The 71,837-nt window shown below is 36.7% G+C and overlaps 4 protein-coding genes and 1 pseudogene across 6 annotated transcripts; 2 read left to right on the forward strand and 3 right to left on the reverse strand.

The window, feature by feature from the left end:
- Window positions 1–15,978: 15,978 nt before the first annotated feature.
- On the reverse strand, window positions 15,979–22,061 carry LOC147532865 (putative cellulose synthase A catalytic subunit 3 [UDP-forming]). Its single transcript, XM_086647118.1, has 14 exons — window positions 21,678–22,061; window positions 21,377–21,572; window positions 21,058–21,272; window positions 20,770–20,872; window positions 20,490–20,661; window positions 19,710–19,976; window positions 19,272–19,617; window positions 19,033–19,170; window positions 18,821–18,946; window positions 18,512–18,724; window positions 18,137–18,422; window positions 17,831–18,027; window positions 17,353–17,703; window positions 15,979–17,263 (listed from the first exon to the last, which is right to left on the reverse strand). Exons 1-14 carry the CDS (start codon window positions 21,756–21,758, stop codon window positions 16,679–16,681), a joined length of 3,276 nt encoding a protein of 1,091 aa, XP_086503244.1. The 5' UTR covers window positions 21,759–22,061; the 3' UTR covers window positions 15,979–16,678.
- A 3,078-nt stretch (window positions 22,062–25,139) lies between these two features.
- Window positions 25,140–25,648, forward strand: LOC147532866 (uncharacterized; annotated as a pseudogene).
- A 12,286-nt stretch (window positions 25,649–37,934) lies between these two features.
- Window positions 37,935–46,323, reverse strand: LOC147532867 (putative receptor-like protein kinase At4g39110). Of its 3 annotated transcripts, none has more exons than XR_015227634.1 (3): window positions 44,231–46,323; window positions 43,077–44,125; window positions 37,935–38,004 (listed from the first exon to the last, which is right to left on the reverse strand). XR_015227634.1 is itself a non-coding variant. In XM_086647876.1 (3 exons), the coding sequence occupies exons 1-3, from the start codon at window positions 45,864–45,866 to the stop codon at window positions 38,090–38,092; spliced, it is 2,589 nt and encodes an 862-aa protein (XP_086504002.1). In that variant the 5' UTR covers window positions 45,867–46,281; the 3' UTR covers window positions 37,935–38,089. The 3 variants fall into 3 exon arrangements, 2 of the variants coding, with proteins under 2 accessions (XP_086504002.1, XP_086504003.1); XM_086647876.1 differs by having other exon boundaries at window positions 37,935–38,109; window positions 43,193–44,125; window positions 44,231–46,281; XM_086647877.1 differs by lacking the exon at window positions 37,935–38,004 and having other exon boundaries at window positions 42,999–44,125; window positions 44,231–46,285.
- Window positions 46,324–49,134: 2,811 nt separating this feature from the next.
- LOC147532868 (hydroxyproline-rich glycoprotein family protein) lies at window positions 49,135–53,468 on the forward strand. The gene is made up of 3 exons (XM_086647119.1): window positions 49,135–50,021; window positions 51,501–52,689; window positions 52,988–53,468. Exons 1-3 carry the CDS (start codon window positions 49,914–49,916, stop codon window positions 53,203–53,205), a joined length of 1,515 nt encoding a protein of 504 aa, XP_086503245.1. The 5' UTR covers window positions 49,135–49,913; the 3' UTR covers window positions 53,206–53,468.
- Window positions 53,469–54,197: 729 nt separating this feature from the next.
- On the reverse strand, window positions 54,198–56,132 carry LOC147532869 (small ribosomal subunit protein uS19). The gene is made up of 3 exons (XM_086647120.1): window positions 55,707–56,132; window positions 55,456–55,590; window positions 54,198–54,506 (listed from the first exon to the last, which is right to left on the reverse strand). Exons 1-3 carry the CDS (start codon window positions 55,917–55,919, stop codon window positions 54,393–54,395), a joined length of 462 nt encoding a protein of 153 aa, XP_086503246.1. The 5' UTR covers window positions 55,920–56,132; the 3' UTR covers window positions 54,198–54,392.
- Window positions 56,133–71,837: the final 15,705 nt, after the last annotated feature.

Consider the following 71,837-nt stretch of genomic DNA (forward strand, 5'->3'; position numbering starts at 1 on the left):
ACAAAAACTCGAAGGTTGTGTTTAGCACACGTGAAATAATTGTGATTACCTAGAGAAATTATTCTTCAATATGGTTCCTAGTAGTTATTTCACCTTACTTTATTGTGATTTGGTCGAAAATAGGATTAGTAAAGGTTGATTTTACTTGTATATTATTTAATTATGATTGTATATCACATGTCAAATATGTCTTTAATAGTTTTGACAAAAATTCTAAATTTGAGGTGGTAAGCTCAATTACCAATCACATCTCAAGAACATTAGATCTATCTTCCTAATCCTCCTTCTTCTCTTAGGATCTAACTGGCTACCTTTCCTCCAGTTATTCACTTTGCTCATCTCCAAGATCTGTTTTCAAAGATTACTATTTGTCAAAAATTGATGCCTTTCAAATCCCCATTTCTTAGCATACTAGCATCTCTTTTTCGTCTTGTACATCCTAATCTCTGGTTGCTTATCTTATATGCCCAATCTTATAAACCTTTTGCCTCTCATCCCTAGTATCTTTACTGTGAAATTTAAACTTCTTGTTTTCTTCTTTTGACTTTGGGTCATATAATGGAATAACCCTATTTCCTTCATCTGTTTGACATTTACGGCTGCAGGTCGAGGATCGCCGATCTTAGCAATTCCAACAACCGACACAATCACCAGTTGACTGAAAAAGCAAAGGTACGTGTCACTTGTATAGAAGCTGTTATTTTGGGAGATAACATGGGTTTGCCTTCAAGTCGGGTTGATGGGTTGGTATTTTCAGTGGGCCATGCAGGGTATTTCTGGCCCAAAGATACTTTTTATAGTTGGGCTTGTTATTATTTCTTCTTGGGTCAACCGTTTGATCCTGGATTACTCAAATGGGCTTGGGTTATATTTATGCTTGGTAATCCTCCTGACCCGGTTACACTGTTCAAGTTTAACTCCTAAACCGACTATGGAATATCATCTGTCTTTCATGGTATAATTCCTATGGTCTTAAACCTTTACTTGTTTCTATATAACACAGATTACTTACCTCTCCTTCCATCATTGGAAATTTTACTGCTTAAATTTCCCGACACAGTTGGGTTTTCGAACTCGGATTGTGTTGGCAACCCTACATACCAGGTATCAAACCTTTTTTTTGGAAAATGGTCTGATATAATTTCTCTTTTTAGAGAAGTCTGGGGGGTAACTCCGGGGCCTTTTGGTCTCATTCCTTGGAAATCTAGTACTTTCGCCAAAGGTTTTAGTTTCCTTTTCATCCTATCTTGGCGAGGTTATGTTTGTTTGTGTCTCTAAAACAAATTCAGATCAGTTTGTTCCCTACATGACAGGAATCGGTTGGCTATTGTGAGTACATGGGGTCAGAGTTGTATGCGATGCAGAGGGTTCACATCTTTATTATATGGTTATATACTTTCTAGTGATCCAGTGCACCTTTTGAATGGGAGGAGAAATTTGATTCGTTGGAGCTCTATTCATGTTTTGAAGAACGTTCAGAAGCTACTATCATCTTTTACTTGTATTTCCTTTGTGCATTAAAATAGAACGTTTAGAAGTATCGCTTATAACTTTGTTGTAAACTCTAGGAAGAACAACACAACTCTCACTACTACAAAAACACGTCACATTTGTAACGGTTGAAGCCGTTATAAATGCCTGAAAAACCGTTACAAATAGCATTTTGTAACGGCTTAAAACCGTTATAAAAAAATTTAAGCCGTTACAACAAACCCCGTTGCTAATACATTTGTAACGGCTATTGGCCGCTATAAAAGATCATTTGTAACGGCCTTCGGTTCATAGGCCGTTACAAAAAAGTTTACTGGAGTGCCAATGTTCATGACCATTTGTAGCGGCTAGTATCCTATTGGCTGTTACAAATAACTGATCTGAAAAAAAAAATCAGGCTACACCGAAATTCTTCTTTGCAGCTCTTACTGCTGTCCTTATTTGAAAATCAAAAAGCCAAAAAGGAAAACTCAAAGCAACACAATAAATCAAACAAAACACATTCCATTGATTGATTACTCTTAATACAAGTTTCAAGTTCATCACTTCCAAACCAAACATTTACATATATATAGAAAACATTAAGTTTTTAACCTAAAGTAACCATTGAAACTACATGGTTTCCATTGTATTCATCTTCCACTATTGGATTCCGCTGTTCTCTTTGCATCTCTTAACTACCTGCGAGATGAATACATATCAAAATCTTCATAATAGCATAAATGTAGATGAATCAAAAGAGAATCAATTACAAGATATAAAAGTGGGTGACATTAAGATGGAGTAAAAGTATCTAAGGGTAATTATATCTAACATTTGAAGATCTCTATCAAAAAGTCTTGTTTTCCTGCATTTCAATGTTTAGTTACTAGTTTTTTTATTTACATTTTTCAAGACAAATCTTTGACATCAGAGAGGGATTACATTCACTACTTGTGTTATATGCAAGGGTGTTGCAGCCTTGGTCATTAGTTTCTTCTACATAGTTGAGTTGCTATGGAAAGTTCAAATTCAGATTATTTGCCTTCTCTTCACAAGATAAAGGAGACATTTGACAGTCTTGAAGTATTTGTAACCAAATTTAGCGTCTACTTTTAGGTAACAACGAATCAAAATACTAATATCTACAAATCTAGGAAGCACAAGAATCTAAGGACTATGCCGGTAAAAACGCAAATAACTTGGATACCTTAGTTTATATCGGTTGATGAAATTTGTTATCACAAAGATGAGGAAATGATTATTCATTGCCCAGATTGAGTGAACTCCTGCAAAGACCAGAACACCAATGATGTAAAATTGACAAGCAGATAACAGATGATGCAAATAATGTTGCTTTCGTCTACTCTAAGTCTCTAATAGTATATTATTTTGGAACAATAGCATGAACTAGAAACCAGTCAAACATGTGAGCTTTGTGCAATAGGAGACAAGAGTTGGAAATTAGAACATAATGAGAACACGTACAAAGTAAATAATGGCAAGTGTACTCAGAGACTTAAACATCATACTAAAGGAAAAATAAACTCCATAGGGAGTAGCATAGTACTTTGTATAATATGTGGTATTGTTGCGCCTGCTTCCTACTTTGCCGTACAAAAACTCTGGAATCAGGCCCCATACCACTGCAGAGGAGAGCAAGATTACCAGTAATAGTTATGTTTAGTGTGATATAGGCTTTACTAGTTCGTCAATAACATAAGGATTTTAAAGTAAACTTTCTTAACAAATAAATACAAGTACATAAACGCAATCTGTATACAACCCCAATATTTGGTGTCAAAGACTGAATTTTCTGAACCTACAAGTGCAGATCATTGCGTTAGCGTAGATGCTAAAAAATGGAAGAACGTTGAGCAGAATGAAAAAGAATAATCCTCAAAGCATGACTTATCAACGTTACTCGTATTTGTATATGTCAAGCAAGGAGATGGAACCTGAAAATAAAAGCTAGATATGAAAGAAAAAGATAAAAAACCATTTGTTACAATGTGTTACCTCAAAATAAGATCTGAACGGAACATCATGTGCCTGTTGAACAGTCTCGAATACCTAAGGAAATAAGAACAAAAAAGTTGAATAAAACATATTCTGAAATGGGTAAGGAGTACATTGTTAAAACTGATATCGGAATATAGATTGTGAACATAATTAAACTTACATCAAACATAATCCAAACCCTGATGTAAAATGCTAAGAAAACCCCTAAATAAGATCAAATGAGGCGTTGATAACGCACCTGATAAAGCTCGGAGCCCCTGCAAAATAGATAAACTAAGGCTGAACTCTCGGAAGCTAAAAGAAAAAGAGAACCCCTAGGGTTCCGAATGAGCGAAGTAGCGGAAGAAACTCAAAACCCTAGTGGAGATTAAAGTTAACCCCTGGTACTCGTTGCTCACTTCACTTTGTTTGCTCGACTCCTCCTTACTGTTATAAAATAAAGAAGGAACATAAGAAATTTTAGATACCATTGACTCGAAAACCCTTACCAGCAATATTTAAGCAAGTAAGATAAAAAAAAATCGGACTTAACGAAGAAGTGATGAAGTAAAGATGAGAGAGCGAGAGAGACCAAACCCCTGCTCCTTGCTAGTGTGGTGTCTTAGAGAAGTCACGCTAATAGAAATCCCTAAAAAACAAGAGAATAATCTTGAATTTAAATTAAAGCTATTCATTGAACTAAAAGGGGATTTCTATGAGAATAAATTCAAGTTATTCATTGAATTTAAGATCTAATCTATTTATTATAAAACCCTAGTTGCCCTGTAGAAATTCTTGAGAGAGATAGTTCACACTCACCAGAATCGGCAAAAAAAACTCACGAGAAATCCTTGCTCTCACTCCTCCTTGCTGGTGTGGTGGGATCGATTCCTCCTTGCAGTTGTTCTTTCTCTCTCTCGCTTTCTCCCCCTCTCTGCAAAAACGAACGGGAAAGAGAGGGAACAGTTCCTGATTTTAGAAATTAGAGCTTAAAGATGTTATAACGGCCAGAAAATAGAAAGGCCGTTACAACTACACGATATTGTAACGGCTCGGTCTCCGTTATAACACAAAGTCCCAGGGTTGTACTGTTACAACTTTTTTATAACGGCGTTATTTTACAAAGGCCGTTACAATAACAAAAATGTACGCGCCAACTTCCGCGCCAACTCAATTGGATTTTTATAACGGCTATCTGAGGGAGGAGCCGTTATATATAAGCCAATTTTTATAACGGCAAGTTAATAGCCGTTACATCAGACTTATTTGTAACGGATTTCTTTAAAGCCGTTACAAATAGGCGTTACAAAAGGGCCGGATTTTTGTAGTTAGCTTGTTTGCCTAACTGCATTATATCTCATCATAACATCGATGTACTTTATTTAAATCTCAATCAATAGATGTTATGTTATCTCAAAAAAAAAAAATTAGTGTTGAGGGGAAAGCTCAAAACCCAAGTTTTAAAGGCGCCTCTTGTAAGTGTTATTAGGGCTACCCAGTTATTGGTGCTTCTCTCAAAACATGCACTTCCACAATTTTTTTTCATTTTCAAATCGGTGGACTCGGGCCGATTTAGTTAGTGATTTTAGATAAAACATAAAATCGGTGGACTCTGACCGAATATTGTTACAAATTTTGGCTCAAGTACATCAAATTCAACTCCAATTTCAATTCTCAAACATTGGTGTTAAATTCGATAGACCTCCTGAGTCCATCGATATCAACTCAAAACATTGGAGTTGGATTTGATGGCGCCTATAACCAAACACAGTCAAACTAAATATGTGTTCGATAAAAGACCATCCAGATAAAGAGCACGACAGAATTTGGGGCCTTGAAGAAGATAACACGTATTATGTGTTCGATAAACTTGGTTCCTCCGACCTCCATGTCAAACGGAACACAAGAGTCTCTCCGTGCGGTAGGGAGAAACATTATCGTCACAACAAAGTTTGAAGATATATATATATATATATATATATACTAGGTGTCCACCACGCCCTACGAGAAGATCATCTACTCCGATCGAATTAGGGATCGTAATTCTTAGCTAGAAGCCAATTACGATCATCGGATCACTTCGGTAATCGACCACTAATATAGACCAAATCTCACAACGGGTTACACCAAAGAGTGGTGACTTAAACAGAGAGAATTGACTAGAGGGAACTTGGCAAATAGATGGATTAGATCCAACTAAACATGCCCAAATCGAATAGGGACAAAGATATAAATAACCAGGCTCGAAAGGGAGGTCCGGGAAGAGACAAAGGGGTCGGTCATATGATGGTCGGCTTGAGCATGGGTCGGATAGACCATGTCCATTGAGGGGCATGATCTGGCTGGCCATAAGATCGAGAAGGGAAACAATAGATGGAATCCATTCCATCTAGGTTTCCCAGTCAGGAAAGGTTTCTGACTTTATCTTTTCTATGGTCCATATTGAATCCTTGTTTTAATAAGATTCCAATTAGGGTTTCTCTATATATAGACTAATTAGAGAACAGAAAAGGTGTGAACTTTTCTCAAGAGAAAATCAATCTCTCAGACATCCAGAGAGATGGATTTTAGAAAAAAAAAATTCTCATTCTCTAGTCAAGAAGCAAGGAGTTCTTCTTCCCAACCTTCTACGAGGTTCTAGCTGACTAAAGGAAAAGAGTCAAGTTAACGTACTCGGTGTCTCAAGTAGAGGAACTACACTTTGAAGCTCTTTATCTTCCGAAAGGGAGTCGGAATCGAAGTTCGAGGGAAAGTGAATAATGTATTCTTCTTCCCGTTTTAGTTCATTTTTAGTTCTTGCATGTGATCCTGGAAAATAATGTTAGACATACTAGATATCTGAGATTCCGCTAGCAACACTAGGTGACACCAAAACCCAACAGTAAATACTTAGGGCAAATAGTATATAGCAAAAATAATCATTTAGATTCATCTCAAATAAATAAAAAATTATTTAACTTAGGATCATATCAAGTTAGTACTTACAATTTTTTTTTCAATGTTTCTTCAAAATCTTTAGTTTTTTTCTAGCTTATTGAAAATCAAGATAAGTAAAATTAGAAATAAAGTTAGTCGGATTCCGGTGTTCTTCTTTTTTATATTGATTATTCATAACTTTTCCCGGCTGGCAGCAAATAATGTGTCAATTCATCCCAGTTCTTATTTGCTTTCTTTCTCCGGTTTGATTATGCATAACTTCCGATCATCTACTTCTCTCTCTATCTACATCTCTATATCTACTTCTATCTCTATCTCTTCGTGAGACGAACTGATTTTTCTAATTTATGTTTTGATCATCTGGTTTATAGAGTGTGGTGTCATCTCCCATCAAAGTTAAATCAGTAGCATTAGAAGCCTCTGATCCGTCAAATTTTTGTTCTAATTTCATGGATGACAAGCTAGTACGAGAAATCAAGGAAGAATTTAAGGGATTAGGGAAAATGACAGTAAAATTGCAAAAGAAATGGTTAAGAATTTTGGGGTTTACCTCGAAGAAACTAGGTCAGATGATTTAAACACGTTGAAAGCTAATCTTCAGTCAAAGATGATTTAAACACCTACATGGTTTGTCCAAGCAAATCTCCGGCGTAGGGATACCCCTTCGCCGGAGTATTTAAAGAGAGAAAAGAAAATTTTTTTTTTTTTAGAGAGAGAGGAGAGAGAAATTTTTATTTTTGAAGGTCGCCGGCCGGAAAAGTTGGCGGCCGACGATCTTTGCCGGTGAAGATGATGAGGTGGCAGAGAGAGGCTATGAGTTGGATGAGAGAGAAGTGATGACTAGTTAATGGTGTTATAACGGAATCTGAGAAAGGGAGCCATCTGGATATTTTTAATAAAGTAGGGGGCCGGTCACAAAGCTGGGGCTACTAGGGAAATAACCCTATATAATTCTGCACACATTTTTGAGAATGATAGTACATTATTCAGATAGTTTGTCTACTTTTTAGAATGTATGTTCTAATTGTGTAATGATTTATAATATGCTCCTAAAATCTCTTTTCAGATAGTTTGTCTACTGAGAGAAATTTTTACACGAACCTCCAAAATGTTTTGTTTCCATAAAAATATTTTGCTTCCATAAAAGCAGGTAAAAATTGTGTTATATAATGTCATGTGTGAATTTAGCTAGGTATCCCATTCAGCAATAACAGAAACAATTAAATTAAATTAATGAGGAAAAACGGTTAGAAAGGACAAAAAGAAAGATTTAGTTAGTTAGGGCAGTTAGAATATAGTTTGTTAGTTATGGTAGTTAGAAGATCTAGTACTTATTATATAAAGGCAACTGAATGTGAGATTGTGAGAGAACCAAACTGAACTGATCAATAGAGTGAAAAACAGAGAGGAATAGGAGAAAGAAGAGAAATCTAGAGAGAGAGAGGAGGAGAAAAAAAGAAAGAATGAAGAGATCAAGAAGAGAGAGAAATGAAGAAGATGATCATGATCGTTATGATCTTCAATCAACTAACGCTGAATCAAAATCAAGCTCCTCTTCTTCTGATGAGTCTATGAATAATAATAATAATGAGTCATCTATTCTTAAATGGGCAAGATCATTTATTCCTAAAAGGGCAAGATCATCTATTCCTAAAAGGGCAAGATTATCTTCAGAACCCCAAACCTCAACTGGAGGAGGAGTTGATCGTGAACTAAAATTGCGAAAAGAATTGGATTATTTGGTGGAGGTAAAACGGACATTTGGAGTCAGACGTCAAAATATATATAAAGATTTCCTAGATGTCATGATGGAGTTTCGTCGTAAAAGGATTGATTTGAAACAAGCTATTAAGAGGGTGAAAGAATTTTTCAGAGGTCATTCCAACCTTATTTTGGGCTTCAATACCTTCTTGCCTCGTAGTCTGCACATCTCTCTTGACCCACTCGCTCCCATTAAAGAAGACTACGAAGAAGAAGAAGAAGAAGAAGACGACGACGAAGACGACGACGAAGATGAAGAAGACGACGAAGACTACAAAGAAGAAGAAGAAGAAGAAGAAGATTACGAAGAAGATTACGAAGAAGAAGACTACAAAGAAGAAGAAGCAGAAGAAGAAGAAGAAGAAGAAGAAGACTACGAAAAAGATGAAGACTACGAAGAAGACGAAGACTACGAAGAAGAAGAAGAAGAAGAGGAAGAATCAAGATCAAGAACCAGTGACTCGAGTGACTCAGACTCATACTCAATATGATGAACAAAACCAGCCTCTCACTCAAACTCATGCTCACGATCCACTGACTCAGACTCATGCTCAAGAACCATTGACTCAGACTCAACAACCACCGACTCAGACTCAACATCAAGAACCACTCACTCAGATTGTTCATTTTGGAAAAAATAATGTCAGATGATTAAATTGAAGCTTTCACATTTTTGGGTAGATCATCTACATTTCTAGCTAGGTTATTTTACATTCTCAAATTCTCTATTGTTGCTTACTATTTTTCTTCTTTGAATTCTTCCATGTAACAATTGAATCTTTTGTATGCAAGTAGTCAAGAACACACCACCATTTTAGATATTCTATACCCTCAAATTTTCATTTTCTTTTCGCCCTAAATGTCACTTGGAATGGTTTGTCATGTTTCGCTAGATTTCAATTTATGTATTGAAATGGTTCACGTGGAGGAGTATTGGAATGGTTATCAACATAGTTGAGACTTAATAAAGCAATTGTATTTACAACATCTCTCTACTACGCGATCTCATTCTCTCTTTCTCCTTCTCGGCTTCACCCAAGCTCAATCTTTCACTTAATCATCTAAGGAGGTTTATACCTCTTCACCTGGTATAAGAGCCTTATTTTTTTTACAATGACTTCTACTGATGTTACCTCTGAAGCTATTCATGCTACTACTACTAATTCTGGTGGACCGGTTGATGTTCATGACTCGGATTCTCCCACCACTATCTTAATTACGCCTCTTCTAACAAGCGACAACTACTCCTCATGGTCTCGAGGAATGATCAAAGCTCTCCGAGCTAAGGATAAACTAGGATTTGTTGACAAGACAGCTTCTAAACCCATCAATCCTAATGAGTTACATCTATGGGGACAATGTAACGATTTAGTTTCTAGTTGGCTTATCAATTCAGTTGATCCGTCTTTGCGTTCTTCCATTCTATATGATGATAATTCTTTTGATATTTGGAAGAATCTTTATGATCGTTTTCATCAAACGAATGCTCCTAAAGTTTTTCAGCTAAAGAGAGCTATTTCATGTCTCAAACGACAAGGTTCCGACGTTTCAACCTATTTTACTAATCTTAAAGCTCTTCGGGATGAATTAAACTCCTTAATGACTACAGAACCATGTATATGTGGACATGGCCGATCTTTGATTGATCGGACTAATCAAGATAGAGCAATAGAGTTTCTTCAAGGTCTTCATGACCGATTCTCGACTACTAGAAGTCAAATTTTGTTAATGGACCCGTTCCAGTCCATTGCTCGGATTCACTCCCTTGTTAAACAAGAAGAAGTTCAGCAAAGTCTCCTTACTCCTATGAATATCAATACAGGCACTGCTGCCATTGCCGTTGGAACTAGTGATTATGATTCCAATAGGTTTAATGGTTCCAATAGACAACGATCCAAGCGTCCCCGACCCTTTTGCAACAATTGTAAAATCCATGGTCATCACGTTTCAACATGTTACAAAATCCATGGATACCCACCGAACTACGGTCAGCGAAACTGAATCCGCTCTCGATCCGAACCAGTTGCTGCCTCGGTCATTGGTCAATCGAGTTCGGGGGTGCCTGCAGCAACGTCGTTCACAGCCGAGCAAGACCAATCCATATTGGCACTTTTGGATCAAAACACCAAACACACTAATACAACTACTATCGACACTAACAGGGATCCTCACATCAACTTAACAAGTAAGTTTCTTCTTCTTTCACCCTCCTTGGGTTATCGATTCAGGAGCCGCCAAACATATTTGTTCAGCTCTTTGTCGTTTCTCTACATACTCCATTGCACCACCGGATTTCTATGTCCGCTTACCCGACGGTTCACGGGTTAAGGTGCTTCATATTGGTTCCGTCTATTTTTCAAATAACTATTATTTACAAGATGTTCTTCATATATCTTTTCAATAATCTCATCTCTATCTCTCAAATATCTGAATCACTTCATTGTACCGTTTTATTTGACCTTGACTTGTGTCTTTTTCAGGACCGAGCAACGAAGAAGAAGATTGGGCAGGGTAGTCTTCATGACGACCTTTAATTCCTTCGCACGGAGCGTCCCATCCTTTCGTTTACAAGTTTAGTTAGATATAGTTCTAGTAATTACTCTTTTGTTTTATGGCATTGGCGTTTCGGCCACCCATCTTTTACTCGTTTTAAGTATTTAAATTTGAAGCTTCCATGTATAAATTTTAAATTTTTATCAAATAAAGTATCGTGCGATGTTTGTCCTCTTCCGAAACAATGTCGTTTGCCTTTTCCCTCTCGTATAAATTCGTCCTCTCACTTATTTGAATTAGTACATGCGGATTTATGGGGACCTTTTCTAGTCTCTTCCAACTTCGGTTGTCGTTACTTTCTCACCCTTGTCGACGATTTTTCATGTTACACATGGATATTTCTTATGAATTCGGAATCCGACTTTACCACGTTAATTAAGATTTTTTTAATTACGTCTCTACGCAATTCAATTACAGAATAAAAACCCTTCGCTCGGGCAATGGTTCCGAATTCATGGATACTTCGTTACAATATTGGTTCCTTGAACAAGGGGTTAACCACCAACGTAGTTGTACTTATACGCCCCAACAAAATGAGGTGGTTGAACGCGAACATCGCCACATTCTTGAAGTGGCTCGTTCATTACGTCTTCAACCAATCTCCCACTTTCCTTTTGGGGAGAATGCGTCTTAACCGCCGTCTACTTGATACATAAATTACCAACGCCTATCCTTGATGGCAAGTCTCCTCATGAAATTTTATTAGGTTCACCCCCGAATCTCTCTCACCACATTCTTGAAGTGGCTCGTTTATTACGTCTTCAAACCAATCTCCCACTTTCCTTTTGGGGAGAATGCGTCTTAACAGCCTTCTACTTGATAAATAAATTACCAACGCCTATCCTTGATGGCAAGTCTCCTCATGAAATTTTATTAGGTTCACCCCCGAATCTCTCTCACATGCGCGTCTTCGGGTGCCTTTGTTACGCTCGCGTTCCTTTGATAAAAACAAAAAAGGATGCTCGTTCTTCCGCCGACATCTTCCTTAGTTATCCAAGTGGCCAAAAGGGTTACCGTATCTACGATATCTCAACTCTTAGAATTTTCATCTCACGAGACGTTATCTTCCATGAAAAACGTTTTCCAATGTCTCCGTTCGATTCGGCTTCGCCAACCCCTATGTCACCACCTTTACTATGAGTGTAATTCAGAAGTAGAAGAGGGTTTTGGAATTGAATCATCAACAAACCGTAACTTATCTTTAGCACGTAGTGTCATCTTCATAGCTCTTGACCAGGAGGCATAGTTATTTCTGGTTAACAGTGGAGTTATGAGAACAGTAGTAGGTGAGTCAGAATGATGAACATCAAACACCGGATTTGAATGAGGTGGTGTTCCAGGAGTATAGCATCAGTGGGAGTTGCCATTAGAGAAAGGAAAAAAAAAAACTTGCTTGAAAAAAAAATTGCTTTAAAAAAATTGAACCAAGCTCTTATACCATGTGAAGAGGTTGATTGCCTCTTTAAGTATGAGTTCGGTTTATACTCGAATGGAGTTGATACACACCGAGAGAAGGTAGTGAAGCAAAGGAGTTTAGAGAAAAGTATTTCTCTGTGTTTTTTTATTGATCTTATGGGTATGTATAGGTTTACAATGAATTATCAACAAGTAAAGGATTACACGAAACTATACCTAGGATCTTAAGTATACATATCACAACATATCTCACACAAAATCATAACCATAATTGACTTGATCAATTTGGTATCTTGGTTTGGTGAGACTCTCGGTTGGAGCAGTCCGGCCGGAGCTCCTGTTGGGCCTCAGGAGTGGGCCTAGCATTGGGTCAGTGATGGTGCCCTTAATATATCCCATTCAGCAACCTCCTAATTCCTCTCTGCAGCGGAGGGATTTTAGGGGTTGGTGGCGCAACCTCCTAATTCCTCTCCCGGAGCAGTTATTGGGGGTTTTTCGTTTGAATCTTTGATTTTCTCCCTACAATTCCTCAAACCGACTCCAAAATCTATCCATGGTCTTCCATTTCTATACATCTTCTCAGTTAATATTCACTTTAAACTTCATGATTCGACAGAAATAAGTTCCAAATCGACAACTCTCCATCAAAGGTTAGATCCAGTAAAAGAGAATCGATTTTTACATCAGTGTTGAACGAAGATGAAGATGAACTTTAGAAGATTGTGGTAAATCTCTCTAATTGAGAATTGAGATTGTACTCCTAGAGAGAGAAAATAGATCTATCAAAAGAGGCACATATTGTGTATGAAAAATAACGAAGATCTGTGTTTCAAGTATAAAATCACGAGAAGAGAATCGACATCATAATCTCTGTGTCGGATGGCATTCATTCTAGTATCGTCATATTACTACTTATTTAGTATAATTTTATTATTGTTGATCTTATATGATCCTTAATTCGTGATCTTTAGGGTCCTTGATTCGTAACCTTTAGGGTTTTGTTACTTTATTGTTGCTATCTTGTAATTCTTAGAATCTCTTTTCTTTTCTATTGAACTCCAAAATTCGGTGGAGTTTGGGGTTAGATTTAAAATAGGATCAAGGAATTCAAGAGATATTTTGAAGTCTGATTCCAAAGATTTGGTATTTTCTTCTTCGGACGGCATAAACAACATCCCTCGGAGATAACGGAATGAAACCAAGCGTTAATAGAATCTAGGCCTTCAATTACCATTCAATTCACTAGAAGAGCAAGCAGCACCACTGACGCGTTTTGACTTAGCGCATTCAACATAAGTCCAAAATATCGGCAACATGTGTTTTTGCCCCTTTCAAGTTCAATTATTATGTAATCCTTGATGTAATGTTACTAATTGTGGACATTGTTCTTTGATGAATGAAAGGTTTATTCAAAAAAAAAAAAATAATAATTAAATTAAATAAATGAGGACAAACGGTTAATTAGAAAGGACAAAAAGAAAGATTTAGTTAGTTAGGGCAGTTAGAATATAGTTTGTTAGTTATGTTAGTTGGAAGATCTAGTAGTATTATATAAAGGCAACCGAGTGTGAGATTTTGAGAGAACCAAACTGAACTGATCCATAGAGTGAGAAACAGAGAGGAATAGGAGAAAGAAAGAAGAGAAATCTAGAGAGAGGAGAAAGAAAGAATGAAGAGATCAAGAAGAGAGGGAAATGAAGAAGATGATCATGATCGTGATGATCTTCTATCACAATCAACAACTACTCCTGAATCAAAACCTGCAAGCTCCTCTTCTTCTACTGATCAGTCTAATATATGGCCATCTATTCCTAAAAGGGCAAGATCAACTTCAGAACCAGAAACCTCATCAGATGGAGGAGAAGATGTTCACCAACATCCATTAGCAAATGCAGCGTACGAGTATCTGTTGGAGGTAAAAAGGATGTTTAAAAAGAGTCGCCCTGATATATATCGAGGATTCGTTCAAATCATGAGGGATTATCGTGCTAAAACTATTGATACGCAACAAGTTACTGAGAGGGTGAAGGTATTGTTCAGAGGTCATTCCAACCTTATTACGGGCATCAATACCTTCTTGCCTCATGATCTGCACATCGTCCCTCTTGACCCACTCCATCCAATTGAAGAAGGCGAAGAAGAAGAAGAAGATGAACAGCCTCCAACTCAGAATCAAGATCAAGAACCTCAGACTCATGCTCAAGAACAAAACCAGCCTCTGACTAAGAATCAAGATCACAATCCACTGACTCAGACTCATGTTCAAGAACCACTGACTCAGACTCAAGAACCACTGACTCAGACTCAACATCAAGAACCAGGGACTCAGACTCCAGATCAATAACCACTCACTCAGACTAAAGATCAAGAACCACTCACTCAGACTCAAGATCAAGATGATGAAAATTAAGCCTCTGAATCAACCTCAACACTAAAACCAAAATTCAGAATTCATGGATCTGGCTGGAAATGGTAAAAATTTCAAGCATAATATTGGATGATTATGAAGTATAATGTTTTGAAAAGTGGGTATGTTTTAATCAGAAAATGTGAAGGGATTAATGGGGGGATGGATTGTTCATTTTGGAGAAAACAATAATGTCAGATGATTAAATTGAAGCTTTCACATTTTTAGGTACATAGGTCATCTACATTTCAAGCTAGGTTATTTTACATTCTCAAATTCTCTATTGTTGCTTACTATTTTTCTTCTTTGAATTCTTCCATGTAACAATTGACTCTTTTGTATTCAAGTACTCAAGAACAGACCACCATTTGAGATATTCTATGCCCTCAAATTTTGATTCTCTCTTCGCCCTAAATGTCACTTTGAATGGTTTTTCATGTTTTACAAGATTTCAATTTATCTATTGAAATGGTTCATTTGGAAGAGTATTGGAATGGTTGTCACCATTGTCTGACTTGTTTCAAACTTGTATTTGTCCGCCCTAGTCGGAGAAACCATGGATTACCCTATCCATCAGAACACGGATAGGACATTTCGTGTCTCTTGATTGGTCGTGGAAGACGGCAGAAATTCTAGATTATCTGCTTATACTTTTCGGACTAATACGTAGGTGAGATAGACGAGCTTTACACTTAAGTCTCAGGTGTAGTGCACGCTAGGAGATTTCAGAAGGCACTCAATGTATAGCCCATCTAGGATATCGGATCAAACCAGCAATTGCACACTTCAGGATCGGGCGAGCTTCAGGATCGGGCGGGATCATTTTCCCATCAGACAAAGGCCTCCCCCACAGGAGGCAGACTCTTAGAAAATATTTCCACCCCTAGAGTTTGGGTCTTTTCCATGCCCTCTCTCTCACTAGAATTATATGACAAGAATCCGATTTACACCCATTGCAGATTGATGTTAGGGAAAACAATGGAAGCACCACATGAAGAGGTCAGTTTCTTTACTAACAATTGCAGGATAGTAGAGTCATGGTAGAATCTGCATTTATTACATTGATACGTATGGTTATTAGTAGAAGAAAAATGAAGCGGTAAAAGGGCTGATCACGACGATTCGGCTCCATTGGGTGGGTCATTCAGAGAGATAAATAACCTGCCCAAAAGGAGCCGGTCGCATCAGCATCGATTGTGGTCGGCCCTCTTTTTTCAGGCAAAATAGCACTGATTACTCGTATATTATCAGTGCTTGGTTTTACATGTTCACACAAGCACAAGAGAAAAATGTGCATTCTTGTGCTTTGGTTGCTTGCCTTCTCAAATATCTTGTTTCTATTCACCCCCTACCTCCTAAGAGAGAGAAAACCAAAACCAGTTCTACCATTAAAAGGAAGTGGGTTATATGATATGCTGAAGTTTGAACAGACAGGACATAAAATAGAGTATATCATAAACTGCAAAAATGTTCATACAAAACCATCAATTCAATACCATATAGCTGTTCCTGTTCTGATCTTTTTGTTTCCTTTTCTTTTTGAATAACAAATAATAAGATTATTACAATACAAACCCTAGAAAGAGTACCTGAAGAAGAAATGAAACAACACATATTTTTACTTATAGCATCTCCTCATTCCCTTAAGAGAAAACTCAAATCACAGTTTTCCCTCTGAACTCTTGTTGTTCTTGTTCCTCTTCTTCAAACAACAATAACATATTGCCGGCGAAGAAACACCCGCACTTATTTTGTATAGAAACCAAATATATATAAAGAGAGAAACTGCAATTGTACCAGTAACAATGAGATTCACCCTTCTTCGTCTTTGCTATTTCGAACCCAAACTAATAAAGAATCAAGGAAGTACCGCTACAAAAACTGCATATCAAAGTTCGACACTGACGGGAAGTTGTAATGGCCCTGGTGGATTGATTCTTTCATCACTCCAAAGAAAAGCTTCTGAAATGGAAACCCACCCCAAAAAATGCCAATGTAAACCCTTTTTTGCATCTATCTACACCTTGCAGAATCTCATTACCTAATGTTCTTGTAAATATACACCAGCTACTTTTTGTTTCTAAACTTGGTGTGTCAGAAAATATATTCATCCGATTAAACTTTGAGGACTTGCTAATTACAGTCCAGCCCACATTCTTCAAGGACGGGTCCATCTGACTTGGCCAAGAATGGATCGACCCGAACCCACAATAAGGAAAAGATTGAAGCAAGAAGGATCGACCACACGATGATAATCGTGGGTGTCCTGTTCTGTCGACCCAGCAGACCCTTGAGAAATGGATATAGATGAACAATCACCCAGAAAGCAAAGAAGAGCTTACCAAACAGAGGTCCCCATGATTCGTACCCATTATTTATGGCATTTGAGACACCAGCCACCACTCCAACTATATTTATTACCAACAATGTAGTTGGAGGAATGAGCAATGTTGTCCATTTGAAAGCGTATAGTTCTGAGAATTCATCGTCATCTCCTCCCTTGGATGTTACAGTAAAATTGGTGTCAACACCAGCCAATACCTTCAAAAGCCCCTGGAAGACTGCAAACAGATGAGCAGAAACACCTCCAATGACCCAAAATTGTTCATTTCTCCACCATTCATCAACACCAACACCACTCCATCTCATTTCCAGGATACCCGTAGCGAAAATGCAGATGAAGAGCGAGAGAAACCACAAGCTAGCAACGTTGCTTAGCTGCACAAAAACAGAAAATGTTCATTTTAGGACTCGAATATATAATCAACCAAACAGCGCGAAATATGAAGAACTTGGTAAATATCTACCTCCGGAGTGATAAATTTGCCAGTGAGCAGGCATATTGCAGGCAAAGTACAGTAAGCCAATAAAGGAAATGAAGTCCATGGATATATCGTAGCATTAATGTAAGAGAACCTTTCTAGCCATTTAAGTCCACCTCCATATCCATACCAAAGAGGACAATGCTTGCTCAAGAAAATTTCTACAGAACCAAGGGCCCAACGGAGAACCTGATGAAGACGATCAGAAAGATTGATAGGTGCAGATCCTTTAAAGGCTGGCCTTGAAGGTATGCAGTAAATGGATCTCCATCCATGGCAGTGCATCTTAAAACCAGTCAAAATATCTTCAGTAACAGAACCATAGATCCATCCAACCTGGAAGAAAGACAAAATATTACTCGCAAACAATCTAATGAGAAAATAAACTTACTTTAATGAGAACAAGACAAAATGTCTTCAATATTACTGATAATATAAGATAAGATAAGAGTGGTCAATTTACCTCTTTTCCCCAATCTGTCTTGTCCTCGTAGCCACAACTAATGACATGAATAGCTTCTTTAAGAAGAGAAGCTGGGCTAGCTTTTTTTAGGGCCCCACCATCCTCAAGCAGGGTAGATGCAACAAATACCGGTGATTGCCCGAACTTTTTCTCCAACTTCTGTTGAGACGTTAGAGCACGTTTTTCAATTTCATTACCTGCAAGTGAAGTTAGATGAAGAAAATATGAAAAGACAGTGGAAAAGAGATATAAACGAAGAAATAAGCCACCAGCTAAAGTTAACCAGATTGAACACGACAACCTTACCTTCAATTCCTTCCTCTATACCCTCTAAAGCAAACACAGGAGTTCCTGCAATTCCCTTCTTAGAACTTTTCTTTTTCTTGTCGAACTTTGGCTTGTTAGCCTTCTTTTTCTTCCTCCCTGAGCAACAACATCCACAACAACACCACTTCGGCAAGCAGTTGCAGGTCCTCGTGGGTGGTTTCTTCTTCTTTGGTGCATCAAAACCATAGAGCGCCTGTCTTCTGAAAAGACATCCTGTCCCGACATAAATAGGTCCTTGTATCCCATCTAAACCTTTCATATTAATCTGATACAAGACAAATTTAATCAGTTTCAAAAGTAACAAATTTAAGTTTCGGTAAAAGAAGTACAAGATCTGGAGGACAGTATGCCTACATCGAAGAACACAGTGTTCCTATTAGCATATCGATCATTACGATCAATACCATCAAACCTCTGTGGGAACTGAACATAGCAAACTTTCTTTCCAAGTAATGGATCCATCATGAAACACATTCCTTCTCTAATAGCTTTACTATTGTTAATATAGTGATCACAATCCAAATTCAACATATAAGGTGCATTCGTAAGCACAGCGGAAACTCTGACCTGTAATTTGGACATGTTTACAAGCGTTAGAACCTGCAGTTTTCTTAGTCACCTGACAATATGAAAGGAGTCGGTATAATTTGTGTTATTACTAACCAGGGCATTCATAGCACCAGCCTTTTTGTGATGATCGAATCCAGGTCTCTTTTCTCTTGAGACATAAACAAGACGTGGTAATTCATTTCCGTCAGTATCAGTCCCCCCACTTTGACCTAAGAAAACCTGCATTTGATCAAAACGAAAATATTAGAGTAAAAAAACTAGGAACATTATTATAAAGAAGAAACACAAAGAACATATAAGTGCACCTGAATCATCCCTGGATGATCTCGGACATTGTTCCCAGGCCATGGGGTCCCATCCTGCATGGTCCACCCCTCTTCTGGAACCTTTTGAGCCTTGGCAACTAAAGCATTAATCCGGACTTTGAACTCCTCGTACTCCCTCTGCAATAGTAAGTCAATAACGCAATTTAGCTTGTTAAATATCAGCCAGGAATTTAAGATGGACTGGGTAGGCTAAATTGATCCATCTGCAAATTCCTTACCTTCATTGCTCTTCTCTCCTTAATAAATGAGGGTAAGATTTTATCTTTCAAATAATCGATCTTCTGGGCAAAATAGAACTCTGGTGCACGTGGCTCTATATTGAATTTCTTACAAAATGGTACCCACTTTCTCGCGAACTCAGATGTTTCGGATAGTGCTTCAAATGTCAGCATGGCAGCACCATCATCAGAAACATAACATGACACCTTGTCAACCGGGTAGTCAACAGCGAGAATGGATAGAACAGTGTTTGCAGTGACTATAGGTGGTTCTTTTAAAGGATCCACAGTACTGACAAACAAATCAACTGGAGCAAGTTGAGAAGGTTGGCCTTCTTTCTCATACCTGAAAAACTCAAATTCGAATAATATTCAGATCAAAGAGCACTACGGGGTGATGCAAAATAGCAATAGCACATGATTACAAGGAGCACTTGCCTTAAGGAAAGCCTGTCAAGATAGGTTTCCCTCTCAATTGGGAGCCACTTCGGAAACTGATCAAGAACCCACGAAACACCAAACCAAATCTCACAGATCACAGATACAAGCCACAAACCAAATGCATCGTTCACAGGATGTGTGATTCGGTAATGAAAGAAGAATCCAAGCACGACAAGACGAATTATAATGATCATTCGGTATGGGTTGATTTGACTCGATGGTATGGGCAACTTTCTTGATAATGGTTGTCTACCTTCATCCATTCTGATCAAAGAGAATTGAGAAGAAGATCAATATAGATTCAGTTCGGAAGTATTACTGTTGGTCAGTGAACATTTCTTCTATGACGTGTTAGTGCATACAGAAATAAGTAAAAGCCGAGCGAATGTAGTTCTTTTTTTTTGGTGAAACAGCACGACAAAGACCTTGTTATCTGCAGGATAAACGTAGATTACCACCCACCAAGGTCGGCTTCAAAGAAAGCAATTACAAATAATCCCCTCAACCATGGTCTCATGAACCAATTACATGGGAAATTGCGATTATGTGGACAATATATTTCTCTTTTTTCCTGAACCATAATATGTTTTGCTAAAACAGTCAAACTACCATGACGACAAATTCTTGCCACGTAGCCTACTACAATGTTGTCACAGAGTGTGGTAACAAAGGAATGTCAATATGCTGGAGAACAATCAAGCCATTAAGATGGTAACAAACAAGCCGGACAGTCAAATATAAATATACGAATTCTAAAGAAGATTAGTGAGTGCTTACAAAGGTAAATCTGGCCCATCTCCATCATCATCCCAATCATTACCACCGTTCTCATTTTTCATCATCTGTAACTTCTCCTTTTGCTTCCAATTCTCCACTCTCTCTTTCCAAGCAACGCTGCCATAACCATAGGCAGCCAAATCCTTTGAAGGATCCATAGATCTGGGTTGAACTACAGAATAAAATCACCAGCTCAGTCCACAAACTCTTAACTGACTACAAATTAAAGGAAACTCAATAAGAAAATAAGATGAACAGAAAAAACAAAACCATTGAATACCTGGGAAACCAGCTTCAGGAAAAGGAAGTGGGTGGATTCTTTTCCCTCCACCACCCATATAAGAAGGAACTAAGGCATGATTTTCAGGAGGAATGTCATCAACCTGCACCAACCATGATCCTTCTTCAATTGTAATTCTATAAACATCAACACTGAGACGAAATACATAACTGAAAGAGACGAGTAATCCAGATAATTGATAGTGTGAACTCACTATAGTCAAATGAGAAATTTAACAAAGGAAAGCGGGGAATGCAAGATACGGGTTTTGTACGAGAGGTTAATTACCATCTGGCCGTTAGTAAGCAAAGGAACTTGGGGTAGTGTGTGAACAACTTGAGGCATATCCATCTCTCCAGCTCTTCCATAGCTCATATGACCATGAAGCATAGACTCAGCCATATACTGATTCATATCTTGCCCATCCCTCCCCATGAAATTAAACTCATTTTCAAGATCATCGGTGCCATCTTCTTCTTCATCACCAGCAACTCTAGCACACCCTACAAATTTTTAACCAATTTCTTAGAACCATGAAGAAAGATAATCAGTTACCCATGACTCCAAATTTCAAATAGATCATAGAAAAGGAAAAAAAAGATGTCACCTTTAAGACGTTTAAACCTAGTTTTGCACTGTGGACAGACTTGACTTCCTTCTTGTCTCTCATACTCATAGCAAGTCCGGCAAATCGGAAAAGCACACTCATTACAGGCAACAAACAGCTCCCCATCAACAGTTAACCCAACATCATCACCACAAATCTGGCAAATTTGTCCACTTAATTGTTGTAAAGGCCTAGGCTGAAAACACATATAAAAACCCAAATCAATTCAAACTCTAAACCATCAAAATTAAGATTCCTATCAATCTAATAATGCAAACCATGAAAATAAAAATGAACTTACAGCAGCTTCTCCCTCACGACGGATTACAATAAGTTCATTTCTATTATGAGAACCTGCAACTAAACCGGCACTAGCCTCCATTTCTCAAAGAGACAGAAACCCAATACCAGAAAAACCCCCAATTTTGATCCAGATCTGTCAGTTACTTGGAAACCCCAGACAGAAAAATCCAATCTTTTTCAGTTTGTGGGTGATGTTGGAAACAATTGGTTTGAGATCTGGAAGAAAGAGTGTGACAATTTCACTTGAGTAAGAAAGATCACTGAGTCATCAGTTGAAAGACCTAAAATTGAAGCAATCCCCCATCTCTTCTGATATTATTTTGGGAGGGGGATATGATGAATGGGGTATAGAAGAAGCTGTCTAGAGAGAAACCCACCGACCAAAAAAAGCCATCTCTTCTCTCCCTTATTAATATTCCTTCCTTCTTACCCAACCAATTTGCTGGTAAAAGTAAATTAGTATAAGAAATTCTCACTCATCTGATCTCCTTTCAGTAAAAATATCAAACATAATGGATACAGAAAAACCCAAACATCTAGAGAGAGAAAATAATAATAAATGAAAAAATTAGATAGAGAAACCCTAACTACACCTAACATGTCACAAATAATATATATACTCTATGATGTCCCTAATGCCTACCACTCGTTTCTGATATTTTCAATCCACCGACACAAGTGATGTGTCAAAATTAAACTCTACTTATTTTCTAATGCTAGAGATTATTTTATAAAAACATGATAAGACAAATTCAAAGATTATTCTCTACATAATAAACTCTTTCTCTTTCTTTCCTAATGTTAGAGATTACGTAGAGATGATATGACAAATTAGAATATTAATTATCATTTTCAACACTAATTGAGAACTTAAAGTAAAATTTTGGAAAAATATTTCAATTTTTTCCATACGGTAGAATTTGACAAAAAAATGAGATACGTTAGTCGAAGACCGAATTTTAAACTTTTATTAGTTAAAAAAATAAGTTAAATTTCTTTTTTTGTTAAAATCTCAAATTTGTATTTTTTTGTGTTAAAAATCAAAATATTTGTATTTTTGTTGGTTAAAAATCCAATATTTTTTAATAAAAGTGTTACAAAACTGTTATAAAGTGTTGCAAAGCAGTTGTAAAGCTGTCGCAAGGCGTTGCAAAGTTATCGCAAGACGCTGTAAAGCTATTATAAGGTGTTACAAAGCTGTCGCAAAGTGTTGCAAATTAAAAGTACTAAATTAATAATAAATAGTTTAGGTACATGATAAAGATGAAATATGTTCAAAACTGTTACATATCAATTTGTTTCAACAGTACATTAAGAGATAAATCGGACCATAATAAAAGAAAAATGATAATAATATTAACTTCTAATATAATATACCCGATTTATTTTCTTATCTTCTTCACTGATGTTCATTAGCTCGGGTGAAAACTTCGATAAAAGAATCTCTAGCAAAGGTAAATATATCTGCTAAATCAACCGTCATGTATTACTTCTCCATAAATATGTTTGATCTTAAAGTATTCAAAAGACTTCTCGAATTGAAAAATGTTTTTTTCTGTATTCTCAAACACTTCCATGGAGCAATGATGAACAGTAGTAGAGTTGAAGTATGAAATTATTATTTTTTAGTAAGATCCCAGTTGAATTAGTCCTTCATTTAACGAGCATGTTAGTTCCATCCCTACTTTTGTGTCTTTGCATTACGAGCAAAGATGTATTGATTGGCATCATGACCAGGCATTATGCTATATTCTTATAACGTGTCAAATGCTTCAAAATCAACAAAAAGGAAATTTTGCTTCATTTTCATAGGCCCAATTTTGCAAAGATGATATTTATAGAACTGTCCAAATGTTGCCCAAAATTCATTTCAGGCAACAGCAGCACATGATTTGCCCTTACTCGTGGTTTGTCTTTAGAATCATACAAAAAGTGTACTGATTAATGAGTTCAACTTTACAAGAACTCTAGTTTAACACACATTTCCCCCCTCTCTCTTCATATGTTCAAAGTAAACAAGTTGTTACTTGTTAGATTGAAGTAACGAAATTCATCATGTCCCAAATAAGACAGAGTTGGTAGAATGATTGGGGGGTTGGTAGTAGGGCAAAGCCCTAGCTAACAATTAGTGAGACTCGTGTTCAACTTCAATATGACTTTTTTTTCATGAATTTATAAGAACTTAATACAAATATCTTTTTATGGGCGAGTAAAAATAACAAACAATTTGAAATAGTTTTAACTATAAAAATAAATTAAATTATAGGTTGTGTTTGATATCAGAGAAACAATTTCATGGAAATAAAAGAGTAGAGTTCTTACGTTTGATAGTCATTTATTATTCCGTGGAGTTACGAACTCCGTTATTTGGTTGACTTGATTTTTATTTTTAGGAATATAAAACACGAGCAAATGAGATGTAACTTTTTTAGAGTTAAGTTTCGGAGGTAATTTATGTCTGTTACATAAGAAAAAAAACTCTCATGTCTCAACATAATGTACTCCCTATTAGTCTAGTTAGAAGTTCGTTATGTCAGTTGCGGGCAATGTGAGCTCTATGCAAAAAAAATCTTGATTTTGCCTGAAATCGAACCCACCTGCTAAGTCCATCAGCCTTTGATATATATACATATGTATCTCGTATATGGTACATTTCAACAAAAAAAAAAAAAAAAAAAATCTAAGTCATTTCAAACAATGGACAGAACAGTTGTCAACTTACTTTATTTGGACCACCACCGACACATTGGCGTCCTGATCACGAATACTTCACAAAGGGAGCCAGTCGATCATTAGAGAAAGTTCATAGTAGATAGAGACGGAGAAAGTGGGGAGAGGGTGTAGACCCTTTTGTGGTAGCTTTCCTAAGGAAATGGAGCAATAGTTGCAATGAAAAATAATAGGGGGATAACAATTTGTTTATTTCTCAACAAAAAAAAAAAAAAAAAAAAAAAACAATTTGTTTATGAAAGTTGAAAAATATTTTGAAAGTTCTTGATGAGAGGTTAGGTTTTCTAATTTTCAAGTTTTACCAAGGAAAAATTCCTAAATGTTTTAAATTACAAACGAAGTATTTCTCATTTAATGTTTTTATATGAACTTTATCTCATAGTTTCAGTTTATACAAAATTACACTCAATAGATTTTCAAATTTACCAAAGTCCATCACCACCAACTACACCTTCAAAACCAAATTAGGATTATCATGAACATACAAGATGGGATGCATTTATTTGTTGCTTGAATTAGGATGAGCTCTATTAGTTTATCACAACTAACCAATTACTATAAGTTATTGTTTGGGACTCTACTGCCTGTATTGCATCTCTCTCTCTAGAAAACTTGTAACCGTTCTTTGAACAAATCTTCCGATCTTCGTTGCTTATCCGGCGAAGGGTCTTCCCTTCGCCGGATTCTTTCCTTTTTAGTTTCAATAAACAGAACACCAAGAAACACAAAAATGGTTTCTAGAATCAAGAAGAAAACCCCATCAAAACCTAGCATAGAACGCAAAATCTTCGTAGAAAGAGATCCCCTCTGAAGAATCTTACAAATGCTTCGTCAGTCGTCATTGTGTTGATTAATAAGTCAATCTTAACTTGTCAACGTCGTTTCATCAAATTCTTTTCAAAACTCACAAAGATCGGAACCCCAAATCGTAGAAAACAGGGAGTTCATCTTTTGAAGAAATCCCCAAATGTTGAAGAAAGAAAGGTTAAAAGATAATAGTTTATGTCGGTCTTTAACATTCAACAAGATCGATGTGATTCCGCCATTGTTATACTCTGAGAAAAGATCAACTTATTTTGTGTAGATGAAACATTGATTCATTCAAGAACAGATCCACCACCAGAGAAATTTGATTTCATTGATTAACCTAAAATTGATGGTGTATTAATGTATTTTTACGGTTTAAAACGTCTGGGTAAAGGAGGCGGTTTTCCAATGATGGCGGAGGTTTTCCGGTGACGGAGGCGGTTTTTCGGTGACGACAGCGATTTTCCGGTGACAACGACGGTTGTTCTTTTAGTTTTTTTCCCGTTATTTTCTCAGACCTTTAGGGTCTCTTTTCACGATCTTTAGGATCTTTTTTTCGACCTTTAGGGTCTTTTAATTCTCGATCTTTAGGATCAATGTGTCAGTGTCTAGTCCAATTTCTTTCCCTTCATGAGGCACTTTGCATTTAAAGGTATGTAATTCTCATGAAGTTTTCAAAGGAGAGAAATAACAATTATCGTCCATGTAAATCGTGATTTTATCACTTCTGAATGGAAATGTTTCCCTTCGCTCAAAAAAAAAAAAAAGAATGGGTCAGTCGAGATATAAGAAATAACTCAATGAACTCTATGACCAGAGAATTAAGCCAAATATCAAGTTGTGAATTCTTCCTTAAAACTCTAATCCGTTTGATACGCATGAAAATATCTAATGTGAATTTCTTTGATGGAAAAGAAAACCAAAGTTTTTCTTACATGAATTCAGTCTTTTGTGTTTGATATGCCTTGGAAATTTTTGAAGGAAACTTCTAAAGGCACACCAAGATATACTGTTTGGGGGTGAACATCGGTTGGATAACCGACTTTTTGGGTCAATCTAAAGCCAAACATAAGGGTTCAGTTATTTCAAATCTCAATCCCAACCAACCCCTTCATGGTTTCGTTCGGTTACCGATCCTAACTATGCATGAACGGTTTGATTCGGTTGGATAACAGAACCACCTGTGACATTTTACCGTAAAATAAAATTTTGCATTTTCGACTTAAAAACCTGCTACAATTATACTTTAGACATGCTGAAAATTAGCATTGAGTCATGAACGATTAAGTTTACGTGTGCTTAATTAATCCGTCATAGGTTCTCAACATTCAAGGAAGATAAAAAAGACGATAAAGATAAATTTTCTAATTGTTATTTTTGATTTTATGAATTTTTTTAATATGAGAATATTTTGATGTTTCGATAGAATTTAACTATTGAATCTCAGCCATCCATTATTCTCATCGTACATATTTATATATAACATATAAAAGTAATAATAAATGGGTTGGTTCGGTCTTGTCGGTTATCCATCAACCAAATCTATAAATCGATCCAAACCACTCGTTTTTTACCTTTTTTGACATCCAAACCAATCTGAACCACCATTGGGTATGTCCCCAAATCGGCCAAATTCGTTTGGATCAGATTCGGTTCGGATACTAAATGTACACCCCTAATATTGTTGTCGCCCTCTCTATAATGGCACCCGTTGCTAAAGGTACCCGATGGAATTGCCTATTCGCGTCGGGTGCTTGTTAGCTATCAGTACGGACTGGGTGCCTACTGAAGAGGCATCCAGTTTGCCCAGCCATATACTTCTCCTTTTTGTTCGTCTCTTTTTCTTTTCTTTCGTCGTATCATTATCATCATGTTTCCATGGAAACAATTTTGTTTCCAAACCCATCATCATCGGCATACAATGAGAAGTTAGAGAAATAAAGAACTTTATTTTAGAGAGAGAAAAATAGTAAAACCATTACGGGAAGAACTTTAATTCAAACCCAACCTTGATCTATGATGAGGAGGTAGAGATAGAAAGAACATTGACTCCAAACTTTTGATCCAAACCCACCACCATTAGAAATACTCTCTGGAATCCTTCTCTCTGACTGGTCTTCGACTCAGACCAGTTCGAGAGGTTTCATAATGGTCAGTCTGAGACCTTTCCTAAGATTTCAGACTGGTCAGCCTGAGCCCTTAAGCAAAGTTTCGAATTGACTAGTCTGAAAACCAATGCAAAGGTTCGGATTGGGCCAGTCTAAAACCTATCGGACTGATCGGGGCCCAGAGCCTAGCTTTGGGTTTCGGACACGTCGATTTGTGCACGTGTGCCAATTGATGTTTGGGGTCAAACGAGATTGTCGTCCTTAGTCAATCTCTTCCCTCGAGTGCTAACATCAATTTTTCAGGTGCTTTTACCTCTGCCATCCTAGAATTAGGTTACAAGAAACAACTGTTGATTTCAAGACATGAGGAAGAAGTAAATGTTGGTTTGATGAAGTTCAAATGTTGATTTTAAGAAGTGGTTGAGGAAAAGATTTAGCCTTTCAAATTCGGATTTAAGTTTTGGGGTTTTGATTTTCGATTAATCTTCAGTAGATGTGGAGTTTGATGAATAGGTTAACAGAGAAATAAATAAGATGATAGAGATAGAGAGCGTTGTTGTTCGGTGAGAGAGATGAAAGAAATAAGATGAGAAATAGAGAGAGTTGTTGTTTGTGTGACAGAGAGAGACAACGAGAAAGAAGATGAACGAGAGATCTAGAGAGTTTGTTGTTCTTGTGTGAGAGAGAAAGAAAGAAAGAAAAAAAGAAAGAAAGAAAGGGAGAGGAAAGGGAGAGTTTTTTGCTGGAAGACAAAGTGGGAAAATCATTGTACCACGGTATTTTCATAGGTATCAAACGGGCCCAAAGTATGTATTTTTTTACTATTTTGGTTGTATCCCTTTTTCTTTATTATTTGTTGAAAGAAGTTGTCCATCCCTCAACTTCCACAATTACTCTACCCTAAAAATATACTTCCCTATATATAAAGCAAACATCAAACAAAACTTTACACACGGATTCTGTTATTATACATCTCAACAACTTCTCATTTAATGAAATAGTCAAAAAAAAAAAAAAGATACCCTAGTATGAGCTTAACACCTTAGAGTTCTACCCAATAATCCCAGTATACCACTGAAAAGGAAAGGTCATATATCCAATCAAAATTCCACATCAACGTGTAAGAAAGTTTATAATTATTGAAAGATAGTGTTCAGGGTAACAACTAGTCAACTACTATTGATTGTCCCATCTATGATTTACAACAAATAACTTTTTGATTAATTAAAAGAAGAATATCAATTTTCTATTGTAAAAAAAGATTAACAAATAAATTATGGGAGATGTTAGAGTTACTTAGAGGATGACATAATGATGTGTAATTCACTAAAAGATAAAAAAGAATTCAAAGTTTGACTATGGTGGAGACCGCTTTTGTTTCCAAATGAGGAAACATGTCATCTTCTAAGTATCAAACTCTAAGTCACTCTATCATTTCTCATAAATTAATTTATTTGGACCGACATTTTTGAAAATAAAAAGATTGTCACCCTCTTTCATTTAATTTACATGAAAGGTAAACTTAGTTTACAAAATCTCAAAGTAGGTCCACCCCATTTATGGGAGACATATAAAAACAAGGTCATTGTTTTGAGAAAAGCAAAAAAAAATTCTGGGGAAGACGGTAGAAAACAAATAAAACCCAAATCAAACGGACCTTATAAGTCGTCGGTCGGATGTTGTCGGCGACGGCCGACGACTTCATCATCTTGTCTATCCCCTTTCTCTATTCTCTTTTCTCTATTCTCTCTCCTGCCTCTCTCTCTTTTCTGCCTCTCTCTAAATTCCGGCGAAGGGAATGGTCCCTTCGCTGGAACCTTCGTCTGGAAACCAGACGAAGGTCGTCTGGTTCTGGACTCCAGATCCAGACGAGTTTCGTCTTGATCTGAAGTCCGATCCAGACGAGCTTCGCTTGAATCTGAACTTCAGATCCAGGCGAAGTTGTGTCTGGTTCTACCAGATCTGGTAGAATCAGACAACCTCGTCTGGTTTTCAGACGAGGTTCCGGCGAAGGGGCATCCCCTTTGCTAGAGCATAAAAAGTTGAGAGAGAGGGAGGGATATATATATATATATATAGAGTGAGAGAGAGAGAGAGAGAGAGAGGCAAAAGAGAGAGAGAGATGGAGAGAGTCGACCGAAATAGTTGGAGGTCGACGGAACTAATGGTGTATATCGTCGGGATTCGATGGTGGTCGCCGGAGTACTAGAAGATAAAGAATAAAAAAAAGGGTGATGTTTGGAGGAAACAAGAAAAATTTGTTTCCACCCAAAACTTATTGCCCCGGAAACCTTTCTTATTTTCCCGAAACACCGGACATAAAACAAATACTGCCAACTTTTAGAAATATATATATGGGAAATTTAATAATTTTAGCAAATGAAGAAGAAATATATCCTATTAATTTTTGTCGATGGAAAAACTATAAATCATAATATTAATTTCTTTTATCAAAATCAACTATTGCATACATGAAGAGAGAAAAGTGAATTTTCTTTCTAAGTTAATTATTTATTTGACAACGAGAAGTGGATACCTAATTTTATCATGTATTGCCAACTACGTTTTTTTTTTTGAAATCAAACTTCATTTAAAGGCCAAAAGGCTAATCAGAATTACATCATGAAGTTTAAAAAGACAAAGACACAACCAAAATCGGGTAAACAAGACAAGTTATGCCCACTTGGGGTGCCTCTAAAGCTGCCTAATCTGACTGGTGGGCTGGTTCCGGTGCAGTCGTCGCTAACCATCTAAGGGTAGTTTTATAACCGATGCTTCTCTCACCTTCTTCTCTTCTCGCCGTCAACCGTCGGCGTGCAGATCTCCGGTATGCGCCTCTGAATTCGGTACATCGGTAGAGAGAGTTGGAAGTTGAAGAAGAAACTTCCAATAGTGGTTTATGATCCAAGCACTCGACCTGAATAAAACGAAAAACGAAAGGGTCCTAAAGACCAACAAAAAAGGCCCTAAAGACCAACAAAGAAACCTAACCTTTATTGTACTAAGTAAAAAAGAAAACTAGTAATTCTCTCTTCTCCCTTGCTCCACATCACTAACTGGATCGATCTTAGGTTCCGATCTAACGTCTATGATGTCTAACTTCACTTCGCTGAGGCGACTGGATCAGATTCCCCCAAATTCACTTCTTTCTCCACTTTCTCTTCCACGATTAACTCGAATTCACTGGAGAAATTCTTTGTCTGGATCAAACAGGAACGGCTAAGATTATCAATTTAATATGGTTCCAATATCAGAAACACAAATACACCATGGTTGTGTTACATTAGGAAGTTATCATGTGGGTCTTCTTTCAAGTTAGTTTTTTTTACTGTTTCTCCTTGTTCTTCATGGAACCCACATCACTTAATAACCGAAAGACGAAACCGATACTAGAACAAAGACCAAACAAGTACTGGAAATTTGAAGAACCATCCAATAGTTGGATAAAAGTAAATTTACCATTAGATCATTTCTCCTGTATCAATGGAAACTGTACTAAAGTAGCAACAATTGTGGATCATAAGAAGAAGAAACAAGAATTTGCAAGAACAGATGGATGATTATCATCATCCATTGATCGTGAACAAGGAAAGAAATTGAAAATCAAGTCCAACAAGAAACAATTAGTTTCGGAGGAGCTACGTAAAAAAAGAGAATTTCTATCACTAGTATCTTACGGGAGAGAGAAGGATACCTATTAAAACTACTAACAGAAAAGAAAAAACGTTCCGGCGAAGGGCGGACCCTTTGCCGGAGAGCCACAGATCTAGAATAGAGAGAACCAGGCGACTTTTAGAGAGAGATAGAGAGAGCGATTTCACAACTACACTTATTTATCAAGTTAATTTTCACTCTCCAGTTCATGCATTCGAGATATGGATTTTACAGTGACATTTTAAAAAAAAAAAAAGTTGGTCATATATTCTTTCCATTATCATTATAAATGTAAAATTAACTCATGTTTTTGTTTAACCTTTTCCGAGACCGGTTTGTGAAAATCACCATTAGCTTGTAAAACAACTAGGGTATGGCTCGTGCTCGTAGGGCACGAAATTTTTTTTATTTATGTTATACAGATATTGAAGTAATAAAAATATATTAAAAATAATAAAATAATAATCGAGATTATATTGAGTTGTTTGAAGGGATAAAAGAGAAAAGAGAGAAAAATAGTTAGAGAGTTTATAGGGAGTGGGTAGTTATTTAAACTTTTACACCTTTATCTTTTTAAAAAATTAAAATGAAGGGTCGTGATCTAAAAAAGAAAATTGGACGACCGAGATTTATAAACCAAAGTTATGACATGGCACCAAAACCTATATCATTTGTTATATAGATGATCGAAATCATTTAGTGGTATGATTTCTTTAATAAAAAAAAATTTTCGCTTGGGCGATTCTTTTAGACTTCATATCAACTTATATTATGATGAGGTGTCGTTTGGCAACACAAAAATAAGTAACTTTTTTACTTATTTAAGTAAAAATGTTTAACGCAAAAGTGTATGACTTTACTTAAGTTAAAATTTGACTTTCTTTTAGAGTTCAAAAGTTTTGCTTTTGACTTCAAAGTAAAATTACTTATTTTGATGTAAACACAAAAGTGTATGACTTTACTTAAGTACATTTTTGTTTTTTGTTTTTTTTTTGTTGAAAGGACATTTTTGTTAAATATACTTTTGAAATTTTTTACTTCTTTAAAGCAAAAGAACTTATACTACAAGCAAAAGTACTTATACTTTTGGTTGCCAAACAACACCTAAACCAAAATAGATTTCGGTTGCCAAACTGTTGTTTGTTTATGTAGATGTGATCATGTGAAGGAATTAACCATCTATTTTTCACTCGTTGTCGAACTCCGTGAATCTAGAATATCTTCTACGTTAGTGCATTTTGTTATTCCATCCAAATGCTTCAAAATTTTGTAAATTCTTTTTTATGGACTCAAGAGTCGTTACATCATTATATGTTAATGTTATAGATACATATGAACATATTAAATCATGAATTGAATAAACTCAATAACTACCGTCTCAAAGACATTTTGGACCTTAAGAATCGTATATAAAGATTCTTAAGGTCGTCATATGGGGCATGAAAGCCCATTTGTTCTTACCTCTATATTTTTAAACCATTAATCAACTACTACTACTTCCTTTGCAATATTGTGGGTTATGTGAAAAGAAACGGAATTGAGGAAACTTCAACAAAATATTTTTTTGTCATTTTTGTATTGTCACCGTGCATCGAAACAGGCCCGTGGATGGGGCTGTGCGGGTCGTGCGCCCGCACAGGCCCCCCCACCACAAAGGGCCCAATCGTTTGGGAGTGTTAATTCTAGTCTAATTATATCATTAATGGTAAGCGCGTGAGACCAGAATATCAAAAGTGTAATAGCTCGTTGGCGAGCTGCTTGGAGTTATAGCAACAAGTCATGGGTTCACGCTCTACAAATTCAATCTCTTTCCCACAAATAGCTCTTTAAAAATATTTTTTCTCTCTCTCTCTCTGTAATCTAATCTATCTCTCTAAACTTTGATTTTGGATCACGTAAAAAGACTAAGTTTGAACTATGATTTCAGATTAAAACCTATACCAATCAAGGAAGCTTTATTTGAATATTAGGCGCATAATAGGGCATCACAATATATTGGTTTAGATTCGTCAAAGATTTTACATAATTTATACGGGAAAATTATATAAAAAAAAAAATTGTGTTTCTAATTTGGTATGTAAAAAGTTAATTTACTTTGTTTGTATGAAAGGCCCTCGTTAAAGTTTCGCACCGGGCCCCTAATTTGGTAACCACGGCCCTGCCTCGAAACCATGATCTAGAAGGTGGAAGACTAAACCTCCTACTACTCCAACCAAAGATTGTTGGTCTTTTAAACAAACTTTTGTGGAGGATTGAAGATCCAGTCTTTAATTTATTCATGGGTTCTCCCTACCAGAGTATTTCATAATGTATTTTTTTCATTATACTGTCTTTTCAGGAGTCTTTAATAGATATCATGAATTAATCCACCTTGTAGTTTTAGTGATCTCTCAACACCATGGCACGGTATTTTTTTTTTAATGTGATGTATCAATATCTCGAACTCAGGGTGAAAACCAACTTCATAGCTACTCTAGCCACGGCAGAGTGGCAAAGGGTTTAAAACCAAGAAATTCTTTCCCAAACCAACCGAACACACCAGTTGAGCTCTCGCATTATGGACATTTTATTCTAGCTAAGGTTAGTTTGAGGAGGGTTAGATCTTCCACACCCCAACACCACACAACATTTTATCAACTCAAGGGGTCATAGCCCTTTCCTCGTTCTAGGTCCACCTCTACCTATATATGAACATATAAGATTTATTGGTGTGATTTGAATGGGAGTCTCACGTTTTTTCTGGTAAGATACTTTCCACATTTTAATATATTTTTCTTAGAGCATCTCCAATGCAACACTCAACAAAAACTCAATTAATCCAATGTGTCAAGTATGAGTTGAGTTTCTCTCTCCTAAGTTGCACTATTGAGATGCTCAATTCAAAATTCATCTCCAATGCAACACTTAAAAAAACTCAACATTTACTTTAGATTTGCTTTTGGTTCTTATTTTAATATATAACATGTTGATGTTGACCAATTGAGATACAACAATAAATGTTGAGATACTCAAAAGAAAACTCAACAATTGAGTTTTCTTTTGAGTATCTCAATATTTATTGTTTATTTATTGTTGCCACATCATATTAAGATTCTAGTTGAGTGTTGCATTGGAGAGTGTTTTTTGTCAAAAACTCAAATAGTCCTATGTGTCAAATTGAGTTTTGTAAATTGAGTGTTGCATTGGAGATGCTCTTAGAGCATCTCCAATGCAACACTCAACAAAAACTCAATTAATCCAATGTGTCAAGTATGAGTTGAGTTTCTCATTCTTAGAGCATCTCCAATGCAACACTCAAATAGAAAAACTTAGAGTGCCACCTAGGATTTTTTGAGTTTTCTGTAAAAAACTCTCTCCAATGCAACACTCAATTTAGATCTCAAAATGATGTGGCATCATTTAATATTGAGATATCTCAAGAAGAAACTCAATATTTGAGATTTCTTTTGAGGATCTCAATTGGTCACTCAACATTAAAAGCAAATCTAACCATCTAGGAAATGACACCTAAGTTATTTTTAGGTTTTTAGAGTGTTGCATTGGAGATGTCTTTTGAATTGAGGATCTCAACATTGACATCTAGGAAAGAGGAACTCAATTGAGCCTTGACACGTAGGACTATTTGAGTTTTTTTTGAGTTTTGCATTGGAGATGCTCTTAGGTTGCACTATTGGGATACTCAATTCGAAATTCATCTCCAATGCAACAATAAAAAAAACTCAACATTTACTTTAGATTTACTTTTGGTTCTTATTTTAATATATAAAATGATGATGTGGACCAATTGAGATACAACAATAAATGTTGAGATACTCAAAAGAAAACTCAATTGTTGAGTTTTCTTTTGAGTATCTCAACTTTTATTGTTGCCACATCATATTAAGACTCTAGTTGAGTGTTGCATTGGAGAGTGTTTTTTGTCAAAAGCTCAAGTAGTCCTATGTGTCAAATTGAGTTTTGTAAGTTGAGTGTTGCATTGGAGATGCTCTTAGTAGGGAAGGAATAATATAGAATAGAAGATCGAGATAGGTAAAACAAATAATGAGCAGAAAGCAGAGAGGTAGTCCCAAGAAGATTATGTTGTTTTTAAATCACTTTGATCGGTAGAGTATAAAATTGATCCAACTATGTTTGTTTAATTAGTGGGGTATTTAGCGATACCCCCTCATCCCTAATGTCCAATTAGGGATGCCCCCTTTTTTAATTGGATATTAGGGATGCCCCCTTTTTTACACTTAAAAGTACTTAATTACCCTTATCTTCATTTGTTTTCTTCAATTTCTTATATATTTTTGGTGTTATGCTTACCAACAAGTTTTTGTTTCTCATATTTATTTTTCTCTTATCCATCTTTTTCTAATTTCCCAACAACATTTATCGAAAATTTAAAATTGATAAATCACAACAATTCGAAATAAAAATCGTAAATTGTAATAAAAAAAATTTTAACTTATTAATTTTTTAATGTATACGAGTTATAATTAATAAAAAGAACGATAGATATCAAGAAGTCTTCTTCAAATTAGTTACATATATCAATTTTAACGTTAAATGAGAAAACAAATGTGAAGTTAAATTTTTTTCTTTAAATTTACAATTTTTATTTCGAATTGGTTTAATTTATTAATTTTAATTTTTCGATAAATGTTGTTCGTAAATTATAAAAAGATGGATAAAAGAAAAAAAAAACTATGAGAAACGAAAATAAGTTGGTAAGGATAACATCAAAGAGGTATAAGAAATTGAAGAAAAAAAAATAATAAAGATAAGGGTAATTTTGTACTTTTAAGTGCAAAAAAGGGGGCATCCCTAATATCTAATTAAAAAAGGGGCATCCCTAATTAGACATTAGGGATGAGGGGGTATCGCTAAATACCCCTTAATTAGTCAATAATGGCACAATCACTGCTTTAGTGCTTTGTCATTGCTTGGTTAAATGGTCCTCATCATTTCTCAGAGCTGGCAAAAGTAGACTCACCTGGCACTGCTGGCAGCTGAGGTTGGATCCAACTAAGCTGCCACATTATTACATGTATGCTGACCTTGCAAAGCTAGACTTACCTGGCAATCCTTGTTGTTTGCTAAGGAGTAACAGTTTACCTTGTTTATACTCCCCCACCACCAACAAAACAATAATACTTCTTGCAACAAAAACAACAAAAAAAAATAGTAGTAATTCAATTACAATTTAGTAGATCATGAGGGGAAAAGTGGAAAGAACACTCTTATAGTCTAGCTTGAACAACTTCACAGTTTATGATTCACCACTTAATTATTGAAGATGATTAAACACTAGGGATGTAATCGGTGTCCCATTTGGCGCGTCACGGTGTTAGAACATATTGGCAGAAGGTCTAAAATATGAACTCTAATAATACAATAAGTCCACTATTAACACAAAATAGGTCAAAAGTCTAAAAAAGAAATACAAATTTGAAATTTACTAAACAAATCATTTTTTATATACCATTTTTAAAGATTCACCAAAAAAATCATTTTTACATGACATCTTTACCTTATTGCATTAAGCAAAACGTAAATAACCCTATACACTTACTGTTGAAATTCACGCATTTTGGTTTGTTTTACGTACAAAAAAATCCTACTCCTAAACATATCTACAAATTCACTAAACAATCAACACATTAGTGATACATTTGTATATTTGTACGAGGCAAAAATAAATATTAAAAAGATGGACTTTTAACTTATTTTATATTAAGTTTGTACCTTAAGACCAATTTTTTTTTTTTTGACTTTTTGCGGACAGACCCTTTATGTTATTACGTCTCCCTGGTAAAAGCGCTCTACAATTTTTATAAAATGGTTGAAAACACCTTCTAACACTTAGACTTATTGTTTGACTCAAAATCGGTAAACTCGAGCCGATTTTGTTCAACTCCACCGATTTCAAAGGGGTTCGACCACTTCTTCATTTTCAGTTCTCTGTAATCCGAAACCTAAATAAAAAAAAATTCTTTCTAACTTCGATTCTGTGTGTAACAAATTTTTGAAGACTCTAAAATTGAGATAATCTCTGAAACCTCTCTTTCCCTCTCTAGACTTATCACCAGATAGATCCAAATTGGGCAATCTCCTAGGTTTTTATTTGCTTTTTTTGTTGAAATCAAGTGAGGATTCTTCAAAGGGGTGAAAGAGAATGTTCTTCTATGGTTTTTATTTAGGTTTATGGTTGAAATCAATTACTCTCAAGTATGGTGAACTTTAGTTATTTGGTTCATTTTGAGAAAGTGGTAATAGGACGATCAATCAGGACTAAATGGCAGGCTCAGACTGATTTTGATGATAAAAAAGGTGGCTGATTTGGAGAAGTAAGAAAATATCCGGGGTGAAAAGACTTTCTAACAAATAAGTCAACTTTAGTTGACTCATTTTTTTTTATTGTTAAGAGAGAAAACTTCTTCTCTCTTCTTCTCTCTCTCCTTCTCTTCCCTCTCTCTTTCTCTTACCATCTAGCCGTTTTCCTGCGAAAAATCGTTAAAATTTTGCACCCCTGAAAATTCGTTAAAATTCACATCTTCCCTTTAAAATTTTCTACTCCAGATAATTTTCTTATTTCTCCAAATCACCCACCTAAAAAAATCTTTTGGTTCAATTTGATATTGGTACGCAAACTCAGTTGAACCCGACCCCTGATACTGAAGACAGTAGCAATCGGTCGAGCCCACTGATTTGGGGGGTGCCTATAAACGATGTAGTCAAACCGAATTTACCACAGTCAAAGGCGTGGAGGAGATGCCTGTAATACAAAAGGAGGCGCCTTTAAAACTTCCCTAAACATAATTTCTGTATTTTTTTTAATTTGTAAACCTGATTCAAAGTCTGTCTCAGACTGAAAAATAAAATATAGAAACAATGAAACTTGAAGCAATGTAACCCCGTCTCTTCTAATATATTATTATATTAGTTTGTTCCTAATAAAATGGAACAATTAATTAATCAAACTAATTAATATCCATATTAATCAATAAACAACACAAACCAACATAAAAAATGCAACAACAACTGTTAATGAATATAACCCCACCAACCACAAAAAATTTGTACATATTACTTTCAAACAGATACTCGATTAAACAATATATAATCATCATCGATGATCATCGACCACTAAGCTCAACCATCGCAGCAAACATTGCAGTTCCTGAAAGCTCATCAACAACTTGAACTTGTGCTGGATTTTGGTTATTTCCTCCGGCTATAGAAACGGGCCGTGTAACCTCGACCGGCCCACCACGGGAAACAATTTTCATAGAAGAAGGTGTTGGTGTAACAATAGCTTTATTTTCTTCCTCTGCCTTTCCTTGTGAAGATGCTTCATGTAATTGAAGTGCATATTCTAAGTTCCATAATACATCTCCCATTTTTGGCCTGTCAACTCCATATTCAGCTAAACATTTCTCGGCAGCTTCGGCAAATGTCTTCATGGATGAGAAAGCAGATGATGGTGGTGTGACAGAGAGAAAGAAGATGATCGTGAGATCCAGAGAGTTGTTCTTGTACGAGAGAGAAAGAGAGATGAAAGCGAAAGTCTTTTTTACCGGAAGGCCTTACCCCCGTATTTTTACAGGTATGTCAAACGGACCCAAAGAAACATGTTATTTTACTATTTTGGTTGTCAAACCCTCAGGCCTCGGCTTCCATAATTTACTCTACCCTAAAAATATACTCCCTATATATAAGAAAAAATAGGTTAGAGGTCAAAAAAAAAAACCATAATAGTGCTAACAGTCCACCCATCCTCCAAAATGTGTTAAAAGGTCAAAAATAAATTATAAACTCAATATCTAATCCAAATGAAGATCCCAATGCATCAAATCTCATCTCTAGGCAAAAAATATTTTTCTTCTTTCAACTTTACCCTTCTATATATACAAAGTCATTTATGTATTCAGCATTTTTAATAGTTCATAACTTAATTTTTCAAATGCTAAGAACATAAAGTGACCAACTAGTATGGATTACACACTAAAATAGCATTCTACAAACTACCAGATACAATATACAAACATTTAGAAATGGATTACACATTTGAAATGTATTGTACAAACTACCAGATGCAGTATACAAAATACCAGATGTAATATACAACATACTAGATGCATTATACAAACTACCAGATGTATCAAATCTTTTGACTGAGGGTATTTTAGACATTTTGAACAATGGACAAAAAACTTATAGATATTTATGGGTGGACCTTAGATCGCGTTTTCCCTAACATTTGGACTTCCAACCCATGGCCCCAAAGAGAACATCAAACAAAGCTTTACACAGATTCTATTATTATACATCTCAACAACTTCTAATTTAATGAAGTAGTTAAAGAAACCCTGGTTATGAGCTTAACCACCTTAGAGTTCCACCCAATATTTCCAGTATTGCACTGAAAAGCAAAGGTCATATATCCGAGCAAAATTCTACGTCAACTTGTAAGAAAGTTCATAATTATTGGAAGATAGTGTTCATGATAACAACTGCTTTTGATTATCCCCATCTGTGATTTACAACTAATAACTTTTTGATTAATTAAAAGAAGAATATCAAGTTTATATTGTAGAAAAAAAATTTATTTAGACCGACATTTTTGAAAATAAAAAGAATGTCACCACTTTTTATTTAATTTACATGAAAGTTAAGTTTAGTTTACAAAATCTCAAAATATGTCGGCCCCATTTATGGGAGACATATAAAACAAATACGGCCAACTTTTAGAACCATTTATATAGAAAATTTATATTTTTATCAAGTGAGGAAGAAATATATCCTCTAGATTTTTGTTGATAGAAACTGTGACGCCCCAAGCCCAGCAGTTACCGATATTGTCCTCCCTTTACGCCACCACCCTCGCACGGATAGTAGGAGGTTTTGTTCTTGGCGAGAGCACCACAAACTCCCCCAAAAGGCCTCGACACTTACCAAGCTTGAGCATACACCTATAGCCCAGGCTCCGGACACTCTCGTGATAGATGTGGGACTATCACAATCCCCCACCCTCAGCGAAGAGCCGTCCTCGGCTCTGATACCACTTGTGACGCCCCAAGCCCAGCAGTTACCGATATTGTCCTCCCTTTACGCCACCACCCTCGCACGGATGGTAGGAGGTTTTGTTCTTGGCGAGAGCACCACAAACTCCCCCAAAAGGCCTCGACACTTACCACGCTTGAGCATACACCTATAGCCCAGGCTCCGGACACTCTCGTGAGCGATGTGGGACTATCACAATATTGTGATAGTCCCACATCGCTCACGAGAGTGTCCGGAGCCTGGGCTATAGGTGTATGCTCAAGCTTGGTAAGTGTCGAGGCCTCTTGGGAGGGTCGTGGTGCCTTCGCCAAGACAAAACCTCACACCACGCTGAGTGGTGGCTAAGTGAGGACAAAATCGTTGTGGGGGGTCCACGGTGTCGCTGCGTACTCTGATGGTCGGGCGAATCGTGTGTCGTCGCCCATGTCGAGGCCTCTTGGGAGGGTCGTGGTGCCTTCGCCAAGACAAAACCTCACACCACGCTGGGTGGTGGCGTAAAGGGAGGACAATATCGGTAACTGCTGGGCTTGGGGCGTCACAGAAACCCTATAAATCGTAGCATTAATTTCTGTTACCAAAATCAACTATTCCATACAACAAAGAGAAAAGTGAATTTTCGTTCTAAGTTAATTATTTATTTGACAACGAGAAGAGGATATCTAATTTGGTCACGTATTGCTAACCACCCTTAGTTATCATGTTAATTTTCACTCTATAGTTCATACATTCGAGACTGGTATCTTACATTTATACATTTCAAAGAAAAGAAAGTTGTCATGTATTCTCTCCATTATAAATGTAAATTCAACTCATGTTTTTGTTTAACCTTCTAGGAGATTACCCGTTTGTGATTTATGATGAAAATCACCCTTAACTTGTGAAACATTGATAAAATCATTTGGTGGGTCTGCATCTACCTATATATAAAGTTTTTTTTCTTTTTTTTTTTGATGAAAGGACCTATATATAAAGTTGATATAAGATTTATTTGTGTGGTTTGGTTCCAGTTGAGTGGTTTGACGTTTCTTCTACTAAGATACTTTCAACATTTCTTATTAGGGGAAGAATAATATAGAATAGAAGATAGAGATAGGTAAAACAAATAATGAGCACAGAGGAGAGAGAGGTAGTCTCAAGAAGATTATGTTGTTTTTAAATTTGAAGTCACTCTGATCGGTAGAATATAGGATCGATCCAACTCTGTTTGTTTAATTAGTCAATGATGGCACAGTCACTGCTTTAGTGCTTTGTCATTGCTTGGTTAAATGGTCCTCATCATTTCTCAGAGCTGGTAAAAGGTAGACTTACCTCGCAATCCTTGTTGTTTGCCAAGGAGTAACAGTTTACCTTGTTTATACTCCTCCACCCGCACCACCAACATTATTAGGGTGTAAATAATGTTGTTGGGCTTTAAGTCATATTTTGTTGGGCTATAGGCCCGGTCTTGTTAGTGTTTGAGTGGGCGGTTATCGAGCTTATCACATCTATGATGTATCAAGTGCCAAATGTAACGACATACGTAGATCGTAGTCGACTTCCAAAAAAAAAAAAAAACAAAGCAATAATACTTCTTGCAACAAAAAAAATAGTACACTCTTATAGTCTTGTTGAACAACTTGACGGTTTTTAATCCACCACTTAATTATTCAAGATGATTAAACACTGGGGATGTTTGTAATTGGTATCCCATTTGTCGCGTCGTTTTGTGTTATTGCGTCTCCCTCGTAAAGCACTCTCCAATTTTTATAAAATGGTTAAAAATACCCTATCTTAAAATACACTGAGACTTTTTTGTTTGATTCAAAATCGGTGAAACTCAAGTTGATTTTGTTCGAGTCCACCGATCTCGAAGGGGTTCGACCACTTCTTCATTTTCTTCTTCTTCAGTTCTCTGTAACCTGGAACCTGAAATCAAATAAAAATTCTCTCTTAGTTTGATTCTTTGTGTAACAAATTTTTGAAGATTCCAGAATTGAGATAATCTTTGAAAACCTTTTTTTCCCTCTCCGGACTTATTAACAGATAGATCCATATTGGGTAATCTCTTAGGTTTTTGTTTGTTTTTTTTTTTTTTGTTGAAATCAAGTGAGGATTCTTCAGTGGGTTGAAAGAGGATGTTCTTCTATGATTTTTGTGAGAATAGTCTCACATGGGAGAAGGGGTATCTAGCAACTAAGAATATAAGGTCTAGGTCCTCTCACTCATTGCCAATTAATTTTGAGTTGGACGACCACAAACTTAACATGGTATCAGAGCTAGGCCCACACGTGACAGGCTTAAAAGCCACACGTGCTCCACGTCACCAAAAAAAACAACATGTTAGGCTCAAAGAACCCACACGTGAGGGGGCGTGTGAGAATAGTCTCACATGGGAGAAGGGGTATCTAGCAACCAAGAATATAAGGTCTAGGTCCTCTCCACTCATTGTCAATTGGTTTTGAGTCGGATAACCACAAACTTAAACGTTTTTATTTAGGTTTTTGGTTGAACTCAACTACTTTCAAATACGGTGAACTTTAGTTATTTGGTTCATTTTGAGAAAGTGTTTATAGGACGATCAATCAGGACTAAATGGCAGGTTCAGACTGTTTTTTGATAATAAAAAAAATCTTTAGGTTCAATTTTATTGGTACACAAAATCAGTTGAACCCGACCCTTAATACTGAAGATAGTTTTTTTTTCTTTGAGAGAGTAATCGAGTCCACTGATTTGGTGGGTGCCTATAAACGATGTAGTCAAAGCGAATTTACCACAGTCAAAGGGGTGGAGGAGACGATTATAATACAAAAGGAGGCGCCTTTAAAACTCCCCTAAACATTATTTCTGTATTTTTTTAATTTGTAAACCTGATTCAAAGTCTGTCTCAGACTGAAAAATAAAATATAGAAACAATGAAACTTGAAGCAATGTAACCTCGTCTCTTCTAATATTGGTATTATATTAGTTTGTTCCTAATAAAATGGAACAATTAATTAATCAAACTAATTAATATCCATATTAATCAATAAACAACACAAACCAACATAAAAAAATGCAACAACAACAACAACAATATAACTTTTAATGAATATCACCCCACCAACCACAACAAATTTATACATATTACCTTCAAACAAATACTCCATTAAACAATAAACAATCATCATCATCAATGATCATCGACCACTAAGCTCAGACATCTCAGCAAACATTACAGTTCCTGAATGCTCAGTAACAGCTTGAACTTGTGCTGGATTTCGGTTATTTTCTCCGGCTACAGAAACAGGCCGAGGATCCTCGGCCGGCCCACCACCGGAAACAATTTCCATAGAAGAAGGTGTTGGTGTAACAATAGCTTTATTTTCTTCCTCTGCCTTTCCTTGTGAAGATGCTTCATGTAATTGAAGTGCATATTCTAAGTTCCATAATACATCTCCCATTGTTGGCCTATCGACTCCATATTCAGCTAAACACTTCTCGGCAGCTTCGGCAAATTTCTTCATGGATTCGGGATTAATGGAACTCGCGATATGAGGATCGACGATCTTTTCGAGTAAACCCTTTCTTTTCCATTGCATTGCCCATTCTGCTAAGTTAACTTGTTCTCTTGGAAGTTGAGGATTAAGTGCAGGTCTTGCACATAAAACTTCAAATAAAACAACACCAAATGAATAAACATCAGATTTATCTGTAAGTTGTTGTCTTCTAAAGTATTCAGGATCTAAATACCCAAAACTTCCTTTAACTGCTGTACTAACATGACCTTGTCCCATAGTTGGTGCATTTTTCGATAACCCAAAATCTGCCATTTTCGCTACAAGATTTTCGTCTAATAAGATGTTTGTTGTTTTTACGTCTCGATGAATGATTCCTTGTGCTGCTCCTGTGTGTAAATAATGTAGTCCTCTAGCTGCTCCAATACATATTTCTAGTCTTTGTTTCCATGAAAGTGGAGTTGTGAAGTCTTTTCCATATAGATGATCTCTTAATGGACCATTCGACATAAACTCGTAAACTAAGATCATTTCTGAATTCTCATCACAATAACCAATTAAAGACACCAAATGCCGATGACGAAGTTTCGATAACATTTGAATTTCTGTCTGAAATTCTGTAATACCTGTAAGATTTAATCACAAATATTAAGTTTGAAATTCATGTGCAATTAGACTATTGATATTGGTAATATAGATAAAATAAAAACACGGTGATTTCGATTATATACCTTGTTCGGATTGTGGGTTTCCTCGTTTACAAGCGACTTTAGTACCATCGTCAAGATCACCGATATAAACATTACCGAATCCACCAACACCAATAACTTGACTTTCATCGAAATTCTTTGTAGCTTCCTGCAACTCTGCAAATGAAAAGTATCTACCCAAACCCATAGTCGACGAATAAAAATTAGGGTATCCACTTTTACTAGAATGTTTACTAGTCATAAAAGTTGAGTTTCCAGCATGAAGTGGTAATAACCATGACGAAAAACTCTTACTTCTTTGCCAATCTTGAGGTCTTCTATACCATTTAAACACCATTGCCCCAAGACCAACAAATGCACCAAACATTAATCCAAAACCAACAGCAGCAACTGTTGTATGACTTGATTTTCCACCAGCTTTTGAACCATCAACACCAAATTCACCATCTAAACTACCCACTGAATTACTCATCTTCAATACTTCTAACCCATTTAAAATTGCATTAATTGAACCAGTATCTTGTTTAAATGGACCAATTTGAATTTGAAGATTATCTGATAAAACTGAAGCATTTACTACATAATCTTTATAATAAGGAACAGCTAAATCAGATGTTAATGTTGATAAATCTAATCCAGATATTGCCATATACCCATTTATATAAACATTAAAGTAAAGATCATTCAGAGATTTACTTACTATATCACAGAAATGTAATCTTATCAGATACCCAAATGCTGGATCAATTTCTAATCCCCAAGTTACATTGAAATTTGGGTGATTTGTTCTTGAATCAGCCATTTGAATTGCTGAAGCATAAACTGAAGGTGGTGCTATTATTGGAGAAAGACCTTCTGGGTATTGGATAATACCTGGTGAAACAGATACAGTTTTAGCTAAAGCCCTAGCTTTCAAAAATGGCTCATCTGGTTCCCAAAAACGACCTAATGTGTCATTTGTTGGTGTGATTAAAGGACCACCCATGTTTAGACGATAAAGGGTTTGATATGATTTTGTTGAAAGACCATTAAAATCACCAATTGGGATTAATGAAGAACCCAAATCTGAAATCAATGAATCTGGTGCTGAAACAACTTCAATTCCATTAATGAAAGCAAATGAGTTCTTTAATGGTGAGAAATTTATGTTTAAATGTTCATTTGTGACATTAACAATGTATTCCTTCATTACCCACATTGTTGAATTATCAATTTGAAAACTATGAAGAAGAACTAATTCATCAGTTGTGACTGAAAATGAAGATTTTGTTAGATCAAATTCTGTGTTGTTCATTGGAAAAAAATGAAGACGAATCCAATGCCAACCAGGTCTTGTCATTGTAAAACTATATGTTGTTTTCTCGGAAAAAATCCTAGCCGTTAAATAAATTGGTGATGGAACATCTGCTGATGGTACCGATATCTTTTTATCGTCTTTCGAAGAAAGGTAAGCGGTGGATTGTGGGTCTGATTTAAAAACTCGACCATCGGGAAGTACTGGAACGGTTGGTGAACCACAATCTATAAGGAAATTATCCGCAGGGATAAAAGGCGGAGAAGAAACTGAATTCACCGGATTGATTATGGTTGTGGTGGTGATGACGAAGATACAGAGAAGAACCGAAAGAAACTCCATTAATTTGTGACGATCATTCATAATTTTGGGGTCCTCTCAGTCTCTTTTCTGATCTCCAGGTTTTCTTCCCAAACTTCTAAAAAAGAAAAAAACAAGAAAAAGTAAGAAGGATTTTGAACCTCCAACTTGTCATGTTTTATTGGTTCCTAAAATAAATTTTGTTTATTGGTGTCTCCTTAAATTCCTAAATTGTGGGTTCTCTTTTATTATGACGAAAATGGCTTCAAGATCATAGAGAGATTACTAAATTAAAGAGGTTTTGGAAGGATAAATTGGTAATTTTGTTATAGTGGGGTGTTGGGGAAAAGGTGTATTTTTGTAATTACATGAGAAGTTTGGGGGGCAGTTGTGAAATTGGATTGGGGAGAAGGGAGATTGGAAATGATACAGGCGGAGAGTGGAGAGAGGTTTGAGGGTTCTTCCCCAACTAGAAAACAGTTGGGAATTTGTGACTTTAGAGGTATTTGTTTTTCTTCCCTACTTTCAAAATTAGCTTGAGATTGACAAGTCAATTTTGTGTTTGAAAAGGTCAACAACCAATGTCCAACTTGTGGGTGTTTATAAAAAAATGTAAGGAGAATTTTCTATTCTTATTGTCCACTATAGCTTTTAGACAATACAGACGAAAAATACATCTACAAAAGTCATCTATTCAGTGTAATTTTGTGTTACCATAAATCATAAGAAATAATTTTGTTGATCGTGATTAATGAAGAAATCCTAACTACCACTTTATGAAGATCTACCAGAAACCTAAATCATTTGAAATGTCATTTTTCGGAAGGTGTTTATCTTTTCTCATTGTGTAAATATGACTTGATTGAATATTGTCTTAACCAATCCGATTCAACGATGCACACGAGTCAGACATCACAAGCTCAACATAAACAAACATTTGATCTTGATTAATGAAGAAATCCTAACTACTACATTCTGAAGATCTACTAGAAAACTAAATCATTTGAAATGTCATTTTCAGAGGTTTTTGTCTTTTCTCGTTGTGTAAATATGACTTTGATTAATTTGGATTGTCTTGACCAATGCGATTAAACTAAGCAGACGAGTCAGACATCACAAATTCGAAATAAACAAACATTCTAAAACTTAAGCCAAGAGACATTCAGATCTGACTACCAAACAAGAAACAAAACTATATCGAATGTTTAATTCTTTGATATTTATTTCCAGCCCCTCCATTTCTCCCTCGGGAAATGCTTTACTTATAAGGGGTAGCCAGCTTTTCTTGGGGATTCATTAACTTCTGGCTTTTGTTCAATAATTTTTTATCTTAAAAAAAATGTGAAAGATAAAGCTCCACCTCTATATGATCAGATAGAGCTTTATATGCTTTTCACTCTTTTGTTAATACTTTTGATTTTTGAAAGTGATTGAATTATGTAGTTTGGCACTCTTTTTTTTTTTTGTTGAAGAAGTTTGGCACTCTTATACACTTAAAATAGAAGGCTTATCTTGGTTAAATCCTTTTGAAATGGAGAGTAAGACAAGTTCTTTTTTAAAGAGTAAGACAAGTTTTAAGTTACAATATATTTGCTTCAACAATTATGAGCATTCTTGCTATTGGATTTTCTAGACGAATTTTCATCCACTGAATTTGTTTAAAAACAAAAAGAATTGTGGCCTGGGAGTGATTTAAGTTCCTATTGTCTGTATGTATATATAGATATATACACTCAAAGTAGATTTGAAAACATACGACGATCAATGCTAGTTAGCTAACAAAAATTTTAAATAGTTCGAAGTTTGAAGCGACAAAGATGCAGTTTCTGATTTAATTTGAAGATTTCAATTTCATAAAACATACTTTTTAGATTTCAAAAGTGAAGTGCTTGCAAAATAGCTTCCAATTAAGAAAAAAGTATATAGTTTTTCTAAATCGGATATTCTAAAGACTCATTTATTTGTGAACAAAACTAAAATTGATGTTGTATGCCTAAAATTTTCAAACGCATTCTAGAGATAAAATTAATAGGAAATTTGAACCTATAAGTTGTGGGGTTGTGATCAGATGGGCCAATTCCATGAGGGTGGGATCTTGTTTTATGAAAAAGATGATTGGAACCATAAAAAGAGAACAAAAAGAATGAAAAAGAAAAAACAAATTTCTCCAAAAAAGAAAAAGAAAAAGAACAATAGGGCAGTCTAAGGAATGGAAAAGGAGCAGAAGAGAAAAAGACAAAGACAAAAAAGTAATTAAAAGATTAATAAATTAAAATACGGAAAAGTGAAATATGAGCTATTTTTTTCCTAACTGCAAAAAAAAAAAAAAAAAAACCATTTACATTTTATGCAGGTTTGTTGTTACCTCATTGAATATTGACCCTCTCGTCTGAGTTTCTCACGGTCAAACCATGTGCACGAACATGGACATGTTCTTTATCTTTTGCTTTACTATTTTCTTTTACCTTAAAAATGATACATTTGTCTTTACTAGTTATTTGGGCTAATTTTTCAACAACAACAAAAAAAATTAGTGTACGAAAATGACATTTAAATTTTTGTCAAATATGTAGTGGAAAACTCTACCTCATAATTTTTAAAGAAACACGATTTATTCGAAAATTTATGACTTGAATACAAGTCGAAGATTGATGTAGTTGCCTCTTAATAGTCAAGAAATTTTTCTCTTCACTTCATTTGACCAATGAAAGCCAGCTAAGTCGAGTAAGTGGAGAAGTCAATAGTAGGGATAATCGAATCTAAGACCTTCATATTTTTGGAGTTTGTGTAGACATTTTCAACAACTTGGACAACCAAATGTTGATTAATATTGTTTTTTTTTTTTAAACTAACATTGCTACATTACTCACTCACTTAAAATGAATGGTATTGTGAACACTTGGTTGCCCGACTGGTTAAAGTGTTGACATATACTTCAAAGGTCCCTGGAGGTCCCAGGTTCGATCCCCAGAGAAGGTGGAATATCTGGATTATTGAACTTAAGATTATTAAGGCATACATAAAGTAGATGAACTTTAGATCATAGTTTAGTTGGGTTTTAAGTCTATTCCTGTTTGATTTGACAGTTATCATGCTTATCACATCTCTATGAATCTACGCCATTGTAATGACTATTGTGAATCGAAATCAAATTCCAAAAAAAAAAAAAATGAATGGTACAGTATTTAGGAAATTTCATGGAAGGGCAATTTCGGTTATTATAGAATGAACCACGAGAAACAATGGGCGATTTGATTACGTAAGGGCAATTTGGGAACTTAAGTTTTCACTTTGATTTTTTATTTACACGGAACCTTGTTGGTTCAAAACCGGTTCGGTTTACTTCCAAGTCTAATTCCGTAGGTAATAATCTTAGCGGTTCTTTAAACATCCTTCACAGTTCGCCCCACGGATGACTGTAAAAGCTAGTACAAGTTGAGTTAGAGAGAGAAAGCAAAAGCTAGATAGAGAAAGTAATACTACTACTAACTAGCTAGAGACAGAATTTTAGAGAGAGAAAGTAGTAATAAGAGCTAAAAAGAGAGAGAGAGAGAGATCCGATTTGGTGGTGCTGCTGCTGCATAGAGAGTGCTAGTTACTAGGTTCAGTCCTCCTAATCTCTCTCTCTCTCTTTCTTTCTTTTAAAGAGAGGAGGAGTATAGGAGAGTAGTGGGTAGTAATAAAGTTTGACAAATTAAAATACTCCTATTACCGATAAAAATCTGTCATGAGTGAGAATTAGTAGTATTTGATTTCCTCCTCATTTTTACACAAATTCTTTCTTCTCTCTAGAACTACAACAACAACAACTCATCCTCACTTCATTTATGCCCTAAACGAATCTACCTCCCTCAATCTTCTCACTAATTAATTCCTTTCTTCTTTAATAAGTAACTAGTACTAGTACTAACTTTCTCTCTCTAAACCTCTTATTTTTATCTCGTCTTCTTCTTCTTTCTCCATGGAGTAGTAAGGTTAGGAGTATTTCCTGATCTAAAAAGGCCTCTTAATTCCTTCAGATCTCCTTTCCACTAAACTTTCTCTATGTTCTTCTTTTGATTCTGAGATTTGAAATGTAAGAAGAAGATAAGTAGTAGTAGTAGTTTTATAATGGCTGGAAATGGAGGATTAAGTAGTATTAGAAGTGGTGGAGCTTCTTCGATTAGTGTTGCTAATGCCGATATTGGTTCACCAAATAGATTTCAACACCAAGATAGGGTAACATTCACTTCTTCCTACTCTCTTTTTTTTTGTTTCCAAAATGAGCTTCAGATTAACTAAGATTTGTGTGTTTCTGTACTTCCTTGTGATTGACTACCTATGATTTGTATTTTCAAAGGATTAAGTTTTTCTTGAGTTATCTTCTCTAGATCTAGGGCATACTTTCATTACTGGTCAGCTTGGATTCATCTAGAATGTTACTAAACATGGATTAGATTTCAGTCTTTTTTTTTCTGTGTGATCTTCTTAGTTTTCTCCTAGTAGTGGAGTTTGCTGTTTATTTCATGCTTAATTTTATTATACAATGATCTTGATCTAGGTTTTAATTCTGGAATCTGAGCTCTATATTTCTATTACAGCCATTAGGTATGAACCGAATTAGGGCTTGTAATGGGTTTCGGTTTTTAAGGCATACGATAGTTTTGGTGTAGAACCAATTAGTCTAAGCTTGGTGGTATTTGTGTTGTGTCTATTACTGATTTTCACCTCATTTTTTAATTGGTTTGCTCATTCTGGGTAATTTATCGAAGAGAATTATTACTGGCAGGGTTATGGTTCTATAAAGAATGTCATTTTTGCTTGTTTTGTCTCGCGGCCTACTTGTTATTGTAAGAATAGTCCCACATGGGGAAAGGGTGATTTATTAGACCAAGAATGTAATCTTCAGGTCATCTCCGCTCATTGCAAATTGGTTTTGAGTTGAGTGACCACACATTTAACAATTGTTAACTGATCAAGTAATGGAGTACAATCTTCGTGGGTTCATTTTCTTGTTCTTCGCCTAAAACGGTATTCAATAACTCTCATTGTTTCCCCATGGTCTTCCTTTCTTTTCCAGCTGCCATGTTTAGTAGTGTTGGGAGATTAAGTGATGTTTTTGAAATGCAACATGTTCTTTATTTTAAAGATATTCACCAGTATTAACATTCAATCTTTATGCTTTAATCCTTTCTCTTCAAGATGGTTTATAAGCTTCATTACTGAAACTTATTTTTCTACTTCTTTTTCTTCTTGTTTTCATCGACCTGCTTGTGAACTTTCTGCTCGTATGTGTAGTATCTTTCACATCCTTCCACTCCAAATAATGTCTTTTTTCAAGAAAAACAAAAGATAGCTAGTTATTTGAGGAAGTGAATCATATTCCATCTAAACGGATTCATCAAATACTGTATATACTGTTCCTAGCATCTAAAAGTGATATGCTTTGTGCTGTAAATATTTGAGGCACCAAAGGACAGAGTACAAGTTCCTCTGAACACCTAATGCATCTTTATTTCTTTGTGTAACTTTTTCAAGTGTCCTTGTGTGAATTTCGTCTTCGGGTTTTAAGGATAGACACGGTTACTACTTTTAAGGTTAAAGATATCCGATTTTGAAATATGAAAATGTGTCACTATTAGAGTTTAAGGTGCATTTACAGATTTACTGTTTTCCTGTACAACATTTAACAATTCTAGTAAATAATATATTTTGCAGCGAAGATGGGGTGGTTGTTTTGGAGGTTTATCATGTTTCAAGTCAAATAAAGGTGGGAAACGAATTGTACCCGCATCCCGTATTCCAGAGGGCAGTACATCAATGAACCGTGCAAATGGGCCACAACCGACTGGACGTACCAACCAAGTTACAACCATAAGCCCATCTCTTCTAGCTCCACCATCTTCACCTGCATCGTTTACTAACTCTGCACTTCCTTCAACTGCTCAATCACCCAATTGTTTCTTATCACTGTCTGCCAATTCACCTGGCGGCCCGTCGTCTAGTATGTTTGCCACAGGACCTTATGCTCACGAAACTCAACTAGTTTCTCCTCCTGTATTCTCAACCTTTACAACTGAGCCATCTACTGCTCCCTTCACTCCTCCACCAGAATCGAATCACCTCACTACTCCCTCATCTCCAGATGTTCCCTATGCTCAGTTTCTTTCATCTTCCCTCAACCTTAAAACTTCTGGTAAATCAAGTTATGTTACTTCTAATGACCTCCAATCAACTTACCCACTTTATCCTGAAAGTCCTGCTAGTAGTCTCATATCACCTATGTCGGGAACTTCGGGTGATGGATTATCTTCTTCTTTTCATAATCGTGAGTTTCCTGCTCGATGGGCTGCTTCAGTTTCTCCCCGAGACTCCCAGTCTCAGAGCCCATCATCTAAGTTATTTGGGCTTGATTCAACTTCATCGAAAAATTTCATTCTCTCTCAGGATTCCAGTTTCTTCTACCCTCCTACATCTGCACAATTCTACCTGGATCAGGCTCAGCAATCGTTTCATTCATATCCTCATAATGGTCCGCGTCTAAGTGTTTCTAGAGAAGCTGATTGTCACATGAGTAATGGGAAACACAACAAAAAAGCAGATGTAGAGGAAATTGAAGCTTATAGAGCATCGTTCGGGTTCAGTGCAGATGAAATTATCACAACACCTCACTACGTTGAGATTTCTGACGACGTACTAGACGAGAATTTTACCATTGGGCAGTTCACATCCAATCAGATGATGAATTTGGAAGAATCTCTACCCGAAGAAATGCTAAGTGGAGAAGACAACAAGCAAACAACAAAGATGAAATTACTGGACTTTAGAGGCCCAAAATCAACGTCAAGCCAGGTTCTTAGTGGGGTTCATGGTAAAGTGAAAGAACACTTACGCAATGGTTTTGAAGGTAAATATTCTTCTATTGTTAATATCATCCAAGCAGTGTTTCTTATATTGCAATAATCGCCTTGTTCTTACCCATATCTTCAATATTTTCAAGTTCAATGGAGATGAAGAGATAGAGTAAACCGATTTTAAATATCAAACTCGCTCTAAACTTCTTGCTCTTTTTCATCTTTGGATATATTTTGAATTTTGATATGTCAAGTACACAATTAACGGAAAGCTTCATTTTCAATATTTACTAACTAATTATGTTCAATACAAAAAAAAAACTAATTATGTTTCTTTGTTACGTGTTTCAGATCATAGATCCGAGAAACAATCTAGGGATGTCACTGAGCCTGAGAACCAAGACGGCCATGCTATGACTGATGAAGAGGACATATTCTCAATGATGGGAAGCTCCAAATCTAACAAGCGATACTACAGGTTAGGTTCATCAAACTCCGATGCAGAAATTGATTATAGAAGAGGTAGAAGTTTAAGAGAAAGAAAAGGAGATCTCTCATGGAGAGACTAGTGGTCAACGAGTGTCTCGTAGATGTTGTTAGTCGTGAATTTGGTGATTATGATTAGTTATGGTAGTAAATCTTGTGTCCTCCAGATCTTTTTCTGGACGGGATGATGGGTGGTTGTGGTGTTTATCACTCTTTTTGCGTTCTTGTGTATTTCTGCAGACAATCTATGTTTCCTTCTGCTCTGTTAATATATTAAGATGAATGATGATGATACATGTTCTTATAACCTGAGATCTAATGTATTTGCTTGATTTGTATTCTCTTACTCCGGGTACCTTCATGTACGAATAATACAGATTGTCTGCTCGATTGTTTGATGGTCCAAGATACAAAAAAGAAAGACGAGATCCAATAGGAATACGAGTCAAGTGCCCAGTGCCCAGTTTCATCTGACCTTGTCAAGTCTTGAGATAAGTAAGTCACTTGCATGTGCTTAGGTTCTCTTACTCTGGGTACCTTCATGTACGAATAATACAGATTGTCTGCTCAATTGTTTGATGGTCCAAGATACAAAAAAGAAAGACGAGATCCAATAGTAATACGAGTCAAGTGCCCAGTTTTATCTGACCTTGTCAAGTCTTGAGATAAGTAACTCACTTGCATGTGCTTAGGTTCTACTTTAGTATGGGTCTGGATCAACTATTGTCAAAGAATGACATTGGCCATAAAGAGAAGAAAAAGTCACATTTTTACAGTTTTACTACCAAATATGGGGGGGTATGCAAATTTAGTGATCTGTTGAGACAAACACTTCCCCTATACTGTCAATTATGGTCAAATGAGCTAAGCCACTTCCTTACATTATCCTGTAGGATAAATAGGTCCCTTTGTCCAAGTTTTAGGGGTCCCCATATAGAACCATTCACTAATCACTAGGACGATAAATGGCCCATGGCCATCAAGGGGGCTGACACCGGCAGACACAGCTCGTGAACAAGAACGAGGATGGCAGGCTTAGATTTGTCGAACACTAAGCAATTAACAGGAAACATTATTAGCAGTAAACTTTTTCTTTTCAAATTAAAATGCTCCATCAAATTTGAATTTTTAAACTAAAAAAAAATTGCAACCATAAATATATCCTGAACAAAACAGAAAAAACTTCATCACTCAAAGAGCAAAGGTCCTCAACATCCATATGGTGAAACAGGTTTGCGGCAGCAGCAGCAGCTGAGCCTGAAACGTCTTTTTACTTGAGAGGAATAAACCTAGACGAGTGGGTTGCTCCAATACCGGGCCTACCGTGCTTAACGGGTTTGTATGAGATAGAGAATTCTGCCAGGTAGTGTCCGATCATCTCGGGCTGCATAAACCAACACATCGTTGTTTAGAACAAGGCAGTATACGTGATTAATGTACATAATGTTACAGATTCTACATCTTTACCGTCATTTTGTAAAAATAATCATATCCTACTCTTGCTAGTCTGAGGAGTAGAAAATGGTTCTCAACTGTTCTGATAAAAAAACTAGAACGTTAACACCATTATCTTAATGATTTACCTTCTGATGAAGAATCTGCATATCAGTATACAATTCAAACAAGTGGTGTTGGGTACAATTATCATGTAAACAATAGCATATGTCACCCTTTACTATGACAAAGTAAATCGAAGTTCTTCGTTGAAAAATTAGGCCAGCTAGTAACTCCCAAAATTTGGGTGCCACAAATATCTAAAGATAGATACAAGATGACATTAAACTAAAAACCATTATAACATTTTATGTTCAAAAGACTTGCAGAATTGTCCGAGGTCAAATCTAGCCAGAGGTATTAGGTGATTGTTAGTTGAGTTCTGCCAAACTAAGAAAACCAAATCTTACTTGGAGCTTTAAGTCACCAAAATAAATGTTCGACGCCCGAAAAGTATGTGGTAATTAGGCATTGTTTAACAATTAACATACCAAATAAACACTTATCAAACATGTTTCTATTGACCAAACTGTATACATAGTCTAAACCTAAAACCCTAGAAGAGTTAGAAGAGTAAGACCCCATAGAGAGCCTCTTTGTATCTAACAAATAATACAAGCCAAATCGAAAGCGCTTCTTTGTTCGTTATCGTACAGGTAGTAGCTAATACATCTCAATATATACCGGCTATACTAGTAACCGAAGCAGCGGGCCGGGAAGTGTTCATAATATATACTAGTTTCCAACTTATTCTATAACCGAAATACGAATTCGGGTAAGAAATGAATTATGAATTGAGTCATTAGATACGACGAAACAATTGGGATGAAATAAATTACCTTGATTTCAACCTGGTTGAATGTCTTTCCATTGTAAACACCAACAATGCTACCAATCATCTCTGGAACAATGATCATATTACGAAGATGTGTTCTAACAGGCTCTGGTTTTTCCCCAGCTGGAGCATCTCGTTTCTACTCAAACACCAAAAAATTCATGATTCAATAATTTCAGTAAACTAAGAACTCAATCTACTATCTTATAGAGTGATAGATAGAGAGAGAGAAAGAGGTGAAATGAGAAATCTTACTGCTTTGCGGAGCTTCTTGATGAGAGCCATAGGTTTTCTTTTCAGACCACGTTGAAACCTACGCCGAGCTCTGGCAGGGAAGAGCTTCACCAACTCATCAGTTCCCATGTCTAGAAGTTGATCGAGATCTACTCCTCTGAAAGAGAACTTCCTGAATGTTCTCCTCTTTGGTTGTGCTCCTCCGACTTCAACCTCTACCTCTGGATCCGCCATGATTGAGAAGAGAGAGAATGTTGGGTTTGGAAATAGAGAAGCAAGACACGAAGGAAGATGAAGAGAGGTTTTTCCAGTATTTAGGGTTTAGTGATTATAAATACCAAAATGTAAATGTAACTTCACATTTAGTCCCCATTTGCTTACGAAATAACTTCTGTATCCTCTTATTTTCCCGGCCTATTGTGTTTTATGGGCCTAATGTATTTTCAGGTCAGTAAAAGCCCAAATATTAAAAAGGAAAAAAAGGAGGGATGATGTCAATGACTAATGACACTATATTTTTTTTATTCGATCTTCATCACCACCACCATCAACTACTGCTATCACCCCCTTATCTCTATATAACTTCCAATCGAGGTTTCAGAGCCCTCGAAAAAAGGTTCAAGTAAACATCTTTGAGGGTTTGGACGTTGGTGACGGTGGGAGAGCATGTGGTCATGATGGTGGTGAAGATGCCTTTCTTTTTTCGTGTGTGGGCAGACTTAACTTGGTCCAAGTCAATGGACGAAGTCAAATATGATGTTTTGTGGGCCTGGGCCTGGCACATTTCATACTTAACACAAATCAATACTTCCAACCAAAAAAAAAATAACACAAATCAATAATATGTGAATTTATTTACATGCACCAAAAATACAAGTTAAGTGACGAAGAGAATGTAGGTTTGGAAACGACTGAGCTACAGTTGGAAGATAATTCGAGCGGCTACTCTCCTCTTATGTAGGTGATATTAAAATTAATTTTGACGCATAGTTTAAACAAGGGTTGGCAGCAGTTGCTGTTGTGGCTAGGGATCATGAAGGCTCGTTATTTGCAGACTAAACTGAAGTTATGGTATTGTCGGATGCAGTGGTGGCGAAAGCTATGGCAGCAAAAATGGAAGTCCGCTTGGCAAAGGAGTTGAAGCACAGAAAGGTTATTATTTGGGGGATTCATTGCAAGTTATCTTGGCTTCTATGGCAGTGAATGAACAACCGTTGTGGAGAATAGAACATATAGTTTTGGATGTTCAGTTGGCGGCGCAGAATTTCGATAGATTAGAGTTTGGGCATTGTGTTCGAATCATGAATAGTAGTGCTCATTTACCTGTAAAATTTGCTTTTATAAATAATTTAACTCAAAGTTGGGTGTTCCCGATAATCCCTTCTTGCATTGTAAGTCAACTGGCGACTGATGTAGTCCATATTTCGTCTTAATAAAATCAGGTCGAGGCCTCTTCCCATAAAAAAAAAGGAGATGCACAACCAAATGGAAGTAGTTTGTTTCCCAATTTAACATATGTAATTTCTTCTCATCAAATGAACACATTAAGATTAAACACAAAGAAACTTATATTAAAGCTTTTACTGGTCTTAGGGGTGACAATAAAAGAATTGGTTATATAAAAGTAGAGTAAATCAACCATGATGATGATGAGGCCATTCCTGTCCATAGCCTCCAAATTAAATGGCCATTTTGGCATCACAAACTTAAGAATTAAACTCCTAAATACTAATTAGTTAGTTTTGATCAATCTCTGACATTTCCAGGATGACCTTCTTTGCCAAATATGAGAGTAGCCATAAGAAAAATATACTCCACCTAGCTAATCAATGAGACCCCTTCTTGAGCACCCTTATGAAATATATTATTGAGCACCCTTCTTCCTAGAAGTAGCATTACTATTGCAATTATAGAACTTAGAAATGAGATCTTGAAAATCCATGTAATGGGCACAAGGGTTTCTTGATTTGAGAAGATCAAGTAGGAAGTGAAAGAGATCAATCTCACATGCTATCCTCAATGCACCTTTATATGAATACCCAAATTCTTCAACAGAGAGTTGAAGTAAATTCTCAAATAAAGGGTGGTTTAGATAATTGGCTTCTACTTCTAATCTGCAAGTAACCTCATCATCTTTACCAACATACACTCTCACATGTCCTTCTCGACTCGAACCCGATAATGATTTCTTCTTCCATCCACAACTTAAGACCTTCTTAAGAATTCTGGTCATGTTTGATGAATAATGTGATTAAAAATTGTAGTAGTAGTAGTATCTAGAGAGAGAGAGGTGAAGTGTTGGTGAATGAGTTGCTGAAATGGAAGATGTAGGTTGATATTTATGGGAGAAACAGAGAGGTGGAGGTGGATATAAAATTGAAGAGAGAGAAAGAGGAGAGATGGAAATAATGAGCTGGATAGTTTGTAGAGAGAGAGAGAGAGAGAGAGAGAGAGAGAGAGAGAGAGAGAGAGAGAGAGAGAAGAGGTGGTGGTGGTTTTTTATGATTCCGCCGTCTCCTTTTCAATAATTGGATTTCTTCCGTACTTGTAGTAAGCCAGCTCTTTTTGGAAATCTTTTTAGGTTAGCTTCTTATCATTTTGTTCTCTTCTAAAGTGATTGTGAAAGGAAAAGGAACCTTCCCAAAGGCATCTATTTGTCTAAAGAAAGATTTTCTTTGTTTTGATAATTTGATGAGGATAGAAAGGGTTACACACAACATTACATCTCCACCCAAACTCTAAGTTGGGAATATCTGCATTATTGTGGCATTTTGCCCTTCCTGCTAAGAAGAAAATAATTCATTACTGTCAGTGTGATATGTGTAATTCTATAGAATTTAAGCTTTTGGTTACTAGCACAATTGAGCTTAGGTAATGTTCAAATTGGTTTTTGACTCCGATGGTAGAAAAAAGTAATATTACGAGTATGACCCGTACCTTCTTTTTCTATGCTTTTATGATCTCTTAACAAACAATTTAATCTCGAAGTCCTTCCTATTATACTCAATTGGATTGAGTTGGATGACCACAAACATAACATGGTATTAGAGCTGGTCTTTTACGTGATAGGGTTAAAAGTTACACATGCTCTACGTCACTCGAAAAAATACATGTTAAGTTCAAAGAATGCCTCAAGTGAAGCGGCATGTTAGAATAGTCCTGCATGAAAAAATTAATTTCTTAATCACTAATATAATGTCTAGGTACTCTTCATTCATAGTCAATTAGTTTTAAATTGCATGACCACAAACTTAACAATACTCCTAAGAGACATACATTTTCACAATAATGAAAATATAACTCAAACTATATTAAGACCATCTTTATTGGGTGAGTTACTTTCTAAAACTTATGGTGTCACATAGGATGTTTAGGGTATTGTTAAATTTTATCTGTAGTGGAACGTCGGAACCTCATGCTGACATACATATAATTATCTTATATATAAAAGAGTACACTCTAAATTTGAGTGTCTGCATCAGATATATACAAGTTCTGAGAATATCTAATTGTCCTACTCATCATTTTTCCCTCATAGAAAACCTTCCTTCACAACATCTTAACAAGTAATAATTCCATCAAATCATCAAGTGACAAATGGACAAACAAAGTATTGTAGGTTTACATAATTACATTAGAGGCAAAATAAATAAATAAAATATGTATTTTGCTTTTAGTAAAATAGTTTTAATTAAAACACGATTTTAGAAGTTAGTGTTCTCATTTCTTTTTGAATATAGATGCCTAGACGGAGATGACTTTGCATTAGAAAGACTTTTGGATGGAAACGTAAAGTGTTGCCTCCTCTTTTAGTGATTCCACAGGCATTAAAATGCCCAAAAAACTGGGCACTCTAGCACCTCCCTTTCCAATATGAAATATATATATTGTGCTTACAATAATTAGAATATATTTTAAATGGATACCATTAAAACATTATAGCAGGTACAATCAAATGGACTAGTAATAAGCATATCATTGACCATAAACTTAACTTAATAAGTTTAGACTGTCGTGCGCAGTTGAGGTAATCCACCTCTTTATATTTTAAACAAAACTAATTAAAATATTTAAATAAATAAAGCAACGAAAAGAAAATTAAAAATGATAGATTATATGTATGAGAACGGAAGTAAAGGAAAAATATATGTGTAGGTAAGGGGCGGGAAGTAGAAGATCCACTCTAAGTAGATCTTCTGAGTTGAAGTTGATTCATAACAGGTCTATACCACTACAAAGACACTGCTCATAATTGTTATAGCCGTTTTTAGATCATTAAGTTGCCCAAAATCAAGTTATCTTATTTTCTTTGAGGTCATGTTTGGCACGAGGAAAGATGTGGAGATGGTATGTGATATTTGAGAATCACAATTCAGATTATTGTTTAGCTCCCATGATTAGAGGAAGAATTTTATTCTTGTGGGAATGAGATTCTCCCTCAAGAGGGTAATAACGAACCCATGAATAGAGGTGGATTTGTGCTTGATTACCTTTTCAGGGGAATGATTTTTTAAGCGAGAGCTGAGTACGGAGAGATGAAATAAATTTTTATATACCTCGGCGGCGTAGGGGGGATTTTGATGGAGTGAATAGATAATACTAATTGAAATATATAACGAAATTGACGTGTAATTTATGTACTTTAAGTAAAAAGATATGACCGAGCTTTTACTAAAATTTACATTCCAATTCATGTACGAACCAAACACTAAGTTAGAAATATGCCAGGAATCAAATTTTTATTCCTGATCAAACCAAACATCAAACTAACATAATCTTATTCCCAAGAACCACGTTATAGGAATGTGAATTCAAACAGTCATATTTCATTAACGCACGCCAAATAAGACCTTAAGGTTTTGTATGTATATAAGTAAAACTACCAAAATAAAAAGATCATATCTTGATCCAAAATAATAAGAAAATATACATGTATAACTATTTTCCTAAAATCTAAGAATACCACTCCCAAATACAATATTGCCGAAAAATCGTAATAACAAGGTAACAACCATAAGGCTTGTCTTTACGAGCCTAGGCAACCCCTAAAGCACATCCATATTTACAAGTATACTATCTACTATAGCTTAAATATATGAAAATTGGTTCAGTTATTTCGCTACCGTAACATTTATATATTTTTTTTTTTGATGAGATACTGTAACTTTTATATAGTTTATGATTTATTTTCAACCAAGATGAAAAACGTCTCTCTATTACATTCTCATCCTTGTACAAACAAAAGAAATTAAGCCGACACTTTTATTTTTTTTAGATATGATCCTATCGGCCCTCTATTTTTTTTTCTTTTGTAAGGTTCAACCAAAATCCCTTTATTTTTGTAATTTTCTTACAAAAGAATTCAAAAAAATGGGCACTAAAAAACTTTGTGACCGCTCGAAAGGATTTTCCTTGACGTGTCAGAATGTTGTATTAATTTATTCCCAGTAGAGAAGTAACTTTCTTCAAATTCTGCATTTTCTGCGCATGCAGTCTACGCGAAAAATGACTATTTACCCATAATCTACCTCTATCTTTATGACATATCTACCGCGTTCGGACTAGGGATGAGAATCGGTTCGGGTCGGGCTTATATCATTCATCAGGTCGGGTTGGTCGAGCTTTGAAACTCCTTGTCCATTCAGAAACTCTGGCTTAACCAGACAGGTTATTGCAAAAATCCTACTGTCCAAGATCCGTAAAGTCTTTCGGGTTTCTCGAGTATCGATCGGTCGGATATCATGTGGTGGGAAACGGATTACTCAAATGAGTTTTGGTGGAAATAAAATGGTTCTAACAAGGTGTTATAACTGAAAGTCACGGAAGCTATCGAACCTACCCAGAAATTGATCCGATTATGAAGATTAATCGAAAAGCTAAGTCAAAATCTAATATGCGAACAGAATTTAACGAGGTTCGGCTTTAAAGCCTACGTCCTCGGACGAACAAGAAATCTTTATTGAATGGTAGATGAAGACGACTCACACAACCCGCAAGTTCGTCTCAAGATGGTACCGTATAGAATTTAACCTTCTATACTAAATCTTCGACGACCGAGAAATTTAACACCGCTCAAAACTATGAACAAAAAATTTCTCTCTCACTTGCTCTCTCTCTTCAGCTCTCTCTAAAGAAGAGTTGTTGTTGCTTGTGTTGGTGTGTTGATTACAAAGCACTCAACCCCTATTTATATATATTATAAGCCAAAAAATTAGAAACTGCCTATTGAGCCAAAAAATTGGAAACCATCCCAATTTGGAAACTGCCTATTGCTGCCTCTTAAACCTCCTCTTCAATTTTTAGAAACTGCCTCTTACAATTCTCCACCTCGTACACAATTTGATATACTTCAAATTTTGGACGAACACCAGGATACTCCTTGTAAGATATATCTTCTTTTTGTAACTTCATCCGACTGCGCCATATGACCATGGCTGCCTACGTACCCTTTTACAGGATCAAGCCTACCGTAGTTCTACCAACCCTTCACATAAAGAAAACCTTGTCGCCATTACGCCCTTTCGGGCAACTTAACACGAGCCGATTTGTAGCAATTCCAAGCAATGCTGAAACTTGCTACACGTCACCACTTTAGTCAACATGTCCGCGGGATTCTCATCTGTGTGTACCTTCATGAGAGAAACATCACCTTCCTCTATGACATCTCGTACAAAGTGATACCTGACATCGATATGCTTAGTACGAGCATGATGGACCTGATTCTTCGCCAAGTGGATCGCACTTTGACTATCACACCATACATCCACGCACTCCTGCTTAATTCCTAGATCATCCAGAAGACCCCACAACCACAATGCTTCCTTCACACCCTCGGCCATAGCCATATACTCGGCCTCCGTAGTAGATAACGCAACTGTAGATTGTAACATCGATCGCCAACTAACTGGAGCACCATGTACCCTAAATACATAACCAGTAGTAGATCGTCTTCTATCTAGATCGCCAGCATAATCCGAGTCAACATAACCGCTTACCTGACATGTGTCTCCACCAAAGCACAAACCCGTATCAACGGTACCCTTCAAGTACCTCAAGACCCACTTCACAGCTTCCCAATGTGTCTTCCCCGGGTTTGCCATAAACCTACTAACCACACTGACCGCTTGTGAAATATCCGGACGAGTACACACCATAGCGTACATCAGACTGCCAACTGCACTAGCATACGGTACACGATCCATATGATCCTTCTCCACCGTAGTAGTGGGAGATTGTTTTCCCGAGACCCTGAAGTGTGGTGCCAAAGGTGTTGACACCGCCTTCGCATTCTGCATCCCGAACCGAGAAACTACTCGTTCGATGTAACCTTTCTGATTCAAGTACAGTTTCTTACTTGACCGTTCTCTCTTAATCTCCATTCCCAGTATCTTCTTTGCAGCGCCCATGTCTTTCATCTCAAACTCTTGACTGAGTTGAGATTTCAACTTATCTATCTCCACCATGCTTCGAGAAGCAATAAGCATGTCATCCACATACAAAAGGAGATAAATAAAGTCACCTTCGCGAAGCTTCTTGATGTATACACAACAATCATAATCACTTCTGCGAAAACCATGCTTTAGCATGAAAAAATCAAATCGTTTGTACCATTGGCGAGGGGATTGTTTCAATCCGTAAAGAGATTTCCTCAAACGACATACTTGATTTTCTTTACCCTCAACTTTGTATCCCTCAGGTTGAGCCATATAAATTTCTTCTTCCAAATCTCCGTGCAAGAAGGCGGTTTTAACATCGAGTTGTTCCAGCTCAAGATCACTATGAGCAACAATACTCAATAGCACCCGAATAGAAGTATGTTTCACGACTGGTGAGAAAATCTCATTGTAGTCGACCCCTTCTTTCTGTGCATAACCCTTGGCCACTAGTCTTGCCTTATACCTTGTACCCTTGATTTCGGAAGAATCCTCTTTCTTCTTGTACACCCATTTACAACCAATAACAGACTTACCTTCGGGCAATGGGACAACCTCCCACGTCTGGTTCTTGTGAAGAGACTCCATCTCTTCTTGCATAGCAACCAACCAACTCTCTCTTTCTGCCGCGGCGATAGCTTGTTTGAAGGTGACCGGCTCGTCGTCTTCCACCGAGAGTGCATATTCAACCACATTTGCTTGCCCGTAATGCCTAAGAGGTTTGTCTGACCCTAACCTCTGTACCGGCTTATATAACCGTTTCGGCCTAGTGTGTACCGAAACATCCTGCTGTTGTTGTTGTAAAACTTGTGTACCTTCCCCTTGAACCTCCTCATGATCGGGTTCATCAATTTCCTCATCCTGAGTATTATCCTGATGCTCCACCTGATCATGATTCCTAGAAACCCGTTGGTCTTCGGCTTCTACTTCCACTACTTGAGCTTTAGTAGACCCAACATCACCACAACTAGGCACCGTAGCTTTCGCCATAGCTACAATAGATGACTCATCAAACACCACATCTCTGCTGATTACAAACTTCTTGTCTTCTGTACACCATAACCGATAACCCTTGACTCCTGTAGCATATCCTAAGAAAATTGCCTTCTTTGCTCTATTGTCAAGTTTGTTACCTTTAACATGGTAATAGGCCGTACAACCGAAAACCTTAAGTCTCCCGTAATCTGCATGTTCACCTGACCACACCTCGTAAGGTATGCCGCCATCTAAAAAAGAATGTGGAGACCTGTTCACAATATAACAAGCTGTAGCAACAGATTCTGCCCACCATTTTACGCCTAATCCCGAATTGGAGCGCATACATCTAGCCTTCTCAAGTAGTGTACGGTTCAATCTCTCTGCGACTCCATTCTGTTGAGGTGTGTTTACTACTGTCCAGTGCCTCACAATGCCTTCCTGATTACAAAACTCCTTGAATGCCCCATCCGTGTACTCGGTCCCATTATCCGATCTTAACGTCTTCAGCTTTCGACCAGTTTTGTTCTCAACCATTGCTTTCCACACCAGGAATGTGTTGAATACCTCATTCTTATGCTTCAGAAAATAAAGCCAGACAAATCTCGAATGATCATCAACGAACGTAACAAAATACCTGGAACCACCCTTGGAAGGTAACTTTGCCGGTCCCCAGACATCGGTATGTACGTAGTCTAATACCTCTTTGCTCCTGTGCTTGCTTGTAGAGAACGTCATCCTGTGTGCCTTCCCGAACACACAATGCTCACAAAACTCTATGCAAGGCTTCTTCATGTCCTTCAACAAGCCTTTCCCGCACATCAGAGATAGACCCTTTTCTGACATATGCCCAAGGCGCATATGCCAAAGCCTCGTACTAGCCGTTGGATCCCTTCCACTGATTCCTACTGCTACATCTCCCGTAATTGTTGTCCCCAAAAGTTTGTATAAATTACCGTAACGAGTACCTCTCATTACCACCAAAGAACCTTTAACGACTTTTATGGAGCCATTCTCTATAATTATCTTACAGCCGTTCCGCTCCAACACACCAAGGGAAATTAGATTTTTCCGCAAATCGGGTATGTGTCTTACGTCCGTCAATGTTCTCACCATTCCATCGTGCATCTTGATCCGTATTGTTCCGAGTCCCACAGTTTTACATATACTATCTGTAGGGATTTACACCCTTCTACTAGTGTTTATAGCGGAAATATGACATCTAATGTCTACACTAGTATTCCCAGGATCACATGCAAAACTAGTAATTAATCTAATGGAGATAGTAGATTACCTTAATCGCTTTTCCCTCGAACTAGTTGAATTGATTGAAGAAGACCAAGAGCTTCAAGTGTAGCTCCTCTACTTGGGACACGAGCAATCAATTTGATCTCCCACCTTGTTGTATAGCTAGCACACCAATGGTGGTTGGAAAAGAAGAACACCTTCTTCTTTGACTAGATTGATAGTTAATGGGAATTAGCTCACTTTCTCCTCTCTACTTGATGTGGTAGAGTAAGAAAGCTTAGAGAGAAATTTCACTCCTTATTCTCTGCCCTAAGAGTGTTTATATAGAACCCTAATAAGAATCCACCTCCTTTTAGGTTTCCTAAAACACCCTTTAGAATAAGATTTAGGGAAATAGTCGAAAATAGCAACTATTGGTATTTTCTCAATTCCCTAAGGAGGAGGTGTCCAAATACCACGAAAATTGGCAGATATAATTTTTATTATATCAGGAACTAACCCTCCAAAATTCAGCCCAATCCGAGTCCTAGAAGTACCCGAACCGGTCTAGGCCCAAAAACCCTGTTTTTGGCCTTTTTGTACTATCTTTCCCTAATTCCTTTTTAGGCCTATGAGATATGTTTATGGGACACTCCCATGATTATATCTCACTCCCACTAGTCATATCCTAGATCAATTTGTCACTCTTATGTGTAACCCGTTGTAGGATCCGATCGAAGTTAGCCGCGAATTACTTCGTAATTCGACGATCGTAGTTGGTCTCTAGCTACAACTCTACGATCCCTAAATCAATCGGACTTGATGATCTTCCACATCAATTGTCCTATCCGACAAATTGTTCGCATTGTCACCTTGGTCGAAGGACATCTCCTTCAACTCCTTCAGACTCCCACTTGGACTTAGAACAAGTGCAATGCCTCGATTCTCGTGTCAATTTAGTATCCCATCTGATACGTCACATCATTCAGACTTTCTTGATATCCGAGTACAACTGTAAAAGACAAATGATTAACTTTTAATCCGTTTGAGCGCGGCCACGCATTTTCAGTTGCTACTCATCAAGTGGCCTTGAGACACTTTGTACCTAATGTGATTAGGGTGACACAATCCATTCTTGCGCTCCCACTTAACTTCATGTCTATCCTGTCCTTCCCAGTATCCGTCTTTATAACCTCCTTTTACGGCGCGGCGTTTAACGGAACCAAAGTCGGGCATTCCTTACATAAGATGAGTGGAGCACTCATGTTTTGAGGAATCTCTCCAATTGTCTTTATGAGAAGTATTGACGTTCATCACGAATGATGTACTTCTCATTTGAGGGTTATCCAGTGTATAAACCTTTTATACACCCACGTAGTCGAATAGAATATACTATTCCTATAGCCCATGAAACTGCGCTAACCCATCGACTCCCGTGCTAGTCTTCGTGAGTCATTGTTGTCCATGCAATGACCTGGACCAGGGATTTTTGATAATAAATATTCCAAGTTCACTTAATAGGGTTTCATTCATCAGATCACGTATCTGACAAACCTATTCGGAACGTTTTATTATCGATGGACTGTCGTTTAAACACTAAACCAAGTTTAGACGACTGGTGAAATAATTCTTATTATTTCTGATAACGAGAGTTGTAAATCTGAGCCTCTTCCGTAAAACTCCTTTTACCCACTCAGTTTTACTTGTCGAGGTTTAAAATTTATACCTCATGCCTTAGACTGTGTATGAATCTCATACTATGTCTTAGGTGATAGTTTAGTTTGACTACCGTGGTAGTCGGTTTTAAACTTTGCTTATTATCAATTAATTTGAAGATTACTATCTTCAACCTTGATAATATCTAGTAATCTTTACTAGAGTTAAGGCCTTTAATTCTTTGTGTAGTATTTGCAACAGTTCCCGGCTTAAAACACTTATAGCCTACTTTCCTTCCATGTCTGGAAGTTTGCTACGATGACATGTTCAACTTTGTACTACTTCATCCTTTAGCCTTCTAGGATGTACTAAGTAGTGTTTCGGTTTTCCAATCCGAATTCGGATGTTTAAATGCTAATCATGTCCAACATGATTGACTTTATGTTTTCGAACATAAATGTCTCTCTCATGCGTGCTAGCTCATCGGTGTCTTTTAGACTCCGAGTTTTGCAACGCCCTCTGTCATGAGTTTTTGGGTCGAAATTCTTTTAGACTTTCCGAGTCTTAGATTTTCTGTTTCGGATCTCAAGCATCTCAGCGTACTGAGTCTCTCTAATCCTATCATCCTTTTGATCTATGCTTATAGATCTTCAGATGCCCAAAATGGCATTTTATCCTTTTGTGTGTGGTCCTTTATTGAGTCAGTTCGTTACTGTTATACAACACCTTATGTTGTACTCAATCTTTTGTATGTACTCTGCATACGGACCCGGAAGGTTTGTTTACTCCCACTTACCTTCTTGAAACTCGTGATTCAAGATTTTCTTCATTCTCCAGGAATCAAATTTCTCTGATTGCCTTTTGAATCGAAGATTCTAACTCTTGCGTGCTTTTAATCCGTCGATAGATTTCTGAAGCATGCTTGTGGACATAACTTGATTGGAAGAATCTTTATTCTTCTTGTCTCGTTTCGGGAAACACGAATGTTTCCATCCTTCTCAGTTTTCTATTTTGGAAAACCAATTTAGGTCTTTTGTTGACTTAAATTATCAAGCTTCATGTCTTGACGAGATATGGATTCCACGATGATTTTGGCTTCTAGCCAAAATCTAGAGTCAGTTTCCGTTTCTGCGCAGGTCTTTTATCTCTTCAGAAATAACCTTTATTTTCTGTGTCTTTGAGATTTGACCTTTTAGGGCTTTTGAACAACAATTTGGAATTTTCTCAATTACTTTAAGATATTCCTTTAGAGACACTTTCACTTGTTTTGAGAGTTCTCCGGCGAATGACATTCGCTTTTGTGCGGTGGGTTTATAAGATCATGTCTTTAACCTTTCCTTTTCCGAGGAGCCGTAGTTTGTTGCTCTTGGTCGACTTTAATCGTCTTGTACAAGTTTCATGATTGTTCTTCATGACCCTCCATGATTTTTCTCATGATCGAATTAAATCGACTTGTACTTTTCTCCCACTTATTCTTGTAATAATTAGTGTTTTTCTCCCAGACGACCAGGTGTGCTAATTATTAGAAGAATACTATCATGAGCAACAAACACTTTGTTCTCTTGATTGGTTGTGGAAGAAGCCCAAATTTCTTTCAAAAGAAATTGCGTCAGATATTAGCTAGTTTTTGTAATGCTTTTACAAGCTTAGCTGTTAGACGGAATTTTGGTAGTTTTGTGAGAAGCTATGTCTAGACTAAATGGATTTTGGAGGATAGAGTTTGATTCGTGTTCTTCATCTTAATCCTTTTGGACACTCCAAATATGGATAGGTTAGAAGTACGTTTGAAGATCAATCTCTGTTTTTGACTCAAGGCTTTCTTTCTTGTCAGTTTGATTCATGTTTTGGTTATAGTGGACTTGTTGTCCTCATCCCTTTCCGATTGGGATGAACCTATCTTATAGGTTTTTGACCAATTTTAGAATCTTTTGGTATAGTTTGTTAAATTTAGCACTTATTAACATCTCAATTTAGAAATAAAGTTCTTTATTGATTCTCCATAACACTTAGTACAGAGATGATGTTAAAAAACTAGAAAACGATTAATCTAGAATAGTGCCTAAAGTAGACTTCGATCCCTTTCAGCATCCTTAGCAGTCGAGGCTTCTGCTCCCTCTTGGATCTTGTCTTCCTTAGCCAAATACTCAGTTCCCAGCTGCGCCTGTACATTCACAATGAAAGGGCAATTTTAGGTATCATATACCAAGGTTTGGGAATTTTCAGTATTTGATAAGTTAACTGTTTATACCTGAATTGGAAGCCACTGTTCCATTCTTTTTGTCCTCCAAGAACTTAGGGCAGTTTCTTTTCCAGTGGCCCTTGCCATCACAGTAGAAACATTTGGTGTCAGGAGGAGGACCTTTGTCTTTAGGTTTGGCAACTCGTTTGCTTTTACCTTTTGACGTGGTTTTCTTCTTCTGTTTTCCACCTTTCTTGAACCCTTTGTCCTTTTGTACCATAAGAACGTCCTTCTTAGTTTCCACTATAGCGACGTCCTTTTCGGCTGTTAGAAGCATAGAATGAAGTTCCTCCAACGTTTTATCCCATCCATTCATGTTGTAGTTCATCTTAAACTGATTAAAACCACTATGGAGGGAGTGAAGGATAGTGTCGGTAGCTGTCTGTTGGCTATAAGGGAAACCTAGTTTAGCCAGTTTGCCTATGAGCCTGATCATTTGACGAACATGAGGCCCAACTGGTTTTCCCTTTTCAAGGCGCATGTCCATAATTGCTTTAGAGGTTTCAAACCTCTCCAATCTCGACTGTTTCTGGAACATTTCCCGAAGTTGTCGCATCATGGAGTAAGCATCCATGTCTATGAACTGCTCTTGCAGAGTCGGTTCCATGGTTGCTAGCATTAAGCAAGTTACGGGCTCTGCCTTTTCCGCACACTCCTTTCTTCATCTATCTCTTCTTTAGTCGAATTATCATCCAATACAGGAATTGGAGTTTCTAGTACATGTTGCTTTCCTTCCATCCTGAGAACTATTCCTATGTTCCTTTCCCAGTCAAGGAAGTTGTGCTCATTCAGCTTCTCCTTGTCGAGAAGTGAGCGGAAGTTGAAAATATCTTTTGTCATCTTTGAACTACATAAAAGAAATGGCAAAGTTTTAAAACTCGTTATCGTTTTTGAAAAACATTAGTTTTCCCACATTATTCAATATAAAATCGTCCCCGATTGAATAAGTGATTCCAAGACCCCAGTTCTTCGAAGTAAAGCGGACGAAGGCCCTACCCTTTGACTCCGTCGTTCCGGGTGAGCGAACTTCTTCACTGATCATACCTTATGACTCTTGGTTGATAGATTTCATTAATGAATGACTAATCTATCCTTTTGCCTCGAGTATCCAAGACTCTCTTGCTGATCTCGTTGAGTAGAACCATTTAGACGTGTAGGCCTCTTCTATAGACCTACCCGCATTATCCCAAGGTAGAGGAGGCACTCTGCGAAGGCCGACCCACCTTCCTCGAACAAGGGCGCAACGAGTGTCTTAATCTGGATAGGCGATTACTCAAGATTACTTTTGGGGACTTTTACGCTAGTCTGGCGTTTGTTATAGTGAACTATTTAGCCTAACTAACATCCACAACATAAAGCGTAAATAAGTAAGTAAATGCGCGCGAGAAAGTAAATCAAGCAGACATGGATCCTAGTATGGCCCCTAACCTAGAAGATCTAATCACCCTTGGTTTTCTTCTTGTTTCGCCTTTTGGTTCGTCTTAGATCGCCATCTTTGAACCTCCATTGATTTCTCCCACTCGCCTTTGGATTTCATCCTCGAGTTTCTTCAATGGACTCATAGACCCTAAACTCTAATTACAAGACTCTAACGATTCGCAGATCGTATAAACTTGAAATTAAAATTAATTACAAAGCATGCACCCATCCGTGCTTAAAACAAGAATAAAGAAATAAATCTATGGCCATACTAGTTTCCCGCATTCACATCACATGCAATCATATAATATATCAAGGCTAAGAATTATATATGCATGATTATCTTGGGAGATACTTTTGTTGACATCACATGTCACATTACGGACCTTAAGTCTAAATTCGAAGAATTCTACTAGTGGTGCTTTCCGGTTTTATCTTTTATGATTTCTAAAATCATCTTTAAGAAAAACTCTGTTTTGGGCTCGAGAAAGCCCGGGTCAATTTCGGAAAAAATATTGGTTCGATTCTTAATGATTTCATAAATCAATTTAAAGAGAAATCCGTTTTGGGCTATTGGATGGCCCGGATTGATTTTAGAATTATTTGGTTGGAATCGGAAAATTTTTTGGCAAAAACTCCCACTCGAATGATGGTCCCTTTTCGTGGTCCGAAAAGCCTCGAAAAAGCCCGGGACAAGTCCTAGACAAGTCCCGGCCCAAGCCCAAAAAGGGCTCGGACAAGGTCCGGACATAGCACGGCCCATAGGGCCGGCATGTCCTGGCCGAGGCCTATCAAGGCCTGGTCTCGTCCTGGCCGGAGCCAGGACGCTAGTCCATGTACCAGACGCGTTCTAGACGTGTCTGGTACTGGACCGGACCAGCACTAGGTGTCTCGGACTAGTCCGAGACACCCAGAACCTCCCAGACGCGTCTCCAAGACGCGTCTGGTCGAGTGCTCTGGACGCGTCCTAGACGCGTCCAGGAAGCTCCTTCGCAGCTGCTGGTCGCGTCTTAGACGCGTCCTTAGTAGCTGCTCTGGACGCGTCTCAAAGACGCGTCCAGAAGCTTCTGTCTCAGCAGCTGCTCTGGACGCGTCCAGAGGACGCATCCAGGAGCTTCTGGTCCGGCCAGGAAGCTTCCTGGCCGGACACTAGGGTTTTTCAAAACTTTTCTTAAATTTTTGAAGTTCCTTTTAGAACACTTC

This window comes from Eschscholzia californica, unplaced genomic scaffold (genome assembly GCF_041429995.1).
Source record: "Eschscholzia californica isolate CP2 unplaced genomic scaffold, dmEscCali1.0.p SCAF_6, whole genome shotgun sequence".
Lineage (NCBI taxonomy): Eukaryota > Viridiplantae > Streptophyta > Magnoliopsida > Ranunculales > Papaveraceae > Eschscholzia > Eschscholzia californica.

Bases quoted from the DNA above. Each gene is read 5' to 3' on its own strand.
- LOC147532869 (XM_086647120.1), bottom strand. From the start codon at position 55,919: ATGGCGGATCCAGAGGTAGAGGTTGAAGTCGGAGGAGCACAACCAAAG. The intron at 55,591-55,706 runs GTAAGATTTCTC...GTGTTTGAGTAG, and splicing joins TCAAGAAGCTCCGCAAAGCA to AAACGAGATGCTCCAGCTGG. The intron at 54,507-55,455 runs GTAATTTATTTC...TGGTTTATGCAG, and splicing joins TCAACCAGGTTGAAATCAAG to CCCGAGATGATCGGACACTA.
- LOC147532868 (XM_086647119.1), top strand. From the start codon at position 49,914: ATGGCTGGAAATGGAGGATTAAGTAGTATTAGAAGTGGTGGAGCTTCT. The intron at 50,022-51,500 runs GTAACATTCACT...TATATTTTGCAG, and splicing joins GATTTCAACACCAAGATAGG to CGAAGATGGGGTGGTTGTTT. The intron at 52,690-52,987 runs GTAAATATTCTT...TACGTGTTTCAG, and splicing joins CTTACGCAATGGTTTTGAAG to ATCATAGATCCGAGAAACAA.
- LOC147532865 (XM_086647118.1), bottom strand. From the start codon at position 21,758: ATGGAGGCTAGTGCCGGTTTAGTTGCAGGTTCTCATAATAGAAATGAA. The intron at 18,423-18,511 runs GTAGGCATACTG...GTCTTGTATCAG, and splicing joins GGAACACTGTGTTCTTCGAT to ATTAATATGAAAGGTTTAGA. The intron at 18,028-18,136 runs GTAAGGTTGTCG...CTTCACTTGCAG, and splicing joins TATAGAGGAAGGAATTGAAG to GTAATGAAATTGAAAAACGT.
- LOC147532867 (XM_086647876.1), bottom strand. From the start codon at position 45,866: ATGAATGATCGTCACAAATTAATGGAGTTTCTTTCGGTTCTTCTCTGT. The intron at 44,126-44,230 runs GTATATAATCGA...TAAATCTTACAG, and splicing joins AAACCCACAATCCGAACAAG to GTATTACAGAATTTCAGACA. The intron at 38,110-43,192 runs GTGGTCGATGAT...GGTTGAGCTTAG, and splicing joins TGCTGAGATGTCTGAGCTTA to TGGTCGATGATCATCGATGA.